Source organism: Ictalurus punctatus, unplaced genomic scaffold (genome assembly GCF_001660625.3).
Source record: "Ictalurus punctatus breed USDA103 unplaced genomic scaffold, Coco_2.0 Super-Scaffold_100046, whole genome shotgun sequence".
Lineage (NCBI taxonomy): Eukaryota > Metazoa > Chordata > Actinopteri > Siluriformes > Ictaluridae > Ictalurus > Ictalurus punctatus.
This window is the reverse complement of record NW_026521087.1, coordinates 2,417,948-2,490,036: the sequence shown is the minus strand read 5'-3', so window position 1 is coordinate 2,490,036 and position 72,089 is coordinate 2,417,948. Positions and strand designations below refer to the sequence as shown.

General features: G+C 40.4%; 2 protein-coding genes, 1 long non-coding RNA gene and 3 other non-coding genes across 11 annotated transcripts; 5 read left to right on the top strand and 1 right to left on the bottom strand.

The window, feature by feature from the left end:
* Positions 1-16,078: 16,078 nt before the first annotated feature.
* On the top strand, positions 16,079-16,160 carry trnas-gcu (transfer RNA serine (anticodon GCU)). Its single transcript has one exon. It is a non-coding gene; the product is annotated as a tRNA-Ser (tRNA).
* Positions 16,161-35,551: 19,391 nt separating this feature from the next.
* On the top strand, positions 35,552-40,343 carry LOC108262214 (E3 ubiquitin-protein ligase UBR2-like; the record flags this gene model as incomplete). The annotated part of the gene is made up of 5 exons (XM_053678518.1): positions 35,552-35,829; positions 38,040-38,245; positions 38,347-38,440; positions 39,655-39,804; positions 40,232-40,343. Coding segments are annotated over exons 1-5 (840 nt in total), but the record flags the coding sequence as incomplete, so codon positions are not given.
* A 38-nt stretch (positions 40,344-40,381) lies between these two features.
* LOC108261492 (E3 ubiquitin-protein ligase UBR2) lies at positions 40,382-46,361 on the top strand. Of its 6 annotated transcripts, XR_008394354.1 has the most exons (11): positions 40,382-40,718; positions 40,835-41,314; positions 41,969-42,036; positions 42,205-42,340; positions 43,129-43,229; positions 43,356-43,410; positions 44,338-44,415; positions 44,535-44,705; positions 45,272-45,336; positions 45,420-45,599; positions 45,836-46,361. XR_008394354.1 is itself a non-coding variant. In XM_053678671.1 (7 exons), exons 3-6 carry the CDS (start codon positions 43,139-43,141, stop codon positions 45,551-45,553), a joined length of 345 nt encoding a protein of 114 aa, XP_053534646.1. In that variant the 5' UTR covers positions 40,563-40,718; positions 40,835-41,314; positions 43,129-43,138; the 3' UTR covers positions 45,554-45,599; positions 45,836-46,361. The 6 variants fall into 6 exon arrangements, 2 of the variants coding, with proteins under 2 accessions (XP_053534646.1, XP_053534647.1); XR_008394355.1 differs by having other exon boundaries at positions 40,835-42,036; positions 44,535-44,638; XR_008394352.1 differs by having other exon boundaries at positions 40,835-42,036.
* A 20,023-nt stretch (positions 46,362-66,384) lies between these two features.
* On the bottom strand, positions 66,385-67,654 carry LOC128630120 (uncharacterized). Its single transcript, XR_008394404.1, has 3 exons — positions 66,854-67,654; positions 66,694-66,768; positions 66,385-66,609 (listed from the first exon to the last, which is right to left on the bottom strand). It is a non-coding gene; the product is annotated as an uncharacterized LOC128630120 (long non-coding RNA).
* Positions 67,655-70,062: 2,408 nt separating this feature from the next.
* Positions 70,063-70,135, top strand: trnav-aac (transfer RNA valine (anticodon AAC)). The gene has a single exon. It is a non-coding gene; the product is annotated as a tRNA-Val (tRNA).
* Positions 70,136-70,871: 736 nt separating this feature from the next.
* On the top strand, positions 70,872-70,944 carry trnav-cac (transfer RNA valine (anticodon CAC)). The gene has a single exon. It is a non-coding gene; the product is annotated as a tRNA-Val (tRNA).
* Positions 70,945-72,089: the final 1,145 nt, after the last annotated feature.

Sequence of the window (72,089 nt, the reverse complement as noted above, 5' to 3'; positions counted from 1 at the left end):
GGAATAGAAGTTCTAATTGGGTTTAAGGGTACTGGATCTATGTCACCCATCCCTATTGTCCAACTTGTACAGATTAAATTTAATCTGGCCCAAATTTAGGGCCGAACCAGGAAAAAGTTCCATTAATTTTGTCCATGTTCCCTCTCAGATCCTTCTTCCTATTGATTACTCCCCTCTCCCCTGAGAAGAAATGCCTTTCTCTCTATTAATATATACCCCCACACACATTTATATATAATATTATATTATATTTATATTTTTGTGTCACAATATGGAGATTGAGATGGATGCAAGTGCAGATTTTTCAAGTTTAATAAAGAACTAAACAAAATACAAAAGACACTGACATTGGGGCAAATCACTGTGGCAAAGACTAAACATAAACCAAAGAGAAAAACACAGCACCAGGGACAAAGGTAAAGAAAGACAAACGTGAGACAAAGAGTGCAGTGAAAACTGTGGCTAAATACACAAGTACTTACCAGGAATGTGATCCAGGTGCAGGTGGTCATGTGATTGTGATGCAGTGGCTGCTGGGAACTGTAGTTCAGATTTCCTTCTCTGATTACATGACATAATGGTGTATGGTGTAATATGTGGTAATGTACGGGTATTACTCTGTGCGTGTGTGTGTGTTTATACAGAGGCTGAATGTGTTGGCCACTCTTGGGTAACTTACCCAAAATACATCAGAGCATCATCACAGCTCTCATTACTGTGGATGTCCACACCAGAGACATCGTCACCGAGCTTGTCAATGAAAGGGTACAGATGGCTACACACCTTCTCTTCAGAGCGAAGGGAATCATGGGTGTGGTCAGATCTGATTGGTCAGAAGCTGTTAATAAATCTTTTAAAAATAACTCCAGCTCTGACAGCAGTGCATATGCAGATCAGTTCCCAGGTTTATACAGTATGAACGCACTCATTATAAACTATCCACGCTATATCGTCAGCGAGAATGCCCAATTCGTATACAGTGAGACCGTATATATATCACACGTCTTTGTGTATGTGTTCACGTAGGTGGACTCGAGCAGTAACTTTGAGTGGCAGAAGCAGCTGTGCTAATACTGGGACGTGGATCTGGATAAGTGTGTGGCCAGAATGGCTCTGTATCAGTACATCTACGGATATGAGTACCCGGGAGCCTGCCTGCGTCTGGTCATCATCCCGCTCACAGTAAAGACGTGTTAACAATACGTTAAGAATTCATAATGCATAATGTAGTGTAGTGCATGTTATTATAATAATATTTATTTAAATACTATGCGTAATGCATTAAGGAGGCTTTATAACATGCTTCGAATGCGTTTATCGCTCATTATAGGCGTGTGAAAGAGTGAAGTCTTAAAGATACGTTTGTGTGTGACCTTTCCATCAGGAACATGTTTAATGTGAAAAAAATCTTCTTGGAAATGACATGCTTGTGCTTGTTTGTGATGGTTTTTAGGACCGGTGCTATCTGTGTCTGATGGGTAACACCTCGAATAACATGTGTGTAGAAGGTGTGAGCTTGATCCTTTCACCGTTAGCCAGACAGAGTGTCTTGTTGTTGTCCAACACGGCGGTAATTTTCTCAATCCACAGGCACGTCCACAGGTACGTCACTCACCACCCACTTGTGCGTGTTGGCGGTGTCACTGCCGAGGGACGTTTGATGGCACTCCGCTCCAGTGTGAGAGGGTCGCCTTCACCATACAGCTCGTCCATGCTCACTGACTGCGGGTTGAGCACGTCGGTCTCGATGGGCTTGTAGAAGGGATTCACCTCGCAGCCCTCTGTCTCGTGGAGGGTGCGCAGTGCGTCAGCGAGGGCACGGTACGCCGTGGTCTAACCGCCTCTTGTAGGGCACACCAGCAAGACGCCCTGGTGCACCAGCATGGTCTCGTACAGCTGGATCACCTTGGCGGTCATGCTGGAGAAGGGCTGCAGGGAGGGGGTGCATAGAGCTGCCTCGATGTTCGACTGAAGCGCGCCGTAGTCGTGCTCGGGGACGCCCACACCAGGAAAGAGGTCCGACAGAATACCGTTAAACGCACACAAGAAAGATTGGATTGACTCGATTGACACTAGGTTCAAGATTTTCAGATTATGGATGTTCAGATGTTCCAGGATTCTTTACTTTTCATCTAGTATAACATTACAAGGTGCTAATGTTATATACTTTAAATGTTTTAAAAAAAAAAGTTATATAGTATATGATTACAGCTTTTTAGTTGCAAAGAATTTGCAAATGTCAGTTAATTCTATTTCCTAATTTGTCCTGGAATTTCCTCCTAGTGCCTGATTCCAGGGATCCTGTGATAATGATCTTTGATAGTAAAGAAATATTTGGAGTAAATGTAAACTTTGGTTTGGTGTTCTTTACTATTTATCAGTTTATTTTATTTTAAGTTCTGCGTCATCCTTGAGTAACTTGGATTGAAGCGGCCTCCAGGTTGTCCCGGAGCTCGGTCCTGCCTGCGTAGCCTGGGTTCATCGTGATTAAGGCAGCTTCCTACAAATGGAAACAGGGGAAATGATAACGATTCAAACCCTTGCTAATATTCTGAAATCGACTGCACCACTGAATGAGTCTGTTCCAAGAATCGATTCAGCACAAATCTCGAATTAAAGGTTAGGGGAACAACCCGCAATATTAAGTACATAGGATCATTCTCATGATTAACAGGGCGATTCCTAATACCTGGTGTCAATTCGTAGATACCAGGTAATGGGAATAGAGTCGATTCAAAGGAATCAAGCTTTGGAGTCGACTCTATAGTCATTGTGAATATGGAGTCAACTCCAAAGCTTGATTGTGGGGGAAGCATGACTGAAGAACCTTGATTTCTCACTTTGGGAACAATCCCAAAGAAATAGTCGGGAGACGCAGAGCGTTTGGCATCGTTGTGACAAACGCTGAATCTGACAGCTTTTTTTTTAGTTTTTAATTACTCAACAACTAAGACACAACCCCCTCGTTTATTCCTTCACTTTCATCTTTCACTACTTTTTTTATTTTGCATTTTGTTCTGATTCTTTCCCCCTGAATGTCTGGCTAGAACTTTCTGGAACTGGGAGCTAATGCTAAATTTAATGTTCTGTTAGAAAAGACAGCTTGATGTGTGGTTTCATTAAATTCATTCAATTTAAATATCTTGTCTTTCTAAGAAAAACTGCTGATTAAGCAATGCACTATACCATATTCATGAGAAAGTAGAATGTTGTATTTGTTGTTTGACGTTTGTGTAAATTCAATACGTCGTTTTCAGCTAGTGATTAAAGAATTGGTTCATGAGTCATCTTTGTCAGATATGCTGGTAGCGCTTTCTGATTTTAGTCACTTAACCATTCAAAAGAGTTATTTGTGTGTGGAACGGTGTTGCATTGCACCCACGAATACCTGCAACCTGGAATGGAAAATAACATTTATTTTGTTCCAACACTTTTTTGTTGTTGTTGTTGTTGCTCCAAAACTGAAAAGTGTTAAAATGGAAGCAGAAGTAAGTGTAGCTTCTTAAATTGTGTAGTGTAACGCAGTGTTTTTCAATCTTTTTTGAGCCATGGCACATTTTTTACATTGGAAAAATCTTGTGGCACACCACCAACCAAAAATGTTACAGAATGGCACTCTGTAGCCTAATACAGTATATATAATTACAATATAGTTTCTCAATTTATTTATACTCACTCACTGTGAAACCTGGGCCTGTTTAGATGAACACAAAGCCGATACACGAAGCTCTTCAACAGCTTTCAGTCTCTCTCTGTTTTTAGTTTTTATAGCAGTTAGGCTTGAAAAGCTCAGCTCACACACATATGTTGAGGAAAATGGGAGCAATGTCAAAACTTTGTTGGCCGGAATGGGGAATTCCTTGGCAGCAGTCAACCAAAAACTGTCCAAAGGAAGTTCAGCAAATCTTAGCTTGAAACCACGATCTTGTTTCAGTTCAGTTAGTTCCTCCTGCTCCTGTAAAGTCATGTCCTTTCCAACAGCAGTCAAGGCATTCAGTGGAGGCTGAAAAGAAATAAAATGACAACTTCTCCTCAAGAGTTTACAGATGTTTACCTATTACCTTGCACAGTGCAGCAGGGTGATCTTGCCGTTCCTCTGTGAGTGGGAACATCTCAAGGTTGGCACTTTGCACATGTTGTTGCCAGAGGTGCACCTTTAAATGGAATCCATTTATTTTATCTCATTTCGGCCTTGCATCCGTGTGTTCGGTTCATTCAGATGATGAAATATATCTGCCAGGTATGCCAGCTTTGCACACCACTCATCACTTGCAAACAGATTTGAGTAATCAGACCTCTCATTTGTCAGAAAACTTTAAGTTCCTCCCGCAGCTCATACACATGGGCCAGCAACTTGTCACGCTACAACCATCGGACCGCTGTATGGAGCAATAAGGCTTTATGCTCCGCTCACATTTCCTCACGCAAAGATGCAAATATACCTTTTCAAAGGTCGTGTCTTTACAAAGTTCCCTATGCGCACAACATCATCCAACACAGGAACTAGTTCTGCTGGTAAAGTCTTTGCAACGAAGGCCTCACGGTGCAGAAAACAGTGTGTAACAATACGATCTGGGTTTCTTTCCTTCACTCTGCTAACGAAGCCTTAGGTGTGCCCGACCATGGCTGCAGCTCCATCAGTGCAAACACTTGTGCAATTTTCCCACGCAAGTCCTCCCTGGTCAATTTGACTCCAAACATTTCCTCTCCTGTTGTTTTTTCTGGCAGTGCCTTACAAAATAGGAAGTTTTCTCTAATGGCATCTCCATGCACAAAACGCACATTGGCCAAGAGCTGAGAATATCCGTAGACTCATCAGGTTGCAACGCAAATTTCCTACTGATGCGTATCTTTTCCAAAACATGGCTTTCGATGTCTGTAGATATATCATCAGTACATCTGGCGATTGTGTTATCTGAGAGCGGGAGTTTAGATATGTCTTTAACCGCGTCAGGGCCGAGCATCTCGTTGACAGTGTCTTTGCGGGCAGGTAGTATTAACGTCTCTGCCACAGTGTGGGACTTTTTTCATTTAGCTACAAGTTCAGCAACTAGCTTTGAGGGCTTTCTAATTTACCTTTGTGGTTTTTCTCATTAATGTTGCCTGTTTCGGTGTTTTCACGCAGGCAAACAAAATAGTCCATCGGCTTGTTTTGAAGCGACGGGTGTTTCGCTTGGAGATAGCGTTTAAGCTTGCTTGGCACCATGGCGCTATTGGACTGCTTCTCGCCACACACCAAGCATAATGGAGTCGGGGTCATCTCATTGCTGGTGAAAGTAAATCCTAACGAAAGATAACTTTCACTGTATTGCCTCGAGCTCACCGTCTTTGCTTTCTTTTTACCACCACTCATACTAGGCCCTTCACCTGGGTCACAATCTTGTCCAGGGCCCAGTTCGGAGTTTGCATCTTTCCTTTTTAAAAACTTCTCCATCACTGCCACCATGACCTGTCGCATGCGTCACTAATTCTCTTGTCTCTAAGAAGGTAGGAGGCAATTACCTGCTGCCACCCGGACGAATATTACATTACTCTGCCAGTCACTATATTACAGCACAGACACTCGACAATGGCTTATTATTTGCAGATAATAATGAATAAATTTTAATAAAAAAAGAATTTTAAGACTAAGTGAAATTGGACAATTTCTCACGGCACGCCTGACGATCTCTCACGACACACTAGTGTGCCACGGCATAGTGGTTGAAAAACACTGCTCTACAGTATGTAGACTGTATTACATGCGTGTTGAGCAGAGAGGAGATATGTGTGTGACTGCTGCTGAAATAAGGAAGAGCCTTAGGATTCTTAAACTTTCAGGCTCAGTGGTAGAATTCTCGCCTGCCACGCGGGAGGCCAGCGTTCAATTCCCGGCCAATGCAGAAGTGAGTTTTGAAAGTTAAGCCTTCACCAAAAGAACATTACAAGCCTTATCATTTCTGCCCAAACTAGACCAACTCCATGCTGCTGAAATATACAAGAGACTTAGGATGCTCCTTTTCTATTTTGAAACCAAACTGTTTAATCAGAACAATACTTAATGAAAAGCACACTCTGCATTGTCCTTACTCCTTTAAGATAAGCATTGGTGGTTCAGTGGTCAAATTCTGACCTACCACGCGTGAGGCCGGGGTTTGATTCCCAGCCACTCACGACTGACTTTTGAATATTGAGCCTTCACCCAAAGAACTCTACAAGCCTTATCAATTCTGTCCAAAAAAAGGGTAGTAGACACAGTCCATGTTGCTCAAATATACAAAAGCCTTAGGATGCTCCTTGTCAATTTTGAAACCAAATTGCTGAGTCAGCACAATACTTACCCGGAAAGCGCCCTCTGTGAAGTCTGGGTTAGATTCCAGGCCAATGCACAACTGAGTTTTGGAGACGTTTGTGTTGCTTGAGCCTTCACCCAAAGCACTTCACAAGCCTTATCAATTCCACCCAAAACTAGGGTAATGGACAAACTCCATGCTGCTGAAATATGGAACAGATTCTCCTTTAGAATTTTAAACCAAATTGCTGAGGCAGCACAATACTCAGCTTTAAATCACACTCTGCGAAGTCCATGGATTTTTAAGATAAGCATTGGTGGTTCAGTGGTAGAATTCTCACCTGCCACACGGGGGCCAGTCACACGTAGGTGTAGAGCGCTGACTAGCCAATAGAAAGCGAGGATAATCCAGGAGGAGGGTCGGACGAACCTGACGTAAAAACATCCGTTCAAATATTTATATTATATTATCTGTCACATATTGTATCTATGTAATTTTTTAAAAGTGGCATTGTCAATATTCACTATTCCGATACTCTTTCAGTGTGTAAAATTAACTGTTAAAGAAGAATGTGAAATTAACAGTTTGTCAAAATTAAAATAACTATCTAAATAATATATGCAGGGTGTGTTATAGTAAGTTATTGAAAATGTATTGCAAATAAGGAGTAAGATTTTAAAACATTTACAAATACAAGCTAGATAAAACATATTTACAAATACACAGGACAATTTTGTTTTGTTTTTTTAAATACAATGTTGTCTATACACAATTCCACAATGGTAGAGAGAGAGAGAGAGAGAGAGAGAGAGAGAGAGAGAGCACAGAAAACGTAGAATGAGATTCATGGACAACAGTATTACACAGGATTTGTAACTATTTACCAAAATCCAACCTTGTGCTTGGCTTGCAATCAGACATGCCTTGCACAGACCTTAAATACTGTGTTTCACAACAAAGTTATTTTCTCTTTTCAACAATCCACCTCTCCCTCTCAGCCTCATAGAATGAGGACTGCTGAAACTCTGCCCATGTCGTCTCTGCATTCATTCCCTGTACTTGATACAGGGAGAGCACTTTAGAAGGACAGTAAATGTACGTCTTCAGGAACACCACTAGCAGGTGGATTGAACGGAGCGGGAGGCTCTATTGTTCCTGACCACATCTTTTCTTTGAGGTGTTGACTACTCTTGCAAAGAAGGATTGTCTTTAATGCTTCTTGCCTCTTCAGATGAGCCCCGAAGTAAATCACCTGATGGGCCTCTCCTGAAGGACACGTTGATTCTCCCAGGAATTTTTTTTTTCTTCATGCTGATGGCCTGAATAGTACCCATAGATATGAACAATTAACATAAATAAATATCTAAAAAGAATTTACTTAGTTATGCATTATGTTTTGTAAAGTAAAATTATGGTAACTCATTCTTTTAAAATAACTTGACAGGTTTCATATTAGAGTAAAAGATCAATGACCCAAAATTTAATTATACAACTATTGAAAAGATACACATCTACTCTAATATATTCTAACCTAATCTAACGTAACTGTGTGATCTGCTCACTTGTTACCAAAAGACTTTATTTTACTGTGTGTTTGACTACTGAACAAACAACAGACACTGAACAGTAGACAATAGAAATTTCACTCGGCATACAAACATATAATGATATTCCTGAATTGACCCTACATATGTAGTTTAAACCATTCAAATGATATTCATAATATACCGATGTTTCTTTTGAGTAAATAAGCAATTATGTTATTTATAAGTCGCTTTGGTTAAAAGCGTCTGCTAAATGAATAAATGTAAATGTAAGTGTACAGTTCACTTTACCTGCCCCCTAATAGCGCTTTTTATTCTCAGGTAAAATGATGAATGTTAATCGCTGTCTGGGGAAAAAAGAAATAAACAAAAAGAGATGAAAGCCGAAAAATAAAGCCAATAAAGTATTAACTGGTTTACGTGGTAGCGGAGGCGATTCAAAATGTAGATCTTAAAAAAAAAAAAAAAAGAAAACACCAAGCTTCGGAACAGCGCCATGGAATCAACATGTGGCGAAAAATATATTGCATCCGTAGTGATAAGGACTACCACCGAGAATTAACTGGAGAAGTTAAGGAAAGTTGAGCATAACTACTTTCTGTTCCGGGAAAGTTAAGCAGAACTACTTTCAGCTAACTACCCTGGCAGCAGTTGGCAGCAGTGGGATTTGAACCCACACCCCCAAAGAGACTGGAGCCTAAAATCCAGCGCCTTGGACCACTCGGCCACACTACAGAAATCTGGCATGGGCGCAACAAATGGGCTGTTGTGAGACTCAAGTGCCTTTCGCTTAACCGGCTCTGGCGGAGACATCTAACCATTTCCAGCTGAAGACAGAGCTAAGGCGTGGTCTTTTGGACGCGATTCGTCTAGGCTTAAGACCCCATGGTCCATGGTCACATCGGTAGTGTTTGCGGAAGAGCTCTTCTGCTATGACCTTACGTCCCACTTACGGTGGTGCTTGAAAGTTTGTGAACCCTTTAGAACTTTCTATACATCTTCATTACCAGGACCTAAAACATCATAAGATTTTCACACAAGTATTAAAAGTAGATAAAGAGAACCTAATTAAAGAAACCAGACAAAAATATTACACATGGTCATTTATTTATTGATGAAAATGATCCAATATTGCATACCTATGAGTGGCAAAAGTATGTGAACCTTTGCTTTCAGTATCTGGTGTGACCTCGGTGTGCAGCAACAACTGCAAACAAACGTTTCCGGTAACTGTTGATCAGTCCTGCACGTCAGCTTGGAGGAATTTTAGCCCATCCCTCATTACAGAACAGTTTCATCTCTAGGATGTGGGTGGGTTTCCTCACATGAGCTGCTTGCTTCAGGTCCTTCCACAGCATTTCTATTGGATTAAGGTCAGGACCTTGACTTGGCCATTCCAAAACATTGACTTTATTCTTCTTTAACCATTCTTTGGTAGAACGACTTGTGTGCTTAGGGTTGTTGTCTTGCTGCACGGCCCACTTTCTCTTGAGATCCAGTTTACGGACAGATGTCCTGACATTTTCTTTTAGAATTTGCTGGTATTATTCAGAATTCATTGTTCCATCAATGATGGCAAGCCGTCCTGGCCCAGATGCAGCGAAACAGGCCCAAACTGTAATGCTACCACCACCATTTTTCAGAAATGGGATACGGGTCTTATGCTGGAATGCAGTGTTTTCCTTCCCCCAAACATAACCCTTCTCATTTAAACCAAAAAGTTCTAGTTTGGTCTCACCTGTCCACAAAACGTTTTTTCGAGTAGCCTTGTGTCTTGTCCATGTGATCTTTAGCAAACTGCATGCAGGAAGCAATGTTCTTTATGGAAAGCAGTGGCTTTCTCCTTGCAATCCTGCCATGCACACCATTGTTGTTCAGTGTACTCATTATGGTGGACTCATGAACATTAACATTTGCCTATGCGAGAGAGGCCTTTAGTTGCTTAGAAGTTACCCTGGGATCCGTTGTCACCTCGTGGACAATTACATGTCTTGCTCTTGGAGTGATCTTTGTTGGTTGACCACGCCTGGGGAGGGTAACCATGCTTGTGAATTTCCTTCGTTTGTACACAATCTGTCTGACTGTGGATTGGTGGAGTCCAAACACTTTAGAGATTTTTTTTTTTTTTTAACTTTTCCAGCCTGATGAGCATCAACAACTCTTTTTCTGAGATCCTCACAAATTTCCTTTTTTTATACCATGATACACTTCCACAAACATGTGTTGTGAAGATCAGACTTTGATAGATCCCTGTTCTTCAAATAAGACAGGGTGCTCACTCACACCTGAATGTCATCCCGTTGATTGAAAACACCTGACCCTAATTTCCCCTTCAGACTAACTGCTCATGCAGACGCCAACAATGTCTGCACCATGCACGCTTCCTTTACAGAATGCGCTTAAGCAAGGTCTTTACAAGAAAAATAGGGTCCAAACCCACATGGGCTGTGCACAGTGGATTGGCAGTTCATCACCTTAACCTCTTGCTGACATAGCTCACGCATATGAAATTACATCCCGGTGTGTGGAGCAAAAAAGAGGTTTCGATGCAGGTTCTTTGCCCCTTTCGTCTGGACTGCGTTCTGCGTTGACGGACCTCCAGAGACACAAGAGCCTTACAGCAGCTATGGCCAAAAAGCATTGAAATACAGCTCACGGTTGCGAAACACGTAGCCACAGTGCTAGCTTTTCACATTTCTCCATCTCTCTCAAGGATATTCAGCTGGCCTGCCATATTCGCGGAGAACGCGTTTAAATGACAACTCCGTCTAATATACACAAAGTCTCTTTTAAGAGTCACTTCACTTCATTCTTGTTGCAATGTAATAATGTATGATACATTACCTTAATCTTTGAAATTTCAACTAACATTAGAAATACATTTCTATTCTCATTGCTGCTCCTACACAGCAAATTGAGCAGAGTTAAATTTTTGGTGTTGATGAACAGAATCAATCTTTCTCTACTTGGAATTGATCTAACTCTGTATGTTGTCTAATCTGTTAGATTTCACACTGTACCATGAAACAGTTGGTGTCAAAATGGAGTGTTATAACTGTTTTCTAGAAATCAACTCTGATAGTGTCACCCCTTTGGTGGAACGCACCATTAGGAGTGACTGATCTAGATCAGACTGAGCGACTTTCCAGTATCGGCAGAAGATGGTCGGTGAGGATGCATCATCTTCAGTCCTGGATTTGTTCCCTCGTTTCCTTGCTGTATCTGGATTGGTAAGAAAATCTTTAGCTTTGGAAGTAGTTTTCAAAAGGAAATTTTCTCTGTAGTTATTAAATGAGTTCACTGGTACAGTAAAGAAAGGAGTTGTTCAATGATCACCGTAACACCAACAGGCCGGTCCAAACTGAGAAATTCAACGTTCTAATCTTTTATATCCCAAATGTATGCATAAATAACACAGCAGATCTTAATTTTTAGTATTTGACCTTTCATCCATTTATGTCCGTTATGTTTAAACCTGTATAAACCTTGTTTATAGATCGACCGGGATTTCTCCATGATGTTTGGTGACGAAGTGTCTCAGAAGTTCCTGGCAAAGTGGTCAACATTCTTCAAGCCAAAAATCATTGCAGACTGCAAGACTCTTAAGAATATGGGCGAGCTGCTGTCAGGAACTGAACCTGAATCTGAGGACTACAATGGTTAGTATAAACTGTTTTGTATTTTAAAAATGTTCCAGTCATTAAAAAAATAATTAAAGAGAGATTGCTGCAGCGAGATTAACAGCCTTGAAGATGTTCACATGTTTTGTATGTAAATCACACCTCAGAACTTGTTTGGTTCCTTTGTCAACATTTAAAATTTCAACATGGTTTATATCCTAGCAAAAAGTTACATTTAAAATGTGGAGAGCAAGGTTGCCCGTTATCATTTTGTGCTTATAGTGGCTTCCGAAATCACCTCAGCAAGGTACATAGTCACACTATTGATCAAGAGATTGATACTAATCAGGATCTTTCCACTCAGGGAGAATATGAGGCGGAATGTTCAAATGATCGCCCAAATTCTGTTGCCACTTTACATACTTCACAAAGTTCTGTTGTTACTGAAGTCAGCTTCAATGTGTGGATCAATTGTTGCTCATTTGCAAGCATCAGGTCTTTCTGAAAGTGCTGTCCAAACAATTGTTTGTTCAATGGAAGAAGTTGTTAATGATGTTAAAATCCAAGCACGAGATGCAGTTCTTAAAACTGTTACTCCTGAAAGTACAAGTTCAGACACTTGTAGAAGAATAAATCACTGTTTTGATCAATTAGGTAATCCTTTTTCAGCATTAGACACTGAGTCAAGGAGGCATAAATATTCTGATTAGAAATGGGAAATAGTTGAACCTAAAGAATGTGTTCTTGGGGTGAGAATGGATTTTCACAGAGATAGAACTACAGGTATCTATAGTCAGGTTCCCGTAACGGACAAGTGCATGTATGTACCCATTCTGGGTACACTGAAATCCATATTCAAAAACGGTCAAGTTAGAGAGAGCTTTTTACAGGACAAACAGAGTGGAATTGGAGTTTACAAAGACATTAATGATGGGTCGTATTTCCAAAACCATGCACTGTTCTCGCAGCACAAGCACGCTTTTCAGATTCTACTCTATTACAACGATTTTGAAACTGCTAACCCTCTAGGTTCCAAGAGGGGGATCCACAAACTTGGTTGTATCTATTTTACTCTAAAACAAATCTTCCACCCAAGTGTAACTCTGTACTGATTAATGTACATCTTGCAGCTCTATTCTACACGGAAGATCTTAAGACATATGGTTTTGATGTGATACTAAAGCCCCTTATTGATGACCTGAAAATCTTAGAAACCGAAGGCATACAGCTTCCTTGTTTTGAACCACCATTGTTTGGCTCAGTAATTCAAGTAACAGGAGATAATTTGGCTTTAAATGGCTTGCTGGGAATCTTACAGTGCAACTAATTTCTGTAGGCTTTGTTTAATTAGTAAGGAAGAAGTTCAATCTATATTTACTGAAGATCATTCTGGGTTAATTTTCCGTTCCAAAGAGGTTCATACTGAACATTGTAAGGCACTAAATGAAAATCCTGAACTGCGGTCAATATATGGTGTCAAAAAGTCATGTGTGCTCAATTCATTAGAGTATTTCCATTGTACTGATAACTATGCTGTTGACATCATGCATGATCTGCTAGAGGGTGTGGTACAGTATGAACTTAAACTGGTTTTTGAGTACCTTGTTAAACAGGATGCAGAGCTTTAATTATGGTTACACAAACCGTAAAAACAAACCAAGTGGGTTAAAAATGGATGATAAGGGCAAACACCTGGGTTTGAATGCCATACAGTCATGGTGTCTTCTGCACAACACTCCACTGATATTTGGTGGTCATTGAAAGGAATAACAATCACTGGAACTTTCTCCTGCTTTTGATACAGATTGTCAATATAATGTTCTCCTACACCATAAGTGATGGGATGATATGTTATTTAAAACATCTGATCTGTGATCATCATACTCTATTCAAAGAATTGTTTCCTGACAAGAGGTCAATTCCCAAGCACCACTTGATGATGCACTATCTGAGATGCATAAAAAAAAATTGGCCCTCTTATCCATATGTGGTGAATGCGATTTGAAGCTAAGCACCATATTTTCAAAAGATGTGGCAAAAAATTTCAAGAATCTCATTAAATCATTAGTAAAGCAACATCAACGTCAATTGGCATTTAACTATGAAAATTTTTGTTTTAGAAGGTTTGAATTTGGTCCTACATCAAAAACCATCTGTAACTTGCAAGGTGGGGAAGAACTCAGTCAGACATTATATTTAGAAGCCTGTTTGAGTGTTACAAGTACAAAGTGGGTCAGACATTATGGTACTGGGTATCAGGTTGGTGTGTTCATATGCACTGGATGTACCTATGATCTCCCTGTGTTCAAAAAGATCTGTGAGATAATAATATATGAAGAGAGTGCTTTCATTATTTCCTGCAATGTAAAAACGATGTACTATGATGACCACTTCAATGCATACTGTATAGAAGATAACCAAATGGATGAGTTTTCTGTCATCTCTGTGAATGAACTGACACACTTTAGGCCATTTGACCAGCAGTGCTCTAATGAGAATAAACAAAGAGAGTACATAGTGCCCAATTGTTATATTTAGAAAGACTTGACCTGAGGGGTCAGTAATGTTAACGCCCTTGAAAAAAAGAAAACTACTTGTTTTTTTTCGTTATTTGCCTTTTAGATTTGTAATCATTTAAATGTTACTTTAATTGTGCAGTAGCATATTAACACTTTATAGTGTTAGAGGCAACTCATTTAATAGTATTCAATTAACACTATGAGATTTAATGAATTACTCCTATGAGAATTTATTTCTAACACTACACACTGGTGTTGAGAAACTAACACTTGAGTAGTGTTCAATTTCAACTATACAAAGAGTTGATGTGAAATCTATTAAAGTGTTAAAATGACACTGTGGAGTGTGGACCCCTCCGGACACTTTAAAAGTGTTGAAATGAAACTCCAATAGAGTGGATTTGTTTCTGTGGATTTTGCTGTGTATGTATATTTTATAATGTTAAAGTGCACACCTTGATTTCTATTATAATAACATTATTAATGTATTTCTAATGTTATTAGACATGTCATTCTCATCACTGCTCCTAGGTAACTTAGTGTTCCCTAGGTGGCCTCATCTATTTCACTTCGAGAATATCCACAAACAGGGAAGAACATTACCTTTATCTTTGTAATGTATACAATAATGATCATGAACGGGTTAAAAAGGGGACACAGTAATATAAACCATGTAATATTTCTTACCCAACTCGGGCCTAACTACAAATGTACTCTTATGACAGAATACCGCTGCTGGGAAATTGCCGTTCCCGAGGTTGGGCCCAGGAGGGCAGTCAAGCTCCATCCAGCACAACACACAACGCCACCTGAAGCAGAAGGTAGGTTTGGGCTATTTTACAGACACAGCTCATTACTGTGCATTGTATTGTTCGGACATAACCACAATTAACGGCTATTCTATAAAAACAAACATTATGTAATATTCATAGCACTATATTTATCATAAAAATACAAAATTAATAACTAACCTTTTTCTAATGTTGATAGAAAGCCGTTTACATCATTTACACACACAGATATATATATATTATATATATCCTTTTCTCTACATACCACGTTCTAATATTTAAACTGGACACACGAGGGCAGTCAAGCTCCATCCAGCACAAGACACAACGCCGCCTGGAACAGAAGGCAGATTTGGGCTACTGTACATAGACACAGCTCATCGGCGTTATTACTGTGCATTGTCTAGTTTTCACATGAGGATAATACACGGCTCTTCTGCACTGTTCATCATCATCTATAAAACAAACAAACATTATGTAATATACATAGCAGTATATTTATCATAATAAAGTTCACTCATCAATAACGAATAATAAACATTTCTATATGTTGATAGAAATATAAAGCATATATATATATATATATATATATATATATATATATATATATATATATATATATATATATACACATACATATATATATATACATATAAATGTGTGTCCCCTTCTCTTTGTAAATATTATCTAAATATTCAAACAGCCCAAGAAATAAAATTAGCTGTTTTCTGAGACGATGAAGTGACTCTTAAAAGAGCCTTCGTGTATATTAGACGGAGTTGTCGTTTAAGCGCGTTCTCCGCGAATACGGCAGGCCAGCTGAATATCCTTGAGAGAGATGGAGAAATGTGAAAAGCTAGCGCTGTGGCTACGTGTTTCGCAACCGTGAGCTGTATTTCAACGCTTTTTGGCCACAGCATGCTGCCTCATGAACGTCCCAATTCATGCCCCCCTTTTCCACAGTCGTTGTGTATATCCAGGTAAGGATAAAAGTTACATTTCCATCCATCCATCTTCTATACCGCGTAATCCTTCTCAGGTCACGGGTAAAAGTTACATTTTCCAAAGAAATTTAACTCGCTGAGATGGGCAGTCCATAGGTAGTCGGTACCTAGCCGCCCAAGGACTGGATTGCATTGCAACGGCTCAACTATGGAATTGTCCCGTTCTGTGAGACCTTTGGGCCGTCTCGCCGCATCGTCACCCTTCAGTTTATATGACAGCACAGCTCATACCTCAAGACTTGAATCAAATCTATTTGAGAAGCAGTCATCTAGTCAGCTAACATTAAACCCTCATTTGCATAGTTTTCGTTAAAGGCGGCAGGCCTTGGATGAGGTGGCCGAGAGGTTAAGGTGGTGGACTGCTAATCTATTGTGCTCTGCATGCGTGGGTTCAAATCCCATCCTCATCGCAAACTTCTTACTTTGCCTCCTCTTTACAACAATGTCTGGCTTTGTTGCAGTCTGTCTCACACCTCCAAGGCCTACAAACGGAAAGCTTTGTACAGGTCCCTGAGCTAGCACTAGAGAGGGTGGAGAAATGTGAAAAGCCAGCACTGTGGCTTTGTGTTTCGCAGCCATGAGCTGTATTTCAATGCTTTTTGGCCACAGTTGCTGTAAGGCTCTTGCGTCTCCGGAGGTCCGTCAACGCAGAACGCATTCCTCAGTCCAGATGACAGGGGCAGAGAACCTGCACCGGCACCTCTTTTTTGCTCCACACACTGGGGTGTAATTTCATATGCGTGAGCTATGTCAGCAAGAGGTTAAGGTGATGAATTGCCAATCCGCTGTGCACAGCCCATGTAGGTTTGGATCCTATCTTTCTTGTAAAGACCTTGCTTAAGCGCATTCTGTAAAGGAAGCGTGCATGGTGCAGACATTGTTGGCTTCTGCATGAGCAGTTAGTCTGAAGGGGAAATTAGGGTCAGGTGTTTTCAATCAACGGGATGACAATCAGGTGTGAGTGAGCACCCTGTCTTATTTGTAGAACAGGGATCTATCAAAGTCTGATCTTCACAACACATGTTTGTGGAAGTGTATCATGGTATGAAAAAAGGAAATTTGTGAGGATCTCAGAAAAAGAGTTGTTGATGCTCATCAGGCTGGAAAAGTTCAAAAAAAATATCTCTAAAGTGTTTGGACTCCACCAATCCACAGTCAGACAGATTGTGTACAAATGAAGGAAATTCACGAGCATGGTTACCCTCCCCAGGCGTGGTCAACCAACAAAGATCACTCCAAGAGCAAGACATGTAATTGTCCACGAGGTCACAACGGATCCCAGGGTAACTTCTAAGAAACTAAAGGCCTCTCTCGCATCGGCAAATGTTAATGTTCATGAGTCCACCATAATGAGTACACTGAACAACAATGGTGTGCATGGCAGGATTGCAAGGAGAAAGCCACTGCTTTCCATAAAGAACACTGCTTCCTGCATGCAGTTTGCTAAAGATCACATGGACAAGGCTACTGGAAAAAACATTTTGTGGACAGGTGAGACCAAACTAGAACTTTTTGGTTTAAATGAGAAGGGTTATGTTTGGGGGAAGGAAAACACTGCATTCCAGCATAAGACCCGTATCCCATTTCTGAAAAATGGTGGTGGTAGCATTACAGTTTGGGCCTGTTTCATTGCATCTGGGCCAGGACGGCTTGCCATCATTGATTGAACAATGAATTCTGAATAATACCAGCAAATTCTAAAAGAAAATGTCAGGACATCTGTTCGTAAACTGAATCTGAAGAGAAAGTGGACCATGCAGCAAGACAACAACCCTAAGCACACAAGTCGTTCTGGTTAAGCGAAAGGCACTTTAGTCTCACAACAGCCCATTTGTCGCGCCCATGCCAGATTTCTTGTTGTCCGGTGGAATTACCCGGTCACCTTCTTACCACGAACGGGTAAACCACCACATCATCCTGGGTTAGTGTGGCCAAGTGGTCCAAGGCGTTGGCTTTTGGCTCTAGCCACTTCGGAGGTGTGTGTTCAAATCCCACTGCTGCCAGGGTAGTTAGCTGAAAGTAGTTCTGCTTAACTTTCCTGCAGCGGAAAGTTGTTATGCTTAACTTTTCCAGTTAATTCTCAATGGTAGTCCTTATCACTACGGATGCAATATATATTTCGCCACATGTTGATTCCATGGCGCTGTTCCGAAGCTTGGTGTTTTTTGTTTGTTTGTTTGTTTGTTTGTTTTTGAAGATCTATATTTTGAATTGCCTCCGCTACCGCGAGAACCAGTTAATACTTTATTGGCTTTATTTTTTCGGCTTTCATCTCTTTTTGTTTATTTCTTTTTTCCCCAGACAGCGATTAACATTCATCATTTTACCTGAGAATAAAAAGTGCTCTTAGGCGGCAGGTAAAGTGAACTGTACACTTACATTTATTCATTTAGCAGACGCTTTTAACCAAAGCGACATATAAATAACAAAATTGCTTATTTACTCAAAAGAAACATCGGTATATTATGAATATCATTTGAATGGTTTAAACTACATATGTAGGGTCAATTCAGGAATATCATTATACGTTTGTATGCCGAGTGAAATTTCTATTGTCTACTGTTCAGTGTCTGTTGTTTGTTCAGTAGTCAAACACACTTAAAATAAAGTCTTTTGGTAACAAGTGAGCAGATCACACAATTATGTTAGATTAAGTTAGAATATATTAGAGTAGATGTGTATCTTTTCAATAGTTGTATAATTAAATTTTGGGTCATTGATCTTTTACTCTAATATGAAACCTGTCAAGTTATTTTAAAAGAATCAGTGACCATAATTTTACTTTACAAAACATAATGCATAACTATGTAAATGCTTTTATATATTTATTTATGTTAATTGTTCATATCTATGGGTACTATTCAGGCCATCAGCATGAAGGGAAAAAAAAATCCCTGGGAGAATCAACGTGTCCTTCAGGAGAGGCCCATCAGGTGATTTACTTCGGGGCTCATCTGAAGAGTCAAGAAGCATTAAAGACAATCCTTCTTTGCAAGAGAAGTCAACACCTCAAAGAAAAGATGTGGTCTTATTGTTACACACTGTTTTCTGCACCGTGAGGCCTTCGTTGCAAAGACTTTACCAGCAGAACTAGTTCCTGTGTTGGATGATGTTGTGCACATAGGGAACTTTGTAAAGACACGACCTTTTGTATATTTGCATCTTTGCGTGAGGAAATGTGAGCGGAGCATAAAGCCTTATTGCTCCATACGGAGGTCCGATGGTTGTAGCGTGACAAGTTGCTGGCCCGTGTGTATGAGCTGCGGGAGGAACTTAAAGTGTTTCTGACAAATGAGAGGTCTGATTACTCAAATCTGTTTGCAAGTGATGAGTGGTGTGCAAAGCTGGCATACCTGGTAGATATATTTCATCATCTGAATGAACCGAACACACGGATGCAAGGCCGAAATGAGAACCTGCTTACAAGCATGGATAAAATAAATGGATTCCATTTAAAGGTGCACCTCTGGCAACAACATGTGCAAAGTGCCAACCTTGAGATGTTCCCACTCACAGAGGAACGGCAAGATCACCCTTCTGCACTATGCGAGGTAATAGGTAAACATCTGAAAACTCTTGAGGAGAAGTTGTCATTTTATTTCTCTTCAGCCTCCACTGAATGCATTGACTGCTGTTGGAAAGGACATGACTTTACAGGAGCAGGAGGAACTAACTGAACTGAAACAAGATCGTGGTTTAAAGCTAAGATTTGCTGAACTTCCTGTGGACAGTTTTTGGTTGACTGCTCCCAAGGAGTTCCCCATTCTGGCCAACAAAGTTTTGACATTGCTCCCATTTTCCACAACATATGTATGTGAGCTGAGCTTTTCAAGCCTAACTGCTATAAAAACTAAAAACAGAGAGAGACTGAAAGCTGATGAAGAAGAGCTTTGTGTATGCCTTTCTTCAATTCCTGCCAGGATATCGGCTTTGTGTTCATCTAAACAGGCCCAGGTTTCACAGTGAGTGAGTATAAATAAATTGAGAAACTATATTGTAATTATATATACTGTATTAGGCTACAGAGTGCCATTCTGTAACATTTTTGGTTGGTGGTGTGCCACAAGATTTTTCCAATGTAAAAAATGTGCCATGGCTCAAAAAAGATTGAAAAACACTGCGTTACACTACACAATTTAAGAAGCTACACTTACTTCTGCTTCCATTGTAACACTTTCAGTTTTGGAGCAACAACAACAGCAACAACAACAACAACAAAAAAGTGTTGGAACAAAATAAATCTTATTTTCCATTCCAGGTTGCAGGTATTTGCGGGTGCAATGCAACACCGTTCCACACACAAATAACTCTTTTGAATGGTTAAATGACTAAAATCAGAAAGCGCCACCAGCATATCTGACAAAGATGACTCATGAACCGATTCTTTAATCACTAGCTGAAAACGACGTTTTGAATTTACACAAACGTCAAATAACAAATACAACATTCTACTTTCTCATGAATATGGTATAGTGCATTGCTTAATCAGCAGTTTTTCTTAGAAAGACAAGATATTTAAATTTATTTAAATGGAATGAATTTAATGAAACCACACATCAAGCTGTCTTTTCTAACAGAACATTAAATTTAGCATTAGCTCCCAGTTCCAGAAAGTTCTAGCCAGACATTCAGGGGGAAAGAATCAGAACAAAATGTAAAATAAAAAAAGTAGTGAAAGATGAAAGTGAAGGAATAAACAAGGGGTTTGTGTCTTAGTTGTTGAGTAATTAAAAACAAAAAAAAAAGCTGTGAGAATCAGCGTTTCTCACAACGATGCCAAACGCTCTGCGTCTCCCGACTATTTCTTTGTCATTGTTCCCAAACTGAGAAATCAAGGTTCTTCAGTCATGTTTCCCCCACAATCAAGCTTTGGAGTTGACTCCATATTCACAATGACTATAGAGTCGACTCCAAAGCTTGATTCCTTTGAATCGACTCTATTCCCATTACCTGGTATCTACGAATTGACACCAGGTATTAGGAATCGCCCTGTTAATCATGAGAATGATCCTATGTACTTAATATTGCGGGTTGTTCCCCTAACCTTTAATTCGAGATTTGTGCTGAATCGATTCTTGGAACAGACTCATTCAGTGTTGCAATCGATTTCAGAATATTAGCAAGGGTTTGAATCGTTATCATTTCCCCTGCTTCCATTTGTAGGAAGCTGCCTTAATCACGATGAACCCAGGCTACGCAGGCAGGACCGAGCTCCGGGACAACCTGGAGGCCGCTTCAGATCCGTCTCCATGATTGTGCCCGACCACGCCTTCATCGCAGAGGTGTGCTTGGGTGCCGTCATTCATTACATTATGTAATGAACGCAATAACGGATGTATTCTGGCGTGTTACAGAACCGTTTCACGTTGTCTTTTTTGCTGTAGGTGGACTTGTGAGCTGAGGGCTTCAAGTCCAGTGAGACTCTGGCGAAGAAGATGATTCAGTTGTCTAAGCTGTGCAGCAAGCAGCTTTCCCGGCAGGACCACTACGACTTCAGCATGAGAGTCGTCAACTCTGTTATCGTCATGGCCGGGTATGTCCGTCTACGAACAGGGTGAACATATTAGACTAGATTAGATTAGATTAGATTCATCCGTTGTTTTTTCTAAATTGTTAACTAAAACTATCTATAAATGTAACAGATGTCTTGCTGGAATAAATCGAGTGTGTGTGTGTGTGTGTGTGTGTGTGTGTGTGTGTGTTCCAGGTCTCTGATGCGAGAGAACCCACACCTGAGTGAGAACGTGGTGTTGATTAGAGCGCTACGATACTCCAACCTGCACAAGTTACTCAAGGATGATGCAGAACTTAAAATAAAATAAATTGATAAATAGTAAAGAATGCCAAAGCTTACATATGGAGTATCAAAGGTGTTGGCTCAAATTTAGCCTATTACCCAAAAACACTTAAAATTCAACTTAGAAGCCAATACTCACATCTACCTCTGAGCCCAGTTGGAGATAGAAAAAAACACCAGCCGTGAGTGAGAAGAAGCAAGGGTCCAGATTTATTGGTTCCGTTCCACCACACGAGATCCACACCGATGAGAATTCTCAGAAGTGATCTGATACCCTGAGCTTAAGCTCCAGTATTTATACTGTACTTACACAGTAAATAACCCATATGTTTCAAGAAGACTATGATATCACTACCAATAGGGTTAAAAAAGAGCTCATCTACCTTACTCTTATGTTCTAGAAAAGGGCTATTCCACTTGCACATAGAATCAAAACCAGGGGTTCTCAAATTACACATAAAATCAAAACCAAGGGATTTCTAATAACCCAGAAAATCAAAACCAAGGGATTTCTGATAACCCAGAAAATCAAAACCAAGGGATTCTACTAACGCAGAGAATCAAAACCAAGAGATTTCAATAACCCAGAGAATCAAAACCAAGGGATTTGTATAACCCGTAAAATCAAAAGTGGAGAGACAAAACATTATCATTATCACAGGATCACTGGAATCAGGCACTAGGAGGAAATTCCAGGACAAATTAGGAAATACAATTAACTGACATTTGCAAATTCTTTGCAACTAAAAAGCTGTAATTATATACTATATAACTTTTTTTTAAAGCATTTAAAGTATATAACATTAGCACCTTGTAATGTTATACCAGATGAAAAGTAAAGAATCCTGGAACATCTGAACATCCATAATCTGAAAATCTTGAACCTAGTGTCAATCGAGTCAATCCAATCTTTCTTGTGTGCGTTTAACGGTATTCTGTCGGACCTCTTTCCTGGTGTGGGCGTCCCCGTGCATGACTACGGCGTGCTTCAGTCGAACATCGAGGCAGCTCTATGCGCCCGCTCCCTGCAGTCCGTCTCCAGCATGACCGCCAAGGTGATCCAGCTGTACGAAACCATGCTGGTGCACCAGGGCGTCTTGCTGGTGGGCCCTACAAGAGGCGGTTAGACCACGGCGTACCGTGCCCTCGCTGACTCACTGCGCACTCTCCACGAGACAGAGGGCTGCGAGGTGAATCCCTTCTACAAGCCCATCGAGACCGACGTGCTCAACCCGCAGTCAGTGAGCATGGACGAGCTGTATGGTGAAGGCGACCCTCTCACACTGGAGTGGAGTGCCAACAAACCGTCCCTCGGCAGTGACATCGTCGACACGCACAAGTGGGTGGTGAGTGACGTACCTGTGGACGTGCCTGTGGATTGAGAAAATTACCTCCGTGTTGGACAACAACAAGACGCTCTGACTGGCTAACGGTGAAAGGATCAAGCTCACACCTTCTACACACATGTTATTCGAGGTGTTACCCATCAGACACAGATAGCACCGGTCCTAAAAACCATCACAAACAAGCACAAGCATGTCATTTCCAAGAAGATTTTTTTTTTTACATTAAACGCGTTCCTGATGGAAAGGTCACACACAAACGTATCTTTAAGACTTCACTCTTTCACACGCCTATAACGAGCGATAAACGCATTCGAAGCATGTTATAAAGCCTCCGTAATGCATTACGCATAGTATTTAAATAAATATTATTATAATAACATGCACTACACTACATTATGCATTATGAATTCTTAACGTATTGTTAACATGTCTTTACTGTGAGTGGGATGTTGACCAGATGCAGGCAGGCTCCCAGGTACTCATATCCGTAGACGTACTGATACAGAGCCATTCTGGCCACGCACTTATCCAGATCCACGTCCCAGTATTAGCACAGCTGCTTCTGCCACTCAAAGTTAATGCTCGAGTCCACCTACGTGAACACATACACAAAGACATGTGATATATATACGGTCTCACTGTATACAAATTGGACATTCTCGCTGACGATATAGCGTGGATAGTTTATAATGAGTGCGTTCATACTGTATAAACCTGGGAACTGATCTGCATATGCACTGCTGTCAGAGCTGGAGTTATTTTTAAAAGATTTATTAACAGCTTCTGACCAATCAGGTCTGACCACACCCATGATTCCCTTCGCTCTGAAGAGAAGGTGTGTAGCCATCTGTACCCTTTCATTGACAAGCTCGGTGACGATGTCTCTGGTGTGGACATCCACAGTAATGAGAGCTGTGATGATGCTCTGATGTATTTTGGGTAAGTTACCCAAGAGTGGCCAACACATTCAGCCTCTGTATAAACACACACACACACACACACACACACACAGAGTAATACCCGTACATTACCACATATTACACCATACACCATTATGTCATGTAATCAGAGAAGGAAATCTGAACTACAGTTCCCAGCAGCCACTGCATCACAGTCACATGACCACCTGCACCTGGATCACATTCCTGGTAAGCACTTGTGTATTTAGCCACAGTTTTCACTGCACTCTTTGTCTCACGTTTGTCCTTCTTTACCTTTGTCCCTGGTGCTGTGTTTTTCTCTTTGGTTTATGTTTAGTCTTTGCCACAGTGATTTGCCCCAATGTCAGTGTCTTTTGTATTTTGTTTAGTTCTTTATTAAACTTGAAAAATGTGCACTTGCATCCGTCTCAACCTCCATATCGTGACACAAAAAATATAAATATAATATAATATTATATATAAAATGTGTGTGGGGTTATATCTTAATAGAGAGAAAGGCATTTCTTCTCAGGGGGGAGGGGAGTAATCAATAGGAAGAAGGATCTGAGAGGGAACATGGACACAATTAATGGAACTTTTTCCTGGTTCGGCCCTAAATTTGGGCCAGATTAAATTTCATCTGTACAAGTTGGACAATAGGGATGGGGAACATAGATCCAGTACCCTTAAACCCAATTAGAACTTCTATTCCAACCATTAAAACCATTTTTTATCTTGAAATCTAGGGGCTTACCCAAACAATAAACTCTAATAACCTAATTTTTAACCAATAAAAACTCCCTTTTCCAATGTTGAAACTTAGGGGCCAACCCTAACCCTGAACTTAACCATCAGAAACAAATAATATGTTCTCTAAACTGATCCTCCAACCCCCAATAGTTAAACTCACCTAAACGTCTTACATTTAGACAGATTTTTTTTTTAAAGTCTTTAATTTATTATTATATTATTATATTATTCATTTTCATATGGTTCATTTACATGTGATTCATTTACATATGATTCATTTTCATGAGATTCATATTCAAGTGATACATTTTCATGTGATTCATTTACGTTGATTCATTTACATGTGATTCATTTTCATGAGATTCATGAAAATTAATTTTTTTTAAAGTGGCAGAATTCGTTTTTAACACAATATATAGATTAAAAATATATATATAATTTCTTTTCCATTTTTTTATACAACTGATATTTTCTCATAGAATGTTAAATACATATAGAGAAATATATACAGAATGAAGGACAAGGTTTTGTGCCTGTGCCACCTCCCACACCAATGAGTGTTGGGTTGAGTCATCGCCTAACCTAACCCTGCCTGAGCCTTTTTATTAAAGGTGTTTAATTTAGTTTGATGTGGTTTAGTTTGTTAGAATGTGAATTTATCCGTTATATGTAGGCTAGCTAACTGCGTAGTTAACTAACGTTAGTCAGCTGACAAGAAAAATATCAGACTTTTTCCTCATTCCCTGCCTGTCCAAACCCTGCCTCCTCTACATCAGATGCCGACGATGTTGAGACCAACTCGACCAGTGAAAGTTCTCAAGTGACATTTGAGTCATCCCAGCCCATTTCAATCGGTGTGCAATCTTTTACAGATGATGACAGCCAAGCGCAGCGAGTTGAGTCTTCTCCCATACCTGCGGCTCTCGTCCCGACAAGACAGTTTAAATCAGCTTGGCTACAAGAGTTCGACTGGTTACGTTATGACAAAGGGAAAATGTACTGCACCTTTTGTGCTAAAGCAGGACAAGATATTGCTGGTAAAACAGAGTTCATTACCAGTTCGAGTCATTTTATAAAAGAAACCGTGAAGAAGCATGCAGACAGTACAAAACATGAGAACGCCAGGGATTGTGTCATTGCTAGGTCTGCCCCTCGTGCCACCCCAATCGTGAAAGCAGTGCAACGTGCTAGTGATAAAGTCACTGAAAAAGAGATGAGGGAATTGAAAATAAAATTCAATACAGCCTACATGACTCTGGGCCTGAATAAGCAGGAAATGAATAAAAAAGTGGAAAAAAAAGAAACAAATGACTGCACATTTAAGTATTTACGGTAATTTTTTTACACTCTTTTTCAGTGTATCATGGTTGACCCTGTGCTCTGACCCCAACTTCCTAACAACCTGGGATATGCAAAGAAAAGAATTTCACTGTGCTGTAATGTATATGTGATCAATAAAGACTCATTATTATTATTATTATTATTATTATTATTATTATTATTATTATTATTATATGACGTACTGAACATTGCACATATTGTGTATGTAAAGAATACATTGTGTAAACTATGGGAGGCAGAGTAAACAAAGGCAGACAGTACAGAGGGGAAAGAAAAGGCAGTGTGAGGTAGCCATTTAACAATGATATCATCATATGTCATATGACATCACTATTTTATAAATATTTTGGGTTTAGGAACCAATGGCTCCAAGATCTTTTTTTGCCTGGAGCCCTGGAATATGTTTAATAAAATAAATAAATGAAATTTTTTAATGGGATCCAGAGAGGGAAGGAGATCTACTAAACCTCAAACAACAACGATGACCAAACCCTGAAAGGAGTAAGTACAATCCTTTTCTACGTAAAGTCTACAAAGAGTGTGCACACTGAAAACAAAGAAGAGAAAAGGATATATACAACTTAGCAAAGAAAGTTTTCCTGTTCTCCTGTTGGGATGTTCTTCCTCCATTTTATGCCGGTAGCTCACCCAGACCTCAAAATTGCAGTCCTGTGAAGAAAGACAAGGCGTATTTTATGCTCACATGTTCCAAGATGTCCATCAAAGGAATGATTCCTTGATTCATCCACCAGATGGCATCATTTCTACATTTTTCCCTATACGTACACAGGTATGTGTTTTGTTTCTGATTTGGTGTTGTGTTGATTGAATAATTTCCTTGACTGTTTCTCCTTTCTGAATTCTATTTCATCTTAAAGGATTTTCTGCCCGTATTCATTCTTCCCCTTTGCACAGGCGTTCCATCTGTCTTCCTTTTTAAAGTGAACTTACTTTTACAATATGTCTGTAGTATTGCACAACAGATTTGAAGTCTTCGCTGACTCTGGACCAATAAGGGAACCTGCAAATGCAAGTGAAAACCAAATTCAAGGTGTCTCAAATCAAAAACTGCCGTAGATTTAACATTGACAAAATATTTCAAATTGTTTCAGGCTCTACATCATTCAGAAATTCTGGCGGCCACAACACCGGCTAATCCTTATCCACCAAGTGTGTTCAGACAGGTCACAAAATCCTTCATTAAACCTTCTCCAAACCAGTCAACACTGGAAAAGGTCAAACAAAACACAGCACAGTGGATGGACAATAATATAGAGATCTTAAAAGAACACTACGATGAAGTAATAGCAACCATTTTGTCTGAAGTAAGAGAATTGGACATTCAGGCTTTCAACAGAGCAGTAACCTGGAGCAAAACAAGATATAGAAAGAAATTCACAGCGAGTTCAGCACAGACCCTGAAATCAATGTTAACAGAAATGCCAAAAAAGTCACTCACCCCATTGGCTGAATCCTTCAATGACCCTGAATCATTTCCACCTCTTAAACCGAGTACACAACCTGTTATGGGTTCCTATGCGGGGACCGTAAGGGAAAATAGGGGGTTCGGTAGAGAGGGGAAAGCCAGACTTTCATTAACCCCAACACAGGCTGGCCCTAAAGGAAAAGGGGGAGAAAGGAACTTAAAACAACATGCAGAACAAACAGTAGAAGTTCCCATGGTCACAGATTTAACTAAGGAACTACAAATAATAATGGAAGAGAAACCAGTTAGTTTACCATCAACCTCTACTCTACTGAGGGAGGACCTGGAGAGCAGGAAACAAACCAAGCAGCTTGAACCATACAGCAATGTAGTGCGTTAGGAAAGTGGTTTCCACAGTATGAAGACCTGCTGGAGGAACTTGCAATCAGAGATGTTCCATCACATCTGTGGAATTGTGATGTATTTGGCCTACAAGATCAGTTTTACTCTACTCGTGTGGTTGGGGAGGTAGGTAAACCCTGTGTAGAGGTTACTGCTGGGGAGAAAGGAGAGACCACGACAGTCCTTCAGCATTCAATGCAGCGGAAACATTTAGGGTGTGCTGTTGTCAGTGCAACTCATTGTACCACGAGAGCTGTGGAGAAGATGTGCCTTTCTATTAAATGAAATATATTTACGGTGTTGTTGCTATGGCACACTGAACACAATAGTGTCAATTTACTGTTAAAATTAAAATGATTTCAGTCGAAATGACCTGTTATCTTTTTATATTGGCCCATTTTAACTGAACAGCCGGCCCAATTTGCCTGAACATTGTGTTGTGGCTCAAGAGTGTTCCTGCCGATATTCTAACCCTCATAATTTTAAAACAATGATACTTTTTCATATTTTTAAAAGAAATTTATATTGAAGAGGCCCATGCTAATTTATAAAAATATCATTAGAGATCATGATTTGATGAGATGATGAGACATGATGGCTTATTTGATGGCATTATAAATCATTTACCAAACAGTGGCCCATGTTAGCTGACTTCACCCTAACCATATTGAAAAATACCTCATGTACACAGTTAACTATGGTGGTGGATCTTTAATGTTTTGGGAATGTTTTTCTGCCAGAGGACCGGGACATATTGTTAGGATACATGTCATCATGGACTATCAAATATCAACAGATATTAAATAAAAACCTGACTGCCTCTGCCAGAAAGATTAAAATGTGCCGTGGTTGGATCTTCCAGCAGGACAGTGATCCAAAACATACATCAAAATCAACACACAATTGGTTTACTGACCACAAAATCAAGGTCCTGCCATGACCATCCGATGTGTTGACTCTTTCAAGTCATTTAACAGTAATGAGCAGTATTAAAAATATTAACATGAATATCTGAGTCTGATAATAAAATTAACTTCTACTTACAGTCAAATTTTGTAGTGTTTAGGACATTTAACACCCTTCCGTCCAAAAGAAACCAAAAGGGGGTACAAACTTTTACACTCAACTGTACTTTGGTTGAAATTGCACTAACAGAACAACTGAATTATACTGTACTATATTATTAAAAAACATAGGATCTAATTTATTGTCACTATATACACTTTAAATACACTTTACCTGGCTGCTATCACTATAACTGCTATGATCATATTTGGTATAAGCTAATTTGCTGAATACTCAGTCATAGTGTGTTATGTTTACATTTATACTCTTTTTCCATTATTGCACTACCTGTTATATGTTAAAGATCTAACAGACCTGTGCGGACACATTTTTATTAATTATCTGTTTAAAAAAACATTCTTAGATTTCAGTGTTTGTTTGTGCTCACATAGTCCTATTGAACACAGCATACCACCATCTAACATACCGCATGGTTATATCTAGAGATATAGAGATAGCTCTTTAACATTTTACACTGGGTCAAAAAAAAGTCAAAAAGTCATTATGGACTAGATGGTCTGCATTACGTTACTTCTGTTCAGAAAACACGCTTCGGGGAGTAAATACTAAAGTTCTGTCCCAAATGAAGTACTGTACACTTACACTATGCACTGTGTACTCTACTGTCTGTATACTCTACTGTGTGGATTTTAGAAAGGTAATATCATCTGAAATGTATCACTAGCGATTTTTTTACTAACCGGTAGTATAAGTCACGATGACGCATGACGTCATATGCACACTAGCATTAGCAGACACTCAGAGGCACCGACACTGACTTTCTCCAGTTTACTCTCTGTCAGCGTTACCTATTATTCCCAACATGACGTCAGTCTCCATCAGATGGAGGAGAAATCATCACGTGACTGAGGAAGAAAATCAGAAATGCAGGGAGCATTTTATATTAAACACTGCGGAGCACAAAGTTATGTTTATATCCACTGTGTGTAAGGGGCAGGGGAAACTGGTGCACGCTGCTTAAAAGGTTTAGTTTAATTTAAGTTTATTGTCATTATATGCTGTATCTGCGCTCTTGCAGTGTAAATTCTGTTGTTTATTATAACGGAAGTGATGTGTTATTAACGAGGCCGCGTTGCGATCACGCGTGGTGTAGACGCGCTGATACAGAGTGTAGAGCGAGTAAGATCTGTAATGTCTAATTAAAACACAAAATTTTATATAATTTATTTTATAGTATTTATGCATTATTTTCATGGCTGCACAAAAAGCACTGAATTAAACTACAGTCCTAATTAGTAATATATATATATTAATAATATATATTCTGGTGTGTGTGTGAGTGTGTGTGTGTGTGTTTGTATTGGGTTCTGTTCTGTTTTGGAGAAACACTTGTGTAAAGTTTTAGTCTGAAGTAACACTCAGTTTGTGGATTTTATTTCAAATAAGAAGAAATGGTACTGAAAGTTTGTCCCGCCCCATCCGATTAATCGAAAAAATAATCGGCCAACTGATCGATTATGAAAATAATGGTTAGTTGCAGCCCTAATAATTATTAATGAAGGAATCATCCCCACTCCTTCCTCCAAGTGGATTTACCATATATTGTGTATGAGTATGGTTCATGTAGACCAGTTTACCTCACAGCTCCATGTTCCCTGATTCGATCCTGAGCTCAGGATACTGTTTATGTGGAACTGCAGTTTCTCCCTGAGTCTGTGCAGGATTCCTCCAGGTTTTCTCCCACCACACATAGACCTACTGGTTGGTGGATCTCCTATGCTATCTTGCCCCAGGGTGTGAATGAGTCTGTGATTCTGTGTCTGTGTGTGTCCGTGGTCTCCTGTGATGGACTGATGTAAGATATATTCTTGCCTCTTGCCCATTAATCCTGGATAAACTCTGGATCCTCCTCGACCCTGAGCAGGATGAAGTGGTTACTGATGATAAATAAATGAGCAAAGTTGACAAACTGCATCTGCTTTTTACTTGTATCTACTCTAATGGTCAATATCGTACACTCATATAATTGTCAGATTATTAGAAATCCATGGCTTCAATATGTGAAGGGGAAAATATTGTTAATATAAAATGATATCTAATTCCTTTAATGCAAATAGGTTGAGTACAAAGCCACCTACTAAGCCACTGCAGTGGAACTGCATGATAGAAGTAACAACTTCATTCATGTCATGTTCTGTGAAGGGATTACTACACACCTTTGTAAGATGTATTCAATTTCTTGTCTATTTCTGACATGGAACAGCCTTCATTTCTCAAAACAACAATAGACTGATGAGTTTCTGAAGAAAGCTGTTTCTTTCTGGCCATTTTGTGACTGTAATCAAACCCACAAATGCTGATGCTCCAGGTTCTCAAGTAGCCCAAAGAAGGCCAGTTGTATGGCTTTCTTAAACAGCACAACGGTTTCAGCTGTGCTAACATCATTGCACAAGGGTTTTCTAATGATGAATGAACTTTTTACCATGATAATGTCAGATTAGCAAACACAATGTGCCACAGGAACACAGGAGTTGCTGGTTGGTGAAAATGGGCCTTTCCATGCCTACGTAGATATTCCCTTAAAAATCCAGCTATAATAATGACTGTATTTCTGATCAATGTTATTTTAAAAATTGTGATTTTCATTCAAAAGCAAGGCAATTTCTGAGTGACTCCAAACTTTTGAACTGTAGTGTTGCTAAAGTCATAAAGTTAATAGTAATTCTCTCATGGTGGTGTTCTAGTTATAATATCAGTACAAGCCACTGTATAAGGTGTGCTACTGTAACAAAAGAGGCAGAACATTAGTTTGGTTTGGAAATTACCAGAGGGTTTGATCATTCTAGACAGCATGGCTCAGGTTAATTGTCAGTCATAAAATACAATAAGTGGAGAGGAAAAGTAAAAGGATATAATGGCTGCATGGTTAAATAATGCACTGATGGATTTTCTGTGCATTACAGTGCGTGTTTTTATGAAACATCGTAAGAAGCAGTGGAATAAGGTGGACTGAGAAATATAGAACATTACTTAATAGGTCTAATACTGAATATACAGAGAGTTTTATTTAGTGTACATACATTTTATGAATTCATGCTGGTTTTGTTTTCTCATTTATTTTACTTTTTTTATTCTATGGTATGCTGGTATGGCAAGAAATAAATTATAAATGCTACTTACCTTTTAATGGTGTTTTTTAATTGTGTGTGTGTGTTTTAACATAATCGGTTTACAGTGAATTCTATAAAAGATTGTGTATGAATGTGGATTTAAAAATAAACAGCTTTAATCTCTATGGTTACGTGAACACAGTACACTAAGTAAAAATCTCTGCATACAGGTGGACTGAAAATGAGGAGATGGGGACAGGCTCAAAAATCAGTTCTTTATTTTCCTTCACTATTTCTGTCTCTTTTCAGGAATTTTATTTCACTATGCACATATCTAGACACATGGCTGTCCTGTGTCTGTCCTCTTTCTCCCCCTTTTATCCTGCTCATTGAAACACAAAACAGCTGTTACAAAATCCTGCACAGGTGTAGATACTTACCACTCACTTTTCCCCGGCTCCGCCCTCCATTCACAAACTGGTGTTCAACCAAACCCCACCTCCACAAATAAGTAGTAGGCAACTTCTATATTTCCCAGTCTACCTCATTTCTCTGCTTATTATGATGTTTCATAAAAACACCATTTAATACACATAAAATCCATCAGTCCATCATTTAACCACCAACCCATCATTTAACCATAGGTGTGAGGTGTTTCATGCATCTCTTTCTGTAAATCCCTTCACTTTTCCTTTCTTCACTTACTGTATTTCCAGTCTTTCACAATTAACCTGAACCATGTTGTCTAGAATTACCAAACCATGTCTGAAAATGATTCAACTATAAACATATGTAGATGACAGATTATTTACCCTTACGCTTAATGTTTACAGTAATTACATACACTTTGTTAGTGTTTAGTGGTATTGCCTGTTCATTGATTGAACTTGGGGTAGCCTTCCACAAGCTTCTCATGATTTGCTGTAATTTGTGCTCATTCCTCCAGACAGAACTGTTTTGAGGGCCTCATTGCTCAGACATGCTTTTTCACTTCAGTACACAAATTTTCTTTGGGAGTCAGGTCAGGGTGTTTTTGATGGCCACTCAAGTATATTTACTTTGTTGTCTTTAAGCCATTTTGTTACAGCTTTGGAGGTGTGCTTAGGAACATTGCCTTGCTTTACATTTTATTTTTTTACCAATAACCTGTGTTCAATTCCCCTTACTAGCCCTACTAGGCCAAAACCAGTGTGCACTTGCAGCATGAGGAGACGAGTGTGTAGTAGGGTGTTGTTTTTTTTAAACTACTATATTTTCTATAGTTGCTATCTAAAATGACCTTTAATACAGAGGAGGTGGACTATGGGGAGGTGCAATACCAGTACCCTGATACTAACATAACATAGAGGTTCTCTTTTTTTTTTGGTTTACAGACAATGCTAATGTTTCCTCTTCGTTACTTGACAAAGTTATTATTTTAGCTGTCGAACACAGTATATTGGAAAAATGAAAGAATGAATACTGATGTTATTTTATTTCAACTCCAATATACTGTGGTAAAAATATATTATTTTTAAAAACAATAACTTTGCCAATGTCCAAATATTTATGAACCTGACTGTATCTGCTGGGTCTGCAAAAATAATGTAATTAATAAAATAAAAATAAAATAAAAAACAGCTTGGATGGTCATTGTGCATGTTTTTTCTAGTCCAGCCAACTTTTCTGATTTTTATGGAATTAATGAATTAATTTTATTATTGATATTATCATGTTTTTTTTCATACATCTTGCAATGTGCTCTTGGACACATTAGTGATGGGACCTGGAGTCACTGGGTGTTTCGGGTCTTTAATCCTAAGACTCCCTGGACCTGGCCTGTGTCCAATTTGCTGATCACCCTCCAGAGCCTTCTTGAAGCTCTCTCAGCAGCCTCTGTGGTGTTCCTGATAGTTCTTTTCATTTGTTGTCATGTGATGTTAAGATGCTTTAAGGTGTGGTAGAGAGACAGGCTGGAAAAGCCTCTCCAGCACACAACGGGATCCTCATAATAATAATAATAATAATAATAATAATAATAATAACAATAATAACAACAATAACAACAATAACAACAACTATCATATGCAGGGAGTTTGCATGCTCTCCCCATGCTTCGGGGTTTCCTTCAGGTAATCTGGTTTCCTCCCCAATTCAAAGATGTGTTGTAGGATGATTGGCATTTCCAAATGATCCGTAGTGTGTGAATGTGTGTGAGTGTGTGTGCAATTGTGCCCTGCAACAGGTTGGCACCCTATCCAGGGCTGTCCCCTGTCTTGTGCCCCAAGTCCCCTGGGATAGGCTCCACGCTCCCCCACGACCCTGTGTAGGATACGCGGTACAGAAAATGGATGGCTGGATGGATGGATGTCCCAAATCAATGTCACTGCTACAGCAAAATCATAGAACTTTGGGGAAATTAAACTTATGGCAGAAAATTCTACTGAGCTTCGTGCCACTGCAACATTATTTTTTAAAAACTTATGGCTCAGTACTAAACCTACCAAAAGTTTCTCACTCCCATTTTCTGTCTGCCAGATCATTTAATAAATAAGCTAAAAATCTACAACAGAAATAGAAAGCAAAGTTAAAACCAACAATTTATTTTCAAAGGTTATATAAACATCTCAAAATATACTGTACCTCTGTTAAACATTTCAGAATAATCAGTAGGAATAAGTGGAACTAAATCTTATACAAACTGTACATGAACATGGTCAGAAAGATTCCAACAGGAATTTGAAATGTGAACCTTCGATTAAAACTGGAGTACGTGAGTGAGGGGTGCGCTGCTGTTAAGGTATAAAGTTAGCATTTTTCCATAAACTCCATGCCTGACTAGCACCCCAGCCTCGGTGCACTTTGTCGATGCAGCCACCTCTTTCTCACACTGAGTGACGAACTGTTCGTAGTGGTAAAGGCCTTTCCAGCTTTCAATGACATGGTGCTGCTGCACTCTGCTGCCTTTAACTACACCAGTCATGGTATCCTGGGGAATGATCATCACACTTCCCGGAAGCTCCATGAGGGATATGTGCCTGCCTGTACTCGTGGGAAAGAATGTTGTGTAGAGTAAGGTGTTTACTGTGGAGAATACATTAAAGAACATGTTTTAAAACAACACATTTTGGATGTCAGCTTTAGACCTCATTACTCTGAAATTCCACAAAATGCAAAGTAGCAAGATTCAATATCAGTCCTTATAGGTTTTCCAGTTTTTTTCTGATTTTTGCAGCCATAAATGCGTGATCTCTGCCTTTTTTCATAATGTGTGATGCAACTTACAAAGTTTATTGTACTTTTTTGTGGAAAACTACTTGAATTGGTGAAATTTGTAATTGCATGAAATAGTTTTGCACGGTCTTTCACAGTGATGTTTGTTGGGAATCAGAATCAGATTTATTGTCAAGTACGGTGGGTTTACATGTACAAGGAATTTGTCTTGGTGTACTGGTGCTTAACAATAACAGTACATACAAGAAATAATACAATATTAATAAGAAAGAGTTAGGAAGTTATGTTTTGGAAGGTTTAGGAAAATAAAAATAAAGACATTAACTGTACATTAGTCCAGTATGTGTTGTATACAGCAGTCTGACATGTGTGTGTGTTAATGTAACGCATATGAAACAACAATGTGGGGTTGTTCATTAATGTGATGTGTAAATGTCCATGGAGGCGGATAAGAGACCTCGGTGTTGTTAATGAGGCCACTTGTCGATGGGAAGAAACTGTTTTTGTGGCGTGAGGTTTTTGGACTTGATGGACCGCAGCCTCCTCCCAGAGGGGAGTGCCTGGAAAAGTTTGTGTCCAGCGTGAGAGGGGTCAGCCATAATCGTGACTGCCCACTTCAGGGTCCTGTACAGGTAATGAAGGGGTGGCAGATTGCAGCCAATCACCTTCTCAGCAGAGCAAATGACATGCTGCAGTCTGTCCTTGTCCTTGGCAGTGGCAGCAGTGTACTAGATGACCTCAACAGGAGGTGAGTATGGACTCACCATACTCATGATGGAGGTGTAGAAGTGCACCATAATTGTCTTTGGTAGGTTGAACTTCAGCTGCCACAGGTAGTACACCCTCTGATTTTTTTAATCAGAGGCCTGATGTTCAGCTCCCACTTGAGCATGTTTGCCATGCACCTTGAGGGTTGTGGGTTCGAATATCACCTCCGCTTGTATGTCCTCCCCATGCTTTGAGGGTTTACTCCCATGTTGTAGTGTAGGCTGATTGGCATTCCCAAATATTCCGTTGTGTATGTATGATTGTGCCCTGCACTGGGTTGCCCCTCATCCAGGGTGTCCTATGCCCCAAGTTCCCTGGGATAGTCTGCAGTCTCCTTGTGACCCTGTGTAGGATAAGTGGCACAGAAAATGGATGGATGGAATCTAATCTTACAACCTGAAGAAAAATTTAATGAGTCCAACATAACTGAAAGACAATACACAATCACTGACAGACAATGCCTCCCTCTATTGGTTAATAACAGTAACATACAAAAATCTTGGTTGTTAAGTTTACATTAAGGTTTTTTGTTTGTTTGTTTGTAAGTGATTTTCAGTAAAGTCTAAAATTCACAAGTGTTCTGTATTCTTTAATACACCTCACACAACACTTTAGCTTGTTGACAAGTTATTGACAAATATTCCAGTACTTCACAAAACTGAAGTCTATTATTTTCATTGTCAAACAGGTTCTTTTTTGTTTTTTAGAGCAGGACACATCCATCCATTTTTCCTACACAGAGTCAAGACTCTCAGGGGACTCAGGGCACAAGGTGGGGGGACACCCAGAACAGGGTGCCAACCCATCGCAGGGCACAATTGCACACATGTCAATTTTTTAGAGATGCCAATCAGCCTACAACGCAAGGGCCCCAAAACGCTGCATAAACTTATAGTTAAGAACGTTTTATTTTTACTTTTGGCTAATTAATTATGTTTTTTCTAAAAATGCCATCAGGATGCTTACTTCATGAGTGGCGTGTTGTGGACCGGGTGTGGTGGTCCGCTCAGGGCCAGAAAGTCCAGGAACACTTTTAGGCCCCATACACGCATGATTATTGCTGTTAACGCTAAATAACAAGCTGAAATTTTAAATATTGATGTTAAAACACTGAAATGAGGGCCCCATCCCTATATTTTGTCTAGGGTCACAAAATCACTAAATCCGTCCCTGTGCTAACCACTACACCACCATATAGGACACAAGTTTTATTTTATACATTTAAAAAATATATTTTTTTTGTATGAGTTGCATTTTAAAGCCACAATATTTGTGATTTTATGTGAAACTATTATAAACAGGTGTCACTCAAGTGAATTAAATGATGTAGATAATGACTGAATCCTACTATATGGACGATGCGTGAGTGCACAGCTGCTGCACCTCCCTGTGAAGGAACAGGGCACTGTCACAAGGAGGTCAGACTTTGAGCAACTTTCTATTCCACGGACATATTAACCATTACCCTTTAAAGTGTTGAAGAGCTTAAATCTACGTGTGTGTGTGTGTGTGTGTGTGTGTGTGTGTGTGTGTGTGTGTGTGTGTGTGTGTGTGTGTGTGTGTGTGTGTGTGTGTGTGTGTGTGTGTGTGTGTGTGTGTGTGTGTGTTGCAGACTGTGTGGAACAAAGACAAAGCAGAGAGAAAAAGGAAAGCTGAACTGTGCTGGAAAAAGACCATGGCTCAAACATTAGAGAGCCAGAGTCATTTTATCAATAAGTACATAGATCTGCTCACGCAGGTTTCAGAGGATCTGGACGCCTCAGCCTCTACATCAGCAGAGCATAGGTACCTAAGCATGCTCGTAGTGACGCAGTGTTCTTAATAAGTCAACTTGTATTGTATTCTCAATATCCAGTCAGTACATTTATGTCAGTAAATGCATGCATCAACAGTTCCTTGACTTTGCTGAGCAGTTGTCTGTTCTTTGTCCTAAAACTTCTTGCATATAATGGTGGTCTTCACATAACATAAGTAAATTCCCATCCTTAAACTCTTTATCTTGCATATTCATTTAGAGCATTTTCTGTTGGGGTAAATGAGTCGAGAGGATCGCAATTTAGCAATTTCCTGGTGATTAAAAAAAGATGAACCCATTTATTCAACACTGATTATTTTAACAAATTCAGAGGGACCTTAACATAAAATTAAGGTTATAGTGAACTTGTAACCATTCGTCTCTGCTTGGTACAGCCCCAGTTCATGTGACGGTGCTCTGGTGTGTGTGGGACCTCGTCGTTGGCGTGCCAGAGGAGGAGAGAGGAGGCAGATGGAGATGTGTATCCTGTGTCACGAAGTGCAGGAGATCCTACCTGATGGCGCCGCCATGGTGCTCGCTGCCTTTGTCCAACGCTCTCCGGTCATGTCCAAGAACCGCAAAAGACCCCCTCACAATCCAAGTAAGGTTATGGTTTACAATGGTCATGGTGTGCAAGTCAAGTAATTGGATAGGTTTGAGTAGCCAGTGTGCTTATTTCTGGAGGATACATGTGTGTTCCAGAGAGCTATGATCCCCTCTTCATGCACCCTGACCTGTCCTTTGGTACCCATACCGGCAGCTGTGGCCACATCATGCACTCTCACTGCTGGCAGAGGTGAGGAGTTGGGCAAAATGTTACTTCTAGACAGCCTTCTACTTAATCCCAAATAAAAAGTTTTGCTGCTTTCAAATGTTTGTGGATATAGGCAATAGAATCAGCAGCTAACAGTAAATAGTTTGTCTAGAAAATAATATGACCTCTATATGAGCAATCACAATAAATTAGCTAATACTAATCAATCAGTCTGGATGTTTTGTGACCGAAAAGCCAAAAACCTAATCTGTGATGTACAGGAAAGTCTTCATGGATGTGTGGTGATCGATAAGATGTAGATCGAAATTGGATGTGTTTGGCTTAAATATGCGATCTGCAGATATTTATTTATTTTTTGACCCAATACAGTGAGCTGATCATCGACACAAAGCATGAAACAAAACTTGCTATGTGCACTTGACTATTTTTCACTGTCTTAGATCAAGCCAGTGTTACTTGCGTAGTCTGTAAACTTATTGCGCCTCATGGGGAAGCAAAGAACGTTAACCTGATATGACCTTAGGAGTAAGTGCAGTTCAATTCAATTTTATTTGTATAGCGCTTTTTACAATAGACGTTGTCTCAAAGCAGCTTTACAGAAATATCAACATGGTACACAGATATTAAAGGTGTGAATTTATCCCAACTGAGCAAGCCATTGAGTGGCGACGGTGGCAAGGAAAAACTCCCTAAGATGTTTTAAGAGGAAGAAACCTTGAGAGGAACCCGACTCAGAAGGGAACCCGTCCTCATCTGGGTAACAACAGTTAGTGTGAAAAAGTTCATTATGGATTCATATGAAGTCTGTATGGCCTTAGGAGCAGCCAGAGAGTATCAAAAGCTAAAGAAATCAGGTGATGGAACTTGTTACGATTGGTAATCAGCAATGCTCGGTTGTTGAGGACGTCAGATTCCGCCGTGTGCTGTGCGCTTCCCAATCAAAAATACTTTTCATATGTTCCCGTTCTTCAGTGGAGGGGAGTGCTGTCCAACAGTTTACACTCCTGAAGAATAAGGTTACCTCGGAGAGCTTTACAAGCAGTATATGGTGTTCCCACGTCAATCCTACATCCATGTCAAGCTTAACAGCTCAGTGGATCAGTTTGCTTGTCACTGCTTAATAGATCTGACCAGTTCGGTCATTTCTGTGATTGCAAGGTACATATAAAGCTCATGGAAATTTGACAGGTTGTCAAATAATGGTCTCTTAATCTTCGAGTTATTTTCTCTTACAGATACTTTGAGACACTCCAGAATCAGGATGCGCAGTGGCTGCATGAGCAATCCAGTTACGATGTAGAGAATGGGGAGTACTTGTGTCCACTCTGTAAGTGTCGCAGTAACACTGTCATTCCTCTCCTGCCCCTCACTGAGACCACCTGCAGGTACTCGCATACAAACTTGTGCTTGTGATTATTCTAAGTGGAGTTGCTCTGAATCCGGACCGCTTAATATTTTAACCATTGCATTGGCGAATTAGTTGTAGTGGCTCTGTAACCAATGCAAACTTGCCTATGAAATGCCATGGAAGGGTACAGAATGACACTGTAACAGTGCATACCCCATTCCATTATTCCTCTTATTTATTTATATATTTTATAGCAAGGGAATTGATATCATCTGTAGCTGAATTGCATGTCTTGTCATGTTGAGATCAGAGTATAGAATTTATGCTTATGTAAGATGGCTAATCCACTGCTGTTTCATGATATTTAGTCACACTGACTCAGTTTATTACAGTAAATTTGCCAGTTGTCCCATTGAGTTTGACATTTTCTCTGGTTAAATAGTAAAATGCATGCATGTTTATAGTTACAGCAATAGTGAGCAGCCAGGTCTGGCTCATTGGCTGAATACAACGTGCCAGCAGATCAGAGGCTTGCACTCTGCTCATAAGAGAGCCAAGCAACAAGTGAGTCTCATCATATATAGTGCGTGTGCTCTTTATTTGTGTGTGTGTATGTGTGCACATGCAGTCATATTGTGGTGTTTGTCTTTTAAATGCTGGTGAGACAGAGACTGTGGAGGACTCTCCTCCTCCTGAGAGTTTCAGGCTGGACCACACACCAGTGTAAGCATACCCACTGTTTCCTTTCACAACTGCATATCTGAGCGTGTCTTTAACACTGATCTGTGATGTGTTTTGATAGCACCCCTTATTCAAGCTCCATAATGGAGATGCTGATGACATTTGGGACCGCAACTTATAAAGTTGGCCTTAAGGTGCACCCTAATGAGCAGGACCCCCGTGTGCCTATCATGTGCTGGGGCAGCTGTTCTTGCACCATCCAGTCTATAGGTCAGTCTGCACCCATTTCTTACAGACTAACAATTCATGTATAAGATTTACAATATTCACTGACCTGTGTTAAGGGGTAGTTAGAAAAATGTTTTGCTTTTTGGTATTTTGTACAGAGAGATTATTGGTAGATGAGGAGAAGCCTTGTTTGGAAGTTTACCCTGTAGACAGGTATGACAACCCAACTTATTGTCATATCTCAGCCCAGCCAGGACTCGGTTTCCTGAGAAGCAACACCCACTTCTAACATGGCCGCTGAGGACTACACTTCCCACACACGCATGCACTCACCTCCCCGGAGTTCTGATCTCACACACCTGCAGCCAATCAGCTTGTCCACTCACCACGGCTTATTAAGAGACTTTGGTTCAGAGACACTTTGTGAAGTAAATGTTCAGCAGACTAGTTTCTCTGTCGTTCTCCAAGCATTACCTACTGTGTTTATTCGATAAGTGACTTTGGCCTCTGTCTTGCCCCGTTTGTTTTGTTTGCATGATCGCCTGACCCTCGCTTGCTTCTTGACTACGGACTGTGTTCACCCCTCTGGATTATTCTGCCTGAACCTGCCGCCCGCTTCTTCTTCTGTATTCCCCACAGTACGTGACACTTATCATGCCAGAATGAATTCTTCTTTCGAGGGATGTGTGATGATGTAATAAATTCTGTATCAGTGGTATTGTTAGTACTGTTAAAATACTCCACTAAGCACTGTTTGCTTGCAGGATGTAGTAGTTAATTGTACACTGGAATAAATTCTTCCGATGATTTGATTTGCTTTTCACTTGTAATTCTAAATATAAAAGCATATATAACTGTGTATATATAAATGAAAATAGACTGCATCTGTCAAATCATTACTCAAGCTTCTGAGCATCATTCGCACTCTAAAGATATCTAGAAGATTGCTCAATTATGTTCGGGGTTCATTTTGGTAGCATTACTAAATATTCTGAATCACAAATATCTGCAGGTATTATGCTCTCCTTCCTCAGTTCTAATTTCTTCTATATCCTGTGATATTTATATATATTTTGTATCCTGAATAATAAAAAATAGAAGTGTCATAAAACGTGCCCTTGTTTAGGAGACTATTTGAGTTCCCTGGCTCGGTTTGGCTCTGCATGCTGGACTGTCTCCTCTCACTCCTCTGTGCAAAATCACTTCATGTGACTGTTGGCAGATATATTTATTTCATTATTTATTTTTCTCTCACTTGTAGTTTTTTAGTTCTTTAACTGTGCTCTGTGCAGCACTTGTTCTTGATCCCCAGGTGGAAAGTTCCCCCTGCATTCTGGATGTGGACATGTTCCACTTAGTGGTGAGCTGAGAAGCTTGTTAAATGATACTTTAGGCACTATTAAATGTATATTAGCATCAGATTAAAGTATCATTGTTGTCCAGAATCTAAACCTGTCTGTCTAACAGGTCAGTGTCTGTGGTTTCTTTGGCTGTAGTCTCTGAATCATGTTTTGTGTTTGTATGTCAGGGGAGTCTGGTGCTGTCCTATTCAGCATTGCACTGCTTAGACTCCTCAGGGCTTAGTGCGGATACTGCACACCTGCATCTCTTCCACTTGGTCATTGTTGCTCACCTGGTCCAGATCCTCCTCACCTCTGTGCCAGGTTAGAGCATATTCTACTTGGAGCACGTACAACTTAACAGTAGATGGTGATCTGTGTTATGTTGTCATTTGTGTGTGTTTATTAACCCTCGTTCTTACAAATGAGTAATAACGTGTTTGTCAGTATGAATGTTCTTTTGGGATGTTTTTATTGAGTGTGCTGTCAGGCACAGTTGTGTGGGAGTCAATAATGGGGCTGTCAGAGTAATTCACTGCAGCCAAGAGCGTTAGATTTATGTAGGGATTTATTTTGGGGTTTTTTTGGGTTTGAACACAATTTTTAAAAAGTGCTTAAATGTAATCCTAACAGGCTAACAGGTTTCTATACAGGCTGCAGTACACATGTTTTTTATTTACTATTTGTTTTTTTTATACTGTTTCAGTATTTAGTAGACTGTTTTGTGAATAGCAATGGTTTTGTGTCTGAGTTGTCAAGTTTTGAGTTTTGCCAAAACTTACTGCTTATTAGAGATGCCGAGCAAAGGTGCTTCAAAGTATTGAGCAAAGGCTGTGAATACTTATAAACGTGCTTTTTTTTGTTTTTTTATTTTTCATAAATTTCATACTCATTGAAAGATTTCAAACAAACTTCTTTCATGTTGTCATTATGGTGTATTGTTTGTAGAATTTTGAGGAAAATAATGAATTTAATCCATGTGGGAATACGGCTGTAACATAACAATGGAGAAAAAGTGAAGCGCTGCGAATACTTTCCGGATGCACTGTATATAGTATATTGTATGTAGTGAAACTGATCTTGTTCTTTCCCTGTCCCCTATCTATCTGTAGGTGCTGGGGAATGGGAAGTGCTGTGTGCATATGTGTCTGCCTCCTAACCTGCTCCAGCTCTATTATAATCACCAGGAGCTTCTGGATCCCCTGCTTCAGGGGTAAGAAAGTTCATAAGTGAGCCGAGAAATGACAGGTTTTCTGTGAATGCTGATGATGCCATATCATGTGTACACATCATTGATTGTTTTGTAATGGGTTGAGTGTGTTGTCCATTTGTCCTGCAGGTGGTGCTCACATCCAGGCATGCAACAATGTCTCCAGTCACCTGAAACCCTTAAGGTGATCATTCTTTGTTCTTATCTATAGCCTTCTGAACTTTGCTTTGAAATGGTGGTTTTAACCCCCTTACCCGGTAAGGCCGATATAGCGGATTTACAGTGTAAACGTTATCCCCGTGAGGCCGGTGTACTGGCATTGCTCTGCTATGATTCCTTACTTATTTAATTATTATTTTTTGACCCGGAAGGTTGAAGTCGTGACGTCACGACGTGATTACATTACGCTGTCATTACAATGAAGATGATCCAAGCGTGAATATTGCCGTAATAGTAGAAGTTAACTAAAAATGCCAAAGTGAACACAGGTACATCTAAAACGGGGGGGAGAAAACATACACAGTTACACAGGCGAGAGCGAGGATTCTAGTGACAGCAGTGAAAGTTCAGGTGATGTTGAAACCGAAACTGATAGTGATGCAAACTCATGATTCAGACCCTGATCCGTCTTCATCTTCAGCATCAACCAGTGCGACTGACACTGCAGGGGTCTGGAGTCATAACCTGACCATTTCTGTGCATTCGTGAAAAACACTACCTGCTGCTCTGATTATCAGCAGAAACTTGACTTTTGGCGCTAAAATGCATTTATTCAAAGGCATTGACCACGCTGACGCTTGTATGGTATTTCTAAAAGATTAGAAGGATTTTAGTGAGCATTTCTCTCTAGTTAAGAATTGTGCTCTAAGTGGAGTAAAAACACTGAACTGCTTCATTTTCAAAGTAATATTACACAAATACATTATAAGTTTTTTCAAGGCCTAAAAATGTTCAAATTAAATTGTTGATTTTGACCCAGGAACTCAGGGTTGGCGTGCTGTTTCTCTGGGGAATATAGGGTTATGGTACATAATACTGTGGGAACTTAGGTGTAAGAGGGTTAAGACAGAATGGTTTCAGTGGTTTTTTTTTGGTTGTTGTGTGTGTGTAGTTTTCCTTGGGAATCCAATAAGCTAATTGATGTGCCAGAGGATTACTGTGCACTGATCAACTAGGCTTTCAGCTTCACGTGAGTGTGTGTACTCTGAGTTGCATTCATTTATACCCAGTATCTGCTTAATAGAATAGAATTCTGGTGGACATCTCTAGTTATTGCTTTTGTGTTTATAACCTCCATTGTTTTTGTAGCTGTCCTAAGTCAGATGGAGTTAAGTCTTGAGCTCAAACTCTGTGCTTGGTGTGTGGCACGATGCTGTCTTCTCAGAGCAGCTGCTGCCAGACTGAGCTGGAGGGTGAGGACGTTGAAGCGTGTACTGCACACACCTTTGTTTGCTGAGCTGGTGTTAGCATCTTCCTCAGGTTAGAAGGAAGACACATCTGTGTTGATTGCCATGTCTTATAGGTGCATTGCCTGTTTATATCAGGGCTGGGCATTGGTGTGAATTAGTCAGCAATAATCCCTCACACATGGGTTACTCATTTTGGGAAGGAAGCTGTAAAGCTACTAAATAAGAAAAATAACAGCAGCTTGCTAAAAATACTCCGAATAACACTTTAATTTGAAGTCCCATAATAAACTATTTATAAGCAAGGAATACAGTTTATTATTGAAAGAGGACGTAATAATCAATTAACTGGTCAAATATTAATACATAACAGGCATCTTCCAAAATGTTTAAAAAACTTTTCATTTATTAATACATGACTTCTTATACTAGTGGGACTCCACCCTGTCCTAGAAACACTCCATCCTACACAGTTTCAAGCTTCCTTTCCTCCCAACACTCAACATCTCAGTAATCCAGCAATAGGCCTGGAGTTGAGACATTCCTGCTGAATTAACATTTATGGTTGTGAATATACAGCATTTGTAGGTATTGTCAAGTCCTAGCTTGCAGTACATGAGCCTCTGCTGTCTTTTACAGGGTGAGGGAGAATCAGGTTCTTTTCCTGTACCTCGATGACTATGGAGAACTGTCCAAGGGCTCAGGTGAGAACTCAAACAAGATACTCAACGTGTCTTGTAAAATTTGTGTTTAAACCACTGTTTATATCATTCTCTTTCCCTCCCAGATGGAGGAATGCGCTACAGAAAGATTCAGAAGCTCTGGCGCCAGCACAGCATCACCGAGGAGATGGGTCATGCACAGGAAGCTAATCAGACTCTGGAGGACATTGACTGGGAGATCCTGGATTTTCTTGGCTAATGCCAAATCTAAACTAACCAGGGATCTGCACATTTACCTAGAAATGGTGCGTAATCTTGAACATCAATTAATGAAAATGTTGAACATTTCCTTTTTTTTGTTTTTACATTTCAAAATTCCAAAAACTTGTTTATTTCTAATTTTAAATAAAATAAAAATTATTAATCAAAATAGACAAATGTCATATTCTGAGATATTTCTAAAAGAAGTTCAGTGATCCATAACTAATGGATGCTGTAATGTACAACTGTTCTGAGCACATTTTCTGTTTTTCACTTGCAGCCTACAGCCAAAATCCCCAGTACTGACTGAACACATCAAATGCTGAGTTTACTTTTACAGTCTTGAATTAACACCTCTGCTAACTGCGTCATCACCTACAGTGCTGAACTGACAGTTTACTTAACAGCCATAATGCTCACTGTTTACAATACGAATTAAAGATTATATAAACCCTGGAATTGTGAATTAAGCACACCTTTGGTTAAAAGATGGGGGAAAAAAGAATTGATTTATCACTCATTGGTTTTGTAAATAAGGCTTGGTGAAAATTAGGGTTAAGCTTTGTTTGTGTCACAGGCTATATACCCTTCCTCTAATTTGTTTTCAATGGATGTGTACTGTTTTACAATCTAAGGGTTTTGTTTGCATCTATAATGATTACATGGATAAGACATGTTTACCGTTTGCCACTTTCCATTTTTTCTCTCTCCTTTTTGGATATACCAGTTAAATATGTCACGGTTTAGTCAACTGTAACTCTTTTGTTCCTGGTTGTTTGGAATCAGTTAATAAACTGTGTTTTTAATATTGCATTTTGTTCATTAGATTATAACGGGTTGTGAGGCATTTTTGCTGCGTTTGTTTCTTTAGTTTGGAAATTCTCCTTATGTCTCTTAATCACACACGGACAAAAACCAAATGTCAGAAATGTTTTACTAATTATTGATGCAAGGAATAAGTTGTTAGACATAACTTCAGTAAGCACTCGTGCTGAATGAATAAACACAAACACGCCCATCACCGGAAAGCCTCGACCATTACAGCTCTGAGACAAACACGGAAGAAACTAAAACTCCCGCTAAAGCGCTACACCAATTAAATAGCAGCTCGTCCAGGAGCTCCACCAATTAGAGCGTAGCTGCGTTTGTTCGCGAGTTCCGTCTGGGGGTGAAAAGCAACCTTAACGCTCATTACTGCCCCCAAGCGTCACTGCAGTTACTCAACACTCCCACACATTACAGCAGGGGTGTAAAAGATTTTAATGACTTTTTTTTTGCAGTAACCTTGGCACCATTTTCAGATCCTTGATGTCAGCTCATCAAGGAACGTTACAAGGAGAGCTGTATTATATGATCTAAGACTAGGTCTGCATCCCACCACACTATTTCCAATATAGATCCACACATGGAGCAGTGTTTAGATTTTGTGCTGAAATAAACTGGAATCAGCTCCCAGTCGATGTTAAATGTGCCACAGATGAAAATATCTTTAAATCTAGATAAAATACATTTTTTTCATGTGCCTACACATAATCTAGGCTTGCACTTTATGTTCGTATTGCACTATATTCTTTGCACTATGATTTATGAATTGTATTTGATTTCATTTAGACCTTTAAGGAGTATTACTAATTTTTTTAAATTTCACACACCTTTCAGTCTAACTTCGCATTTGCTTCACTCTCGGTTTACACTCACATCACTTTCGCTTCTCTTTTGTTGCTGTCAGATCCTAATGTGACTGAGATCATTAAAAGTGTCTAATTAAAGTCAGAATGATTTCCCCCTTTTCCAATAAAATAAAAAGTCACACATACTTGTTTAATCAGCTTTAAAAAACAGTTTCGCCCCGAAGGGCAGGGCATTTCCCACAAACTGAAACTGACTTTTCACCAAAGAGCTGCTGCTTCTCATCCTTCTGCTACTAAAAGAAAGCAGTTTTTAGTGTGAAATATGAGCTCATTAGGTTTAAAACCATCCTGATGACAAAAACATCTCAGAATGAGAATCCCACTCAATGACAAACCAGCGGAAAGCATCGAGTGATCAACTTTACACTAAACATAATGGAGAGTTTCATATTTTCAATATCAAGCATTTAAATATTTGGATATTTTAACATTTTGAAAGGTTGTATTTTGTCTCTTCATTATTAAACAAACATACATTGTGTTTCAAACATATGCAGTTTGGTATCTTATTCACTGCATGACTTTTTATTACGTAATAGTAAATTCATGGTCTTGTTTTTGGTTCAGAAGTTTCCAAATTCTGATGTCACCCTGGTAACTCTGCTGTTCAACCGACCTTCTCCCTCTTTCTTGTTCATGTTTTTTGCCTGGTGATTTGGATGTGTTTGCCACCTACACCTACGTGCAACTGGCCTTTGCATGTGAGGCAAACAGGATAACCACTACACTACAGAAACCACGACAGGGCAGCCCTTTGGCTGTTGACCATGGTCTTCTGATGAGAAGAGCACATACTTAAACTTTTGTTCACCACGGATACACGGATTGTAACTTGAAGGTTCAAGTGCTACTTTGTGGTAGTTGGCACAAAAGGAAGCAATCATCTACCTGAAAATAAATTGGTCAACTGAATGTGCCATAGTCTTCTCTGTAGGCCTCTTAGATCTCTTTCTGCTTCCCACTTGAATTCTTAGTGCTCTCTTTGCTGTTTGTTAACACATCATTATCCACCAGGGCACGTTTGACCCGTGAACAGGGGTGAAAATGTAAGAAGATGCAGTCTCTCCATGTCTGTCTTTTGTTAGCGACAACCTAGCCGGCAAACTGTGATGAGAGGTGTACATTTTCCACAATCAGCCATCTATATAGTCAATGTTTTATATTTAATAAGCAAAGATGTCTATATGCTGATTAGTCTTAAGCAGCGTTGTCCAGTCTTCAGCTTTTCGTTCCAATCTAGCAGGAGCCACACCTGATTCCAACTGTTTGATCTGCTGATCTTGGCTTTCAATAGACTAAAGTGTGGCTTCTGCTTGGTTAGAATGAAAACCTGCAACCACACCGGCCCATTCTGGATAAGACTGGACAACCCTGATCTAAAGCAAATAACCACTAAGGTAAGTGCCACTTGGTGAGTTCTGAATCTGTCATGCTGACTCGACGTCACTCGATGAACAGGGAAGGAACTGGTAGATGAGAAGACTTCCCACTGTTGACGAATGGCAATTTCAAGTTGAGGGTGCGTTTTCTTTGCGTTTTCCTGCTTGGAGGTGGGGAATTACAAGCTGCAACCTCGAGTCAAGCGAATCATTACTCTTGTCTTCTTGATGAAGGAAAGAGCCAGGCTTCCACATTCAGTGGAAAAGCAGAGACTGCCTGTGATTTTGCAAGCAGCTGTTATCTGCCTTGCTACAAAAGCTCAATGGAAGGGAAACCACTCCCAGCCTTTTTCGGGCACAGACCTCTTGCTGATAGGTGAACTCGGCGACCAGTACTTTTCGGAAAATACATACGTACACTTTTGTTCACCAGAGCTGAATGGCAAAGCGTGGCATTGGTGGTATAGTGATGAGCATAGCTCCAGTCCAAGCAGTTGACCTGCGTTCGATTCCCGGCCAGTCCACGGGTTGTAACTTGGAGCTTCTCGAGGTACTTTATGGTAGTTGGCACAAAAGGAAGGAATCACCTACCTGAAAATAAATTGGTCAACAGAATGTGCCATAGGCTTCTCTGCAGGCCTCCGACAACTCTTTCTGCTTCCCACTTGAGTTCTTAGTGCTCTCTTTGCTGTTTGTAAACACATCATTATGCAACAGGGCACGTTTGACCCGTGAACAGGGGCGAAACCCTGAGAACATGCGTCTCTCCGTGTCTGTCTCTTGTTAGCGACAACCTAGCCTGCAAACTGTGATGAGAGGTGTACATTTTCCGCGATCAGCCATCTATATAGTCAATGTTTTATATTTAATAAGCAAATATGTCTATATGCTGATTGGTCTTAAGCAGCGTTGTCCAGTCTTCAGCTTTTCGTTCTAATCTAGCAGGAGCCACACCTGATTCCAGTTGTTGGCTCCGCTGATCTTGGCTTTCAATAGACTAAAGTGTGGCTTCTGCTTGGTTAGAATGACAACCTGCAACCACACTGGCCCATTCTGGATAAGACTGGACGACCCTGATCTAAAGCAAATAACCACTGAGGTAAGTGCCACTTTGTGAGTTCTGAATCCGTCATGCCGACGCGACGCCACTCGATGAACAGGGAAGGAACTGGTAGATGAGAAGACTTCCCACGGTTGAGGAATGGCAATTTCAGGTTGAGGGTGCGTTTGCTTTGCGTTTTCCCGCTTGGAGGTGGGGAATTACAAGTTGCAACCTCGAGTCAAGCGCATCATTACTCTTGTCTTCTTGATGGAGGTAAGAGCCAGGCTTCCACATTCAGTGGAAAAGCAGAGACTGCCTGTGATTTTGCAAGCAGCTGTTATCTGCCTTGCTACAAAAGCTCAATGGAAGGGAAGCCGCTCCCAGCCTTTTCCGGGCGCAGACCTCTTGCTGATAGGTGAACTCGGCGACCAGTACTTTACGGAAAATTTTCCAGTCACGCACAGAGTTTTGTTGAGCAACGAAAGAGCCAGGCTTCCACTTTCTTGGGAAAAGCAGAGACTCCCTTTCATTTGGTAAGCAAATGTTAACTGCTTTGCTACAAAAGCACAAAAGAAGGAAATCTGCCCTGTCCGAGGTCTCGCTTTCAGGCTGTTCCTAGAGGACCTGATCCTATGGTGATGACAACCGCTCAGTCATTAAAGCAAAGTTCAAAATTCCTAGCTTGTTTCTGCCTGGTCTCGAACCAGGGACCTTTTGTGTGTGAGGCAAATGTGATAACCACTACACTACAGAAACCACAAGGGGGTGGCCCTTTGGCTGTTGCCTATGGTCTTCTGATGAGACGAGCACATACGTACACTTTTGTTCACCAGAGCTGAATGGCGCAGCATGGCATTGGTGGTATAGTGATGAGCATAGCTCCAATCCAAGCAGTTGATCCACGTTCGATTCCTGGCCAGTCCACGGGTTGTAACTTGGAGCTTCTGGAGGTAATTTATGGTAGTTGGCACAAAAGGAAGGAATCACCTACCTGAAAATAAGTTGGTCAACAGAATGTGCCGTAGGCTTCTCTGCAGGCCTCCTACGACTCTTTCTGCTTGCCACTTGAGTTCTTAGTGCTCTCTTTGCTGTTTGTAAACACATCATTATGCAACAGGGCACGTTTGACCCGTGAACAGGGGCGAAACCGTGAGAACATGCGTCTCTCCGTGTCTGTCTCTTGTTCGCGACAACCTAGCATGCAAACTGTGATGAGAGGTGTACATTTTCCGCGATCAGCCATCTATATAGTCAATGTTTTATATTTAATAAGCAAATATGTCTATATGCTGATTGGTCTTAAGCAGCGTTGTCCAATCTTCAGCGTTTCGTTCGAATCTAGCAGGAGCCACACCTGATTCCAATTGTTGGCTCCGCTGATCTTGGCTTTCAATAGACTAAAGTGTGGCTTCTGCGTGGTTAGAATGACAACCTGCAACCACACTGGCCCATTCTGGATAAGACTGGACGACCCTGATCTAAAGCAAATAACCACTGAGGTAAGTGCCACTTTGTGAGTTCTGAATCCGTCATGCCGACTCGACGTCACTCGATGAACAGGGAAGGAACCGGTAGATGAGAAGACTTCCCACGGTTGAGGAATGGCAATTTCAGGTTGAGGGTGCGTTTGCTTTGCGTTTTCCCGCTTGGAGGTGGGGAATTACACGTTGCAACCTCGAGTCAAGCGCATCATTACTCTTGTCTTCTTGATGAAGTAAAGAGCCAGGCTTCCACATTCAGTGGAAAAGCAGAGACTGCCTGTGATTTTGCAAGCAGCTGTTAACTGCCTTGCTACAAAAGGCTCAATGGAAGGGAAACCGCTCCCAGCCTTTTCCGGGCGTAGACCTCTTGCTGATAGGTGAACTTGGTGACCAGTACTTTACGGAAAATTTTCCAGTCACGTTCAGAGTCTTATTGAGCAACGAAAGAGCCAGGCTTCCACTTTCTGTGGAAAACCAGAGACTCCCTTTCATTTTGTAAGCAAATGTTAACTGCTTTGCTACAAAAGCACAAAAGCAGGAAATCTGCTCTGTTCAAGGTCTCGCTTTCAGGCCGTTCCTAGAGGACCTGATCCTACCGTGATGACGACTGGTCAGTTATTAAAGCAACGTTCAAAACGTCCGGCTTGTTTCTGCCCGGTCTCGAACCAGGGAGCTTTCACGCGGGAGCCGAAAATAGTTATGCTTAACTTTCCCTGTTCATTCTCTCATTCGCAATATACTTTTGGCCACATGTTGAATCCATGGCGCTGTTCCGAGGCTTGGTTTTTATCACTACAGATGACTATATTTTTATCTTGCGAATAAACTATACTTTATCGGCTTTATTTTTTCGGCTTTCATCTCTTTTTGTTTAGGTCTTTTTTTTCTTCCAGACGTCGAATTAACATTCATCGTTTTACCTGAGAAAAAAAGCACAATTAGGGGGCAGGTAAAGTGAACTGTACACTTACATTTACATTCATTCATTTAGCAGACGCTTTTATCCAAAGCGACTTACAAATGACAAAATTACTTATTTACTCAAAAGAAACATCGGTATATTATGAATATCATTTGAATGGTTTAAACTATATATGTAGGGTCAATTCAGGAATATCATTATGCGATTGTATGCCGAGTGAAATTTCTATTGTCTACTGTTCAGTGTCTGTTGTTTGTTCAGTAGTCAAACACACAGTAAAATAAAGTCTTTTGGTAACAAGTGAGCAGATCACACAGTTACGTTAGATTAGGTTAGAATATATTAGAGTAGATGTGTATCTTTTCAATAGTTGTATAATTAAATGTTGGGTCATTGATCTTTTAATCTAACATGAAACCTGTCAAGTCATTTAAAAAGAATCAGTTACCATAATTTTACTTTACAAAACATTAGCATATGTAAATGCTTTTATATATTTATTTATGTCAATTGTTCGTGTCTATGGGTACTATTCAGGCTATCAGCATGAAGAAAAAAAAAATCCCTGGGAGAATCAACGTGTCCTTCAGGAGAGGCCCCTCAGGTGATTTACTTCGGGGCTCATCTGAAGAGGCAAGAAGCATTAAAGACAATCCTTCTTTGCAAGACATGTCAACACCTCAAAGAGAAGATGTGGTCAGGAACAATGCCCATTCTATTGTTTTACAGAGGGTAGGGGATGTTTCAGACAAGCAAGAAGTGTTAGGAGAATACATCCTTCAGTTTGGGAAGTACAAAGGGAGGTCCTTCCGGTGGATAGTGGAGAATGATATTGGCTACACTTTGTACTTGTCCAGTAAGGTTGATGAGGAAGAACAGGCTGGGCAGTTCAACCCAGATGGTCATTGCAAGGAGAGCCTCCTTTCCTTTCTTGAATATTCAAGATGCTTTAAGGAAATTGAGGATCTCCGGCGATATCTTTCAGAGAGACCAGACCCAGTGACAGTTTTGTCAGATGATGACAATGTTGTTGGATTTGGGGCACAAGTACAAGACACCTGGAGGAAGATCTGGAATACCAGGGCTGATGGGTATGATGCCTTTATAATGGGGAAGAGCTGTGTTCCTGGAAGTAAAATGTACCGCATGCAGCAATATCTTTTAAAGCAGAAAAAACAGGTGACCACAGCCCCTTCTGCTACACCTTCAACCTCACCATCAACTCCCTCTGCAACATCCACTTCACGCCTTTCCTCTTATTATCCAGGTGAGTAAAGCACATTTATATTTGTTTATATTGATTCTTACAGTCTACTGATGTATTTGTTTCATTTCACAGTAATGGAGGAAGATGAGGAACTGGAGAAGATGATGCTGAGTCTGTCTCCACCCAAAAGTCCTACACAGCAGAGTAAGTGAACCAAGAGGCTGCATTAATGTCATGTCTGTTATGTCCAGAATTATCTAGTTCAACCTGTTTATGGCATATTAAATTGCACATACTAGAGTTATACTAAACAAATTCTATTGTATATTTCAGAGTCACCTGCAGCCACTGGGTGTCCAGTCTTGTTCACAACAAGAGGGTATTTTCCACAGCAGTTTTGGAGGAGTATCATATCTTCACATAGAATATGAAGCTCTCTGTGGTAGGTCATAAAAATATATATAGTTTTGTTAAATCTGGTTCACATCCAAATCGTGACCATACCTGGTACGGCCATGTGTATCCCACATCCAAACAAAAATATCACACACACACACCCACACACACACACCCACACACACACACACACACACACACACAAACACACACGTGCATGTACAGACAAACGCATGCATACGAACCTGCTTATAAAAGTCGAGCATCCCTCTAGGCTTTATAATACTCTGTACTTAGAACAACGTGTGCGATCTTACAACATGGCTGATGTTTGTCCTAACGCGCCGAAAAAAGCTCACCCTTTTTTGGGAAGAATAGAAAAAATGTTAGAACATGAAAAGATTCAATATTGGGTAATGTCAAACGGATGTACAGCCGGGTTTTTTTTTCGATGCAGAAAAAGGAACCGTTTTGCTTTTCAAGTTCTCGGTCCCGGGACACATCCACTGGAGTCGTGCTACAGAGAACGTAACTTTTAACAAAGGTGACTGGAAAAAGTTCAGAAAATGGTGCAAGGATTTTGACTACATTGTTAGAATGGATTTCTTTTCCCCGGATGCATACAGACGTAAATGGAACAGTACGTCTCTTCAATGCAAATACTGTATCAGAGCAACAATTTTCTCCAAGAACCAAGTTTCACTGCACTGTGCTGCTGTATTAACCGGTGACAACGCCCCTGATAACAAAGAGAATTGTGAAGTGAGGTATGACCGAACCAGCTGGCACGATCTGCAACGCTACTTCCGGCAAATCGATGAATTATTCCAAAAAACTGGAAGAGACAAAGAAATGATGCAAATAAAAAAAAGGCTAGAAGAAGTCTTATTCTGAGATCGTCAATATACTATTCTTGATCAGAAACTCCACCTCCCCAAGACTCCTCGCACACGCTATATAAATGAGTCTGATTACATATCGAGCCAAAGTATTCTGAACGTCAACCAGCAATATGTCTTGTGAAATCAACCCCGTTTTCTACACCTCTGATGCAACCCTGTATGCTGCTGCTGCTGCTGATGATGATGATGATGATGATGTGACCAGTTCGGGTTTTGAAGACGGTGAAAGCCTAGGAAAAAGAAATCTGACCTATCTGACAACGAACGATGAAGCCGACGGGTGTATAACCAACACTGTTCTAACCATCATACGTGCTGTTACGGGGGAACTGCTGGACAGAGTTATCGATCACCCGAGTCAACTCCAACACGCGTGTTTGTTCGATCCTGAAGAGTACTATCTACACCTAAACACCTACCGATTGCTGAAAAAACTGTTTAAACCATGGTTCAAATACACATTGGCAAGAGGTCTGAAACTGTGTGGAATCAAACACACTCCTTCCCTGGAAAAAATTCAAGGCATCGCTGAAGCCACCGTGTGTGAATGGCGAGACGAGCCTCACATCAAAACCGTGCTGAACGAGGTCAAGGAGAAAACCAAAGACGTTTTCAACGAGCAAGTGTGCGAAGACGTCGTAGATTACTGGAACTTTCACTCATCTCTGGAACCTGCTGAACCATCGCATACATGGGAAACCTCAAAACAAGCCACATCTATTCTAACTGCGAGAAAAGGCTGAAGCCGATTAAAACAAAAAATGCTGAAGACATTCGTAAATAGCGTGTGTCCTTAACACATAGGTGTGTAACAAGTTTTTTTTTTTTTATATGTATTGCTGAATCAATTGAATGTAAACTAAACATGTATCTAAACCTGCATGTGTTTAGAATGGAAAATGTTACTTTGATTGAATATGTAATACCTTACTCACGTGTTCTGAGATAAATGCTTATTCTACACTGGTGTTTGATCATTCTTGCCTTGACACTCGAAATGACTGAACGATTGATGAAGAATATATATTATACACCGTCAGAACCTGGTTCGTACGGTGGTGTTGAGAGTTTGCAAAGAGCTATTGTTGAGAAAATAGGTAAAAGATGATACTGAAATAAAAAAACTGGTTAGCAGAGCAGGATGCATACAGTCTACATAGACCAGTATCTACAAAGTTTAAAAGAAACAAGGTTTTTGTGAAGAACATCGATGAACAATGGCAAGCTGATTTAGTCGATATGAGCAACTTGTCAGAGAGTAACGACAATGCGAAATTTATGATCACGTGTATAGATATTTTATCCAAATATGCCTGGGTACGTGTGTTACGAAACAAGACCGGAATCGAAGTAACTAAAGCTTTTGATTCCATTCTAAATGAAGGTAGGGTCCCCAGAAAACTACAAACTGATCAAGGGAAGGAGTTTTTTAACAAAAATTTTCAAACATTTATGAAAAAACATGACATTATTCACTTTGCTACGGGTACGGGACAAAAAGCATCGGTGTGTGAAAGGTTCAACAGAACGCTAAAGACCAGGATGTGGAGATATTTTACCGCTTTTAACACGAGAAAATACATCGACATAGTTCAGGATTTGATTCAAGCGTACAATCACAATTACCATTCCAGCATCAAAATGAAACCTGCCGAGGTCAGCGAATCCAATTCCTTCAGAGTATTTAAAACCCTCTACGGATTGTTCACACCTAAATTAAAGAAACTAAATTTCAAGTTTAAAGTTGGTGATATCGTTAGAATTTCTCGTTTAAAAAGACAGTTTGAGAAAGGATACGAGCAAAACTTTACGGATGAATATTTTACAATCTCCGAACGGATACCGAGAGATCCCCCAGTGTATAAATTACGAGACTATGATGGTGAAAAAATTGACGGAACATTTTATGAACCCGAGCTACAAAAGATCATTATCGGTAAGGACAAGACGTTTAAAATTGAGAAAATCTTGTCTGAAAAGTCCCGAAACCAGAAAAAAATCTGCCTGGTGAAATGGGTGGGTTGGCCCGATAAATTTAATTCGTGGGTTCCGGTCGAAGACGTAGTTAACATAACAAAAGGATCACCGTGAACAAAACTGAAAACTATACTCATTAAACCATGGAAGAGTATGGTTTCTTTGTGACCCTTCCAAGCAACGCGTCTTTGGATATTTACCCTAATAATAAGATCTCGCATTACACTACTAAATTCGCCAAACCAATCGATTTGAACGGAATATGGGAAGTATCGCTCGCAGAGGTTCAATATATCCAGAGTTGGTACTCGTTAACGGAGGAAGACAGTATGTGTCATATTATTCAGAGGGATGGAAAGAGAACACTAAACAGTAACTTTAATATCACTCCAGGATATTATAAAAATATCGATGAAGTGGTTAGTGAAATCAACAACAACTTAAAGAAAATGGAGCTCGGAATAGAGCTATTCTATAACCCTATGAAAAATAAAATACGCATCGTATCCCAAAAACATTTTGCGTTCAAAGCTAATGGAAAATTAGCATATATGCTCGGTATGAACCCCGGTGTTCCGATAACGGCCCGAGAACCAGAAGCGCCTAACCCCTCTGATATTCACGCAGGCTTTTATACGATGTATGTATATACAGACGTTATCGAGTATCAACGAGTTGGTGACAGTTTTGCTCCGTTACTGAGATGCGTACATATAACGGGTGAAAACAACAAAGTCGTCACCATTACTTATGATAAGTTGCATTACGTACCTCTCACCAAGAACCACATTACCGATATAGTAATCGAAGTCAAAACGGATCAGAACAAGCCTATACCTTTTAGTTACGGGAAATTTATTGCTAAACTACACTTTAGACCCGCTAAACATTCGTTCCGTATGTAAAATGATGGATAGGGGCTACGTTCATCCGCAGACCTACGTGGATTATTATGTCCACCAGGCTGGAAATGGTCTTCCTGGGTTTCAAGGCGCCCCCACCATGTATGGGTCGGGGCTAGGAGGACTGTTCAAGGGTCTTTTTAGAATGGCGGTTCCGTTCCTCAAAAGGGGTTTTGCTATTGCAAAGCCTCATTTAAAAACAGCTGCTAAAGGGTTCGTAAGTGACGTATTCAACAACATTATGAGCAAGACACAAGCTCAGAATCAAGACGGATCGGGGCTTGCGTTGACTGCGCGTAAAAAATCTAAAAGGCTCCCAGGGCGTCGACATGTGGTTCCTAATAAAAGACGTAAGGTTACTAAAATCAAGAACAGTGTGAAAAAGACCGAGCAGAGAGGCAACAGGCACCCTTACATCTCTCACAAGAGAAATCGGCTGAACATTTTCTAACATCATGGCGTTCTTACACAGTCTATCCTCAGAGTGTACCAAGACAGAATTGGATATTTTCACATTACCTTTTACCCAAACGAGTATCGAAAAGTACACTTATGTCGAAATGCCACCACTTTCCGCTCTTACGGACAACGGCCCCCTGGAGTTCTACGTGGCTGGAAACGGGGAGGATTACCTCGACTTGAACAACACTTTTTTACATCTGACCTGTAAAATCGTGAACCCCGACGGTTCCAATATAGCTAACGATGCAAAGGTTGGGGTCGTTAACTACCCCGTAGCCTCACTTTTTTCACAAGTGGATGTCATGCTCGGGGATCGTCTTATTTCTCAATCTAGCAGTACATACCCATACCGTGCCACCTTTGAAAGTCTTATCAACTATGGAAAAGATACACTGGAAACACAATTTTGCACCGGGCTATTCTACAAAGACACAGCGGGGCATATGGACGCCACAGACCCGGATGGACGAAACGAAGGCCTCAAAAAAAGGGCCAGTTTCAGTGCTGAAAGCAGCACCTTCGACCTGATTGGACACATTCACTCGGATATATTTTTTCAGGATAAACTTTTACTGAACGGGATCGATTTGAGGATTAAAATGGTTCGCAGCAAAGCTGAATTCTGTTTGATGAAGGAAGGAAATGCAAATTTCAATCTGAAAATACTCAACGCTTCTCTTTTTGTGAAGAAAGTAACCGTCTCACCGTCCGTAAAAATCGGTCACGGACAAGCACTTCTCACCGCCACAGCCAAATATCCGATCGAAAGAGTCTGTTTGAAGACCTTCAGTCTAGCTGCAGGGAGCCGCATTTGTTCACAAGAGATCCTCTTCCTTGGTCCCTTACCTAAAACCATTATCTTTGGGATGGTTGACAACGACGCCTTCAGCGGGTCGTACAATAAGAACCCTTTTAATTTTAAACATTACGATGCAGAGTTTATCGCGCTGTACGTAGATGGTACGCAATATCCTGCAAAACCGTTTCAGCCTGTTTTTCAGTCCGGTAACGTGGTCCGTGAATTCCATTCTCTAATTTTAGCATCAGGAAAGCAGCTGAAAGATCAGGCACTGTCGATAAACAGAGAAGAGTACCTGAACGGATATACTTTATTCGCTTTCAACATGAATCCCGATGACGATTGTGGGCAACATTTGTCATTAATAAAATCGGGCAATATGCGATTGGAACTCAGATTTCGTCAACCACTTCCGAGCACGGTGAACCTAAACGTGTACGCCAGTTTTGACAGCATTCTAGAAATAAACAATCGAAGAAACGTGCTCATTGATTACCAGTAACTCATGGATACCAGAGAACTAACGGAGGTTATGAGAAGTTGTCCTGAAATAGATAAAATATTTCATGGCGTGATGGCCTGTGACGAGCTACCTACAAGTACTCTGAGAAAGTTTCCAGCTTTATTCATCGTAAACACACATCCGAGACACATGCCGGGTGAGCATTGGCTAGCGTTATGCCTTAATGACGAAAACACAGGAGAATTTTTTGACTCGTACGGAAACCCTCCAGACTACGAACTCTTTCCTCGATCGATTCATTATTTTTTGACAAAGAACTGTTGCAAAATAAAATATAATCCTGTACAAGTTCAAAACTTTACGTCGGTTTGTTGTGGGCAACACTGTGTGTTTTTTCTGTGTCACAAAGCTAAAGGTTATTCATTTAACCGTATTATGTCTATGTATAGCAAAGTTTTAATTAGAAATGATAACACTGTTGTGTCATTCTTTAAAAAAATGTACCCTAGAGTAAATAAAAGGCATTCAATTACATGTGTACAATGTGTTAACTCTCTAGATATGTTTCATTTGCATATGTAGTGGAATGTTAAATGACGATGCTTCACAAGAAAAATGTTAAACAAAAGTTATTTTATTGAAATAAAGGGTAACATAACATAACATGCTTTGTCCCTCGTCATTTTCAAAAACCAAACCAGTCAGTACGGTTAAAAACGGGGGATTTGAAAACTGGCTCAGAATCGTAGTCTTTGCTTTTAGGTGGGGAAACAAGATGAGCGATATCTTTAGATCTTTTTATGTCAGATATTTTGCGTCGAACACCGCCATTAGGTATTGCTGAAAAGGGTATATTTAGGTTGGCTACTGTCTGTAAGAACTCTTTCCAACCTAAAGGCCTCCGTTCGTCGGATACTCGATGAGGGGCCGTGAGATTTTTTAGCAAGTCCACCATGTGAGATCCTTTGATAGTGTTTCCTTTAAAAATAAATTCACCGCTATCGTTCCACGCAGCCCCGGCTTTTAAAAGTTTTTCCATAACGTACGAAGCGTTTCTTTTGTTTCTAGCAGAAATGTTAGCGAGGACCTCTTGCACGATCTCGTCTTTGGGAGGTTCGGTCACCGCTGCTTCCGTTTTGCTTTCCGATATTTTAGGTAGAGACAGGGTCAATCGAGCGGTTTCCTGATCTCCTATTTTAACCAAGTTTAAAAAATTTTGCAGCACAGACGTGTAGAGTTTCGCCTTATCGTATTCGTTCAGATCAGTCCTTGATAAAATAACACGTATTGCATCGTCCAAGTTGTTTTCAACAGTCTTTCTTATGGTTTCCTTCTCCGGGGTGATGTTTCTAAGTTTATCGATCTGATGTTGAGGGACTAAATACATTTTCTCAGCAGTCTCCATGTTAATTGTTGCGGGACGCGATTAAGCTGCTTATAAAAGGAATGGCTACACTGAGCAAAGGCAGAAGAAATCCTCCGGATTGATTAATAACTTTCCTTTTTCTTTCAACGGATGCTCTTTTATCAGCAAATAGTTTGAACCATTTTTTTTGTTTTTTTAAAACCCGATACTGTTTTGTCGTCAGTGGTATGTTTCCCCTGAGCACGTTTAAAGCTAGTTCACATATGCTCAGGATGAGATCTGTGGGCGCATCGCGTAATATATCCTTTCTCCTTCGGGATGGAGACCTGTGTAATGAATTCAGCAACGGGAGGGTTTTTTTCAATCGCTCAGACATTTGGTGTCGATACTTTAAAGTTTTTTCTTCTTCTTCGGAACATACACAACCGGTTTCTCCCTCGGAAACAACCCTGAACGGAGACGAAGTTCTTCTGGCGTTTGTGCTTTCAGGTCAACAAATAAATACCCGTAAGGTCTAGAGACGGCATCGAGAAAGCATTCTAAAAAATACTTGCTGTTACCCGGATACATTTGACGAGCCAGTATGCTGATCTGTAATTTATCTCTAGGGTTTTTAAAAAGAACCATGTAGTTGGTGTTCAGGTTGATTGTTCTACTGGTCTTTCCTTGAAAAAACAAGTTTTGAACGAGGTAGATGACACTCAGATTTCTGTGGTGTGTGTATTTTGTAAAAGCCTTTTCTACTTCGTCATTTTTACTGGCGATTTCCATCAAGTCATCGATTACCAACAAGTTTTTTTTATTTGGAGGAAATAGTTCGTCATCACACAAAGAATCAGGGATTCCTTGAAGAAAAATTATTTTTATTCTGGTCAATAATTCATCGTACAAAGGCTGCCAACACGTATAACACCAGACAATGTTTTCCGGAACAACCGACATTGCCTCTTTACAGTTTTCCAACAGCATTTTGATAAAAAAAGATTTTCCACTATTACTCGGTCCACATACGATACATGAAAAGGGAAGTTGCATCCTAGCGTCAAAAGCAGTCACGTTCATATTTTCCTTTACAAAACACATCAACAGAAACTATATACACATATATACAAGAATAGTCTTAATATCCATAAGGGAGAGTTGTAAAATCAGATAATAAAACACGCTTATCGTACACAACCCTGAACCTTTTCAACTGTGATTTGTTTCTCAAATGAAACCCCTTTTTATCTCTCACGATTTGGTTATGCGTGGTTACGAGATGACCTGTATGATCCGGATTTTTCACTCGCTCGTCCACCAGTTCTGAAATCACCAGTGATTTCAAATTGACAATTTCAGAATTGATATAATTTAAAGTAATGCCTTTAGCTTTCATGGTTGTTTTTCCTTTCATGGTTTTGTAACCGTAGGTTTTAGGACCTGCGCTTACAAATTCCACGATTTGATCGCCATCATCTAGTTCGCTGGTAAGACCACCCAAGTAATCGCTTAAGGGTGGCATCCAGTCACCTTCCTTACTTTTAAAAATGACGCTATCTGTGTCTGTGTACAAACAACGCTGATCCAATCGATCCATCAAATTGTACAGCTCAAGCCTAGCGTATGCTGTAGTGAAAATGCCGATGAATACATTAGCGTTTAGCGGTTTAATCAATCTCTCGTCTGCGTAACGCCACTGTACCATAGCCACCTCCTCATTCAAAAAAGAGAACTGACTCACATTATAAATATCGGAGAACATGAACTGTAAAAACTCGGCAGGATCTCGAATTAAGGTCGTGTTCGATCTGTCTGGTCTTTGACACATCTTACCCCACAACGAGTTTAGTGCGAGTTTAGCCACGGATCTTTTGGCAGGATTAACAGTGATAAATTTCGGATCCAACGTAATCCCTTCGTTCTCCTCATATTTGCGAATGTACTCACGTTTAGATGATTCATCAACGACCCAGGACGGATAACCTGAACTTTCCTGTTTGGTCTTGAGGAACATTTTAATATATCTCGTAAAAAGCTTATCAGACCTTTTAGGAAAGTGCCACACTTCAATCACTTTTAGAATTTTGTAACCTTTTTCGACGGCTTTCTCAATTTCGATATATGCCCATGTTCCGATAAGAGCTCTCTCCTGAGCCGTATGATCGCAATGTTTTAACTGATGTTCGGCACACGTTCTACATAGAGGAAAGAGGAGTTTGCTTTTTACACGAAATGGTAGAACAGGTGCCCACAGACCCCTAGGTGGTAATACCTTTGCTCTAATGATACCAAAGTAATTTTTCAGAGGTTGAAAGTCACGATAAATGATGATAGGGTGATCGATCGGGTATGTCTTTGTCTTATTCACGAATGGGTAAAGCGAGGTAAAGTCGAAATAATCGATTCTCTCACCGGGTTGAGCTACATAATGCAAGTTTAACGCGTTTGTTCGACCTCCGTAAAGAGCATCTCGAGGGTTTAAACGCTCAGGAAAGTCAAAGTCTTTTAGAAAATTTTGCACGAGATTGTCGTTTTTCTTCATTTCATTCCACTCGTGTTCCCACATCAGAGTGACTTGCAAATTGAGAGTGTCCTGCAAATTCTTAATTCTCTCCATCGATTTTTGACGGATATCTCCGAAGGTTGCGTTTGATTTGGTAAGAGGATGCGGGGTCATTGAGGGAAAACACTTTTCACAGCCGTGATAAAAACACCCAAGAAACTCAAAAACCTTACGGTTTTCCCCTTCCTCACAGTAACCATCTACGTAATAAGTACCGAACCTGACTTCGCCTTCGTTCAACGCGTGGCGAATGGGTAGGTTTTGCGTTTTTGAAACATATTCGAGCCATTGTATGGATGGTGTTGAGAAAGATTTCTGAGTGGTGATGTAATTATCAAGAGGCGGAATAGCTAAAGTGTCTTTACGCAGGAAGTTGGTTCTAAAGATTTTCATGCACACAGATGCGATCGTTATGCATTTAAAAGGATCGACCTTTGTACTATCCAGAATTTCTTGTCTGAAAGCTATACAACCCTTTCTCAAAATTTCTACATCGTTCACACAGTATTCCGCCATCTCTTTCTTGAAATCAAAGACTTTGTCAGAAACCGTTCTGTACCACTTAAAGAATTCTTCTCTATCCTTAGGCATCATGCCATCTACACCATAAAACTTAGGGTCAGGATACGGCCCTACGTAATCCTGATGTTCTACGGTGTTCCAGAAATGGGGAAAATAGCCTTTCTTGCTTTCCGAAAAACCCATGGCTTTTGGGATGCTACTCAATTTCATGGGTAAGAACGATAGACTATCAATGTAGGACTGACGAAACGCGGTATCGATGAAACACAAAATTTTACCGCCTTGTGCTATGATTTCGGGTGTGATTCCTTCTTTCACTAAATGGTTTAACAAAAGGTATGAATCGAACCCTCTAGCGTTATGGGCTATAAACTTGTATCCGTGGTATGCATTACACCGAAACTTTTTAAAGAAGGCACTGACGCAATCATCCCCTTCAGCCACCCACTCCTCACCCTTAAAATCAATACAGCATATGAAATTAGCTACATGTGTTCCTGTTTCCTGCCTAGTCTCGAAATCGTAAAACACATAATCCGTATTTTCGCTTTCTTTCCTGGCCCTCTGTATAAAACATCTATGCTCGATATCCTCATCGAGTTTTTGGCCACAGAGTATGCATTTCGAATGGGCACATACGTGATTCTCTCGATTAGAAGGTTTATCCCTTATCACACGTTTACATTTACCGCAGTAGAATCCCGTTTCACACATAGAATATTCGCCTTTGTGCGATTGAATCTTTGCTTTATGCCTCTCGAAACAGTATTGGGAGCTACACAGTCTCTGACACTCTGGACATTTAGTAACATTCTTAGGGTGTTTGTAACAATCGGGGTCGTGACAAACGTTGCAGCTATAAGCGCATTTATGCTTCCATAAAACGTCAAACCCCGAATGGCAGAAATGACAAACATGACTCGTTCCTAAAAGTCCGTTGATACTTTTAACCCCGTAATAGTGGTTGTCATGTAAAAACAAGTAAATGGTTTTTTCGTGGGGAGTCTTGCTAGTTTGAAAGAAAGAGTATCCGGCTTTGCTAGCAGAACAGTGTATGATTACGATTTTGCAATTCAAATGTCTCTCAAATCTCGGTACGTCAGCGAAGCTGACAGCGGTGTTTACGGATAATCCCACATCGTGTTGTAATTTTCTAGCGATTTGTTCGGTTTCAAAATCATTTTTTTCACGATTCAAAAGTTGGCTAACACACAAGGCGAAGCACATGTTGTCTCTGTTGTGAAAAATGTATAGATGCTGCATTTTCTTCTGCAGGGTTTCTGATTTGAATATATGGCCTATTTTCCTTCTAATTCCACCACCCCGAGGTGGTCGAACGATTTGGACGACTATTTCAAGGGTATTATCGGTAAAAATTTCACGTTTACTCTGAATTGCATTTTTGAGCATGGTCAGAAAAGAACCTAAATCGATGACACCATTGTCTAATTGAACGCGTGATGAAACATTGATCGTATCACCTCTAATTTCAACGGTGACTACATCCTTGGCAGAAATTAATTGTTAGCGATTTCAATCGCGCTGTTTAAAATCTCTAAAACATAATTATAAAAATCTGCAAAGCTGTCAACGTTCGCGATAGAAGAAAAATTCACTCTTCTCCTAATCTCAGTGTTGTTGAATCTTTCCCGATTAATTATTCTAATATTAGGATCTAATCCATCACCCTCTTGCTCTACTTGGATATCGGGCGATTTTTCCATCTGAGAATCTTGGGTATCGGGCGAATGTGTGTTTTCCATTTGAGAATCTTGGGTATTAGGTGATTGTATGTTTTCCATTGGTCGGTTGCGTTCATTATCGTTTTCCGAATTTTGTGCAATATTGTCAGGGTTTTCGATTAAGTTAACAAGACCGTCATTTATCCTCATAAGACTTTGATTAAGTTCGTGTATCATATCATGAGAAGATAACGGACTAGGTTCCTGAGCGTTTTCTGGAGTCGAGACGATATTCTGAACGGGAGGTAATGACATATTTTCATTGATTTGATTCACCACGTCTATTAAACATGGATTTATCTGCAAAGATTCTCTTTGTTCGATTAGGTTATTTTGTAACTCTAACAGACATTGATTTAATTCGAAAAATATGTCGTGCGACGTGACCGGCGTACTTGATACAGTTTGACTGGAAATTCGTCTGGGGTTTTCATTTTGAGTATTGCTCTGTTCTGACGATCTTAAATTTTCATTCAACTGATTGACTGCATCGATTAGATCAGTTTTTATTTGTACTGAATGACCGTGTTCATTTAGGTTATTATGTAACTCTAACAGACATTGATTTAATTCAGAAAATATATCATTCGGCGTTACCGTTGTGGTTGATACGACGTGATTTGGACTCTGATTAGGTCTCTCACTAACGACTTGGTGTGACGGTATTAAACTTTCGTTCAGCCTGTTGATCGCTTCAGTTAAATATGGGTTCAGGGGTGTGTGCGAATCATTTGAAAAACTCTGGTTTCCGTCATAAAAGAAATCATGCGATAATGGAGAATTTTCGGTTCTCTTTTTTTTAATCTCCATATCCGAACTGCATTTCAGTCTTTTCTGCGCCATATCTATCATACAATTTTCTAATCAACTTTATGCTCACTGAGAGACATCTATTCACATTTTCAAGCGTGCTGTACAGTAAAGGGATAAAATCTGTACCTCGACCAGATTCAAGTGTATAATCAATCTGTCCAAAGTTTTCCAATAAATCAGTCTTTTGCAGTCTTTGCTGCGCAGTCACACTGCGCAGATCTGTTGTAGTTCGATGTCTTGTTGAATGTCGGTTTCCGAGATGATTTCCTCTGGGTCTTCTATTGCAGCACTCGTATCTATAAGTCACAGAACATGTGAAAAAGCTTTTATTTATTTTATTTATTTATTTATTTATTTGTGCTGTGTAAATAGAAGGTAAATATACTACAACTCACCTGAAATATCTCCGTCGTAATCACTGTTAGACACGTTTCCCTCAAATTCTGAATATGATACAAACAATGTTATATTCACGTATGAAAGACTTTTACAGCATGAAACATTCACAATTTTATGTTGTGACTTACGTGTGGAACTCAGATTCAAAAGGTCCTGAGTGGTTGTTTCGGGAATCTCATCATCAGAAATAATCACCAAGCTGTCTATAAAACAATAAAACATACTTTTAATAACTTAACATTCTCATTTTAGATCACTACATAGATCTAAGAGACAAATTTTAATTACCTATACACTAGAAACAGATGAGCTTAACTCGGTCTTGCACTGTAATATAAATGTAATGAATATTTACAATTTAGATAAAGTATCGTACCAGATTACATAATGACCAGATAAGTATGATGATTTTTGTACTCAGAATGATTAGTTCTAAGTTTATATCAATATCATTGCCTACTGGATAATTACATAAACATTGTATCTCAATTTATATTTAACTATTAATTGATTAAAATACAAATTTTTACCTGCCGAGAAATCCATGGGGTCTGGAAATTCTGTTGAACTTTGCCGATGTTCAAACTTTCGAAGTAGTGAAGAACTGACTCTGGAAATTCGGTCGAACCTTTTCCGATGTTAAAACTTTCGAAGTGCTCGACTTTATAAACAGGTTCGTATGCATTCGAGTGTGTGTGTGTGTGTGTGGGGTGTGTTTGTGCTCGGGAATGCATCAGAACGGGGGTTTTACGTTGTTGACCTTTTGACCTAGGCCTGACTCGGAGTGCTTCATATTCTACGTGAAAGGAAAAGATCGTGTGTTCCGGGACCGAGAACTTGAAAAGCAAAACGGTTCCTTTTTCTGCATCGAAAAAAAAACCCGGCTGTACATCCGTTTGACATTACCCAATATTGAATCTTTTCATGTTCTAACATTTTTTCTATTCTTCCCAAAAAAGGGTGAGCTTTTTTCGGCGCGTTAGGACAAACATCAGCCATGTTGTAAGATCGCACACGTTGTTCTAAGTACAGAGTATTATAAAGCCTAGAGGGATGCTCGACTTTTATAAGCAGGTTCGTATGCATGCGTTTGTCTGCACATGCACGTGTGTGTTTGTGTGTGTGTGTGTGTGTGATATTTTTGTTTGGATGTGGGATACACATGGCCGTACCAGGTATGGTCACGATTTGGATGTGAACCAGATTTAACAAAACTATATATATTTTTATGACCTACCACAGAGAGCTTCATATTCTATGTGAAGAGGAAAAACATGAGTATGCAACTTGTGTCTGTGTGGGGTGGGATGGGATGGGGTGGGGTGGGGGGAACACATGGTCATACCAGGTATGGTCACGATTTGGATGTGAACCAGATTTAACAAAACTATATATATTCTTATGACCTACCACAGAGAGCTTCATATTCTATGTGAAGAGGAAAAACATGAGTATGCAACTTGTGTCTGTGTGGGGTGGGGTGGGGGGAACACATGGTCGTACCAGGTATGGTCACGATTTGGATGTGAACCAGATTTAACAAAACTATATATATTTTTATGTCCTACCACAGAGAGTTTCATATTCTATGTGAAAAGATGTACCAGGTGTGCGCAACGTGTGGGGCGGAAAAACACACATGGCAGCACCATGTATGGTCACGAATGGATGTGATCCAGATTTAACATAACTATTCATATTTTTATGATCATGACCTTTGATCTAGATATAGAGAGTTAGGATGTGTATCTTTTTGACCTTTGACCTATACCTGTCAAAACTAAGGTTACAATATATACAAACTATCTCTCTCTCACCACCTTCTGTGCCTAGCACTTCCTCACAGAGTAAAGCCCCTGCATCACTTCCCAGAGTACCACCACTAGCTGCACAGTCAGTACCTACAGCACCTCCAACAGCTGCTGCGCAGTCAGTACCTACAGCACCTCCAACAGCTGCTGTGAAGTCAGTACCTGCTGAACATGCACCAGTGCCCTGCACACAGACAGACGCCCCTGTATTCAGTTGCATCCAAGATATTAACTGCTGGAACTGCTCCCTCCAGCAAAAAATCTGGATGAAAACAGCGATGGAAGCCATGGGACTCTGGCCAGGATCACGACCCGTGAGACACCTTATGAACATGGTTTCCTTGTGGCGTTATCCTCCTCAGCCTGAGCTTATAGAAACCAACACAGGCCTGCCATCACCAAAATACTTCCAGCTCCATCCATTGTTCATCTGGAAACCGGAGCACAGTATTATGGAAAGGCTCAGGAACAATTACATCCTGCCTTGTCTTTACAGCTGTCCACATCTTCAGGTTGTTTCCTCTGGTGTGGGAAGACCCAGAGTGGTTCTTGGTACCAGCGGGCAATATTATATCCTTTCCTCTCGTCTGTGCTGTAAAGCATGCAAAAAATACTGGTTCGCTGATAAACCCCAGTGGCTAGACATGCTACCAAAGCGTTTTACGAACATCTTGCCAGTGATAGATGAACTGCGGCACTCTAGAACATCACCAAATGATATGGCCAACCAGCTGTCTGAGCTGCTTCACCTGAAGTACGAAAGAGCCCACCTAGACTACCTGCTCAGCATGCAGAACACCAGGGATGCTGAAGCAGGGCTGTATGGACAGAGGACCATCACTGGGGCACTGAGGAAGGATGACACACCAGCACCGTTTGGGGGTTATGAGGACACTGATGGGTGGTATGGGGTGTCCGTGACTGCACACTATGTGGTGGAGTGTCTTCTTCAAGAATATCAGCGGCAGGAGGCAGCTCTCACTCAGGTCCTACAAGGCACTTTTGGATAGGTGTTCAGTTCAGATCACACATGCAAAGTTGCTAGAAAAGTGACTCTCTCATCTGGCACAATGTCATCCTACGCTGTGATGAATGAGAACTGGACGATCCTGTCCTAGGTGATGCTGCAATCTAAAAGTGAGTGGTCCTTAGAGTCAATGTACTGTGGGCTAGCCACAAGGAAACTGTGTTCATAAGATGTCTCACAGGTCGTAATCCTGGCTAGAGTCCCATGGCTTCCCTTGCTGTTTTCATACAGATTTTTTGCTGGAGGGAGCAGTTCCAGCAGTTAATATCTTGGATGCAACTGGATACAGGGGCATCTGTCTGTGTGGAGGGCACACTGCACAGCACTGACTGCTGACCAGCTGCACACTGTGCAGCCAGTGGTGGTACCCTGGCAAGTGATGCAGGGGCCTTACTCTGTGAGGAGGCTTGCAAAGCACATTCTGTTGACCAATTTATTGTTATTGTTTCCTTCCTTTTGTGCCAACTACCATGAAGTACCACAAGAGGCTCCAAGTTACAATCTGTGCATTGGCCGGTAATCGAACCCGGATCAACTAGGCAGCTATGCTCACCACTATACCACCAATGCCACAATTCAACTCGGGTGAACAAAAGTTTAAGGATGTGCTCTTCTCATCAGAAGACCATAGGCAACATCCAAAGGGTCACCCTTCTGTGGTTTCTGTAGTGTAGTGGTTATCACGTTTGCCTAACACACAAAAGGTCCCTGGTTCAAGACCGGGCAGAAACAAGCTGGAAATTTTGAACTTTGATTTAATGACTGAGCGGTTGTCATCACGGTAGGCTCAGGTCCTCTAGGAACAGCCGTAAAGCGAGACCTTGGACAGAGCAGATTTCCTGCTTTTGTAGCACAGCAGTTGGAATCAGGTGTGGCTCCTGCTAGATTCGAATGAAACGCTGAAGATTGGACAACGCTGATTAAGACCAATCAGCATATTGACATATTTGCTTATTAAATATAAAACATTGACTATATAGATGGCTGATCGCGGAAAATCTACACCTCTCATCACAGTTTGCATGCTAGGTTGTCGCGAACAAGAGACAGACACGGAGAGGCCGCATGTTCTCAGGCTTTCGCCCCTGTTCACGGGTCAAACGTGCCCTGTTGCATAATGATGTGTTTACAAACAGCAAAGAGAGCACTAAGAACTCAAGTGGCAAGCAGAAAGAGTCGTAGGAGGCCTGCAGAGAAGCCTACGGCACATTCTGTTGACAAACTTATTTTCAGGTAGGTGATTCCTTCCTTTTGTGCCAACTACCATAAAGTACCTCCAGAAGCTCCAAGTTACAACCCATGGACTGGCCAGGAATCAAACATGGATCAACTGCTTGGATTGGAGCTATGCTCACCACTATACCACCAATGCCACGCTGCGCCATTCAGCTCTGGTGAACAAAAGTGTACGTATGTGCTCTTCTCATCAGAAGACCATAGGCAACAGCCAAAGGTCCACCCCCTCGTGGTTTCTGTAGTGTAGTGGTTATCACGTTTGCCTCACACGCAAAAGGTCCCTGGTTTGAGACCAGGCAGAAACAAGCTAGGAATGTTGAACTTTGCTTTAATGACAGAGCGGTTGTCATCACTGTAGGATCAGGTCCTCTAGGAACAGCCTGAAAGCGAGACCTCGGACAGGGCAGATTTCCTTCTTTTGTGCTTTTGTAGCAAAGCAGTTAACATTTGCTTACAAAATGAAAAGGAGTCTCTGGTTTTCCCAAGAAAGTGGAAGCCTGCCTCTTACGTAGCTCAGTAAGGCTCCGTGCGTGACTGGAAAATTTTCCGTAAAGTAGCGGTCGCCAAGTTCACCCATCAGCAAGAGGTCTACGCCCGAAAAAGGCTGGGAGCGGTTTCCCTTCCATTGAGCTTTTGTAGCAAGGCAGATAACAGCTGCTTGCAAAATCACAGGCAGTCTCTGCTTTTCCACTGAATGTGGAAGCCTGGCTCTTTCCTTCATCAAGAAGACAAGAGTAATGATGCGCTTGACTCGAGGTTGCAACTTGTAATTCCCCACCTCCAAGCGGGAAAACGCAAAGCAAATGCACCCTCAACCTGAAATTGCCATTCCTCAACCGTGGGAAGTCTTCTCATCTACCGGTTCCTTCCCTGTTCATCGAGTGACGTCGAGTCGGCATGACGGATTCAGAACTCACAAAGTGGCACTTACCTCAGTGGTTATTTGCTTTAGATCAGGGTCGTCCAGTCTTATCCAGAATGGGCCAGTGTGGTTGCAGGTTATCATTCTAACCAAGCAGAAGCCACACTTTAGTCTATTGAAAGCCAAGATCGGCAGATCCAGCAATTGGAATCAGGTGTGGCTCCTGCTAGATTGGAACGAAAACCTGAAGATTGGACAACGCTGCTTAAGACCAATCAGCATATAGACATATTTGCTTATTAAATATAAAACATTGACTATATAGATGGCTGATCGCGGAAAATGTACACCTCTCATCACAGTTTGCATGCTAGGTTGTCGCTAACAAGAGACAGACACGGAGAGACCACATGCTCTCACAGTTTCGCCCCTGTTCACGGCTCAAACGTGCCCCGATGAAAAATGATGTGTTTACAAACAGCAAAGAGAGCACTAAGAACTCAAGTGGGAAGCAGAAAGGGTCGTAGGAGGCCTGCAAGGAAGCCTATGACACATTCTGTTGACCAACTTATTTTCAGGTAGGTGATT

Bases quoted from the DNA above. Each gene is read 5' to 3' on its own strand.
- LOC108261492 (XM_053678671.1), top strand. From the start codon at position 43,139: ATGGGAAGTGCTGTGTGCATATGTGTCTGCCTCCTAACCTGCTCCAGC. The intron at 43,230-43,355 runs GTAAGAAAGTTC...TTTGTCCTGCAG, and splicing joins CTGGATCCCCTGCTTCAGGG to GTGGTGCTCACATCCAGGCA. The intron at 43,411-45,271 runs GTGATCATTCTT...TGTCTTTTACAG, and splicing joins AGTCACCTGAAACCCTTAAG to GGTGAGGGAGAATCAGGTTC.